The 72,089-nt window shown below is 35.0% G+C and overlaps 1 protein-coding gene across 1 annotated transcript; it reads left to right on the top strand.

The window, feature by feature from the left end:
* Window positions 1-17,077: 17,077 nt before the first annotated feature.
* On the top strand, window positions 17,078-58,250 carry LOC138329443 (buccalin-like). The gene is made up of 3 exons (XM_069276455.1): window positions 17,078-17,273; window positions 51,906-53,020; window positions 57,758-58,250. The coding sequence occupies exons 2-3, from the start codon at window positions 51,922-51,924 to the stop codon at window positions 57,787-57,789; spliced, it is 1,131 nt and encodes a 376-aa protein (XP_069132556.1). The 5' UTR covers window positions 17,078-17,273; window positions 51,906-51,921; the 3' UTR covers window positions 57,790-58,250.
* Window positions 58,251-72,089: the final 13,839 nt, after the last annotated feature.

Genomic DNA, 72,089 nt, shown 5'->3' with positions numbered 1-72,089 from the left:
CCACACATGCAGTAAATCATAAACCGTAGTTAATGGTTTTACGTGTATTAAAATAGATCATAAGTTTAGAATACTGGCAAACAAAACAATTAGTTACATGTCTTCGGCGGTATGCTTCATTGAGATCAGAACGAATTGAAAAAGAAATACTTAAGCCATAATAAAGTGCCAAATCACCCAACACAAATTAAAAACAATTTTCTCCTGTTATTAACTTTATCGGCGTTGACTGTACACGAAAACACACGCACTTTCTCCTATTATTAACTTTAGCGGCGTTGACTGTACACGAAAACACACTATTTCCTTGCCAATGGTCAGATTTAGAGACGAGCGTTTTTTTTATAGATTTTATCATGTTACTCACTTCCTGAAAAATTTCCCTGTTTAATTTGCAACAAGGACATGAACCTAACAGCTCAAGCACCTAAAAAAAAACAAAAAAAAAACCCACAATCATGCAGGGACTAATCTAGGTATGATTATCCCGCGCCCAACGAAGTTGGCGGGGATATACAAATGGGTTCCGTCCGTCCGTACGAATGGTTTCCGGAGCATAACTCTAAAACCAGTAAAGATATTTCCACGAAACTTCAAACACACATTGGTCTTATGGTCTAGTAGTGCCTTTTGCTATTTTTAGGTTTTCATTTTTTGCAATTTTTCCGTAACCATGGAAACATTGCTGAAAATATCATATTTTTGTACCAGGTTCGTTTCTGGAGCATAACTCTAAAACCAGAAGAGATATTTCCACGAAACTTCATAGACACATTGGTCTTATGGTCTAGTAGTGCCTTTTGCTATTTTAAGGTTTCATTTTTTGTGCTTTTTTCTGTAATCATGGAAACATTGCTGAAAATGGCAGATTTTCGTGTAAGAATCGTTTCTGGAGCATAACTCTAAAACCAGAAGAGATATTTCCATGAAACTTCATAGACACATTATTCTTATGATCTAGTAGTGCTTTTTGCTATTTTTAGGTTTTCATGTTTTGTGTTTTTTTCTGTAACCATAGAAACATTGCTGAAAATATCATACTTTTGTAGCAGGTTCATTTCCGGAGCATAACTCTAAAACCAGCAGAGATATTTCCACGAAACTTCATAGACACATTCTTTTTATGGTCTAGTAGTACCTTTTGCTATTTTTAGGTTTTCATTTTTGGCACTTTTTTCCGTTACCATGGAAACATTGCTGAAAATATCATGGTAAATGATAAATTTTACTTCGCAAAACTCCACCCATCTTTGTGTATATAGTCTAATATAAATGTCAAGGCTGTATACCTGATTCAATAATTGCAGCCCCGCTCTACTTGAGTAATACTCCATCTTTCTACAGCTCAACTTCCCTCTTCCTGTTTTTTTCATACACATAAGTCTCCACAATCAAACTTACTCCAGCTTTGATATCTCCATTGGCGGGGGATCTGAATGACTATGTCCTTGTTTTAATTTCGTTGGTTTTACTACTGTATAAGGCGTGGTGCTATAAGTCAGTTATAGAGAGGTTACAAAACGATGTTGGATATGGAATTTCGTAATTGCTTACATCATATATTAATAACAAATCATTTTAACTAGGAACAACTGTTTTGTGCATTTTTACTCGTCGGACACTGAACAAAATGGGATTTCTATAGGTACATACACATATTTACGACACAATTACATTACATATATTAAAAAAAATTGTAACCGAGTCCTAATTATACCGAAATCACACCCAAGGTCCTCTAACAGCAAGACATGCCACTAAAGAAAAAACAATTATGAATTTTGAGTCAGTAGTAAATGCTACAAAATGGAAAACATGAAAGATTCCACATTGTCACACATCCGTTTTAACAGCAGTTTGTCCAGCAAGCAGCGATCGGAGTACAGCAACATGACGTTAACAATTTCTGACGTGACATTGAGAAAAAAATAGTTCGAGACAAAGTTTAAAATCTCAACCAATCAAAAGACCGGAAGGTGATATGCCAGTTGTGGAATATCAATATATATTTATCTAACACCCAGCACATTTATATAATGGCGTGGAATAACACGACGTATTATGGTAGAAACATGCATCCGTGAAACGTTTTTACAGCGATTTTAGGTCACCTAAGTCACAGGTCACCTGAGACGAAGTCTCAAGTGACCTATTCTAATCGCCTTTTGTCCGTCGTCGTCCGTCGTCCATCGTATGTCTGTAAACAATTTACATTTTCGACTTCCTCTTAAAAACTGCTGAAGCAATTTCAATGAAAATTTGCACAAACCTTCTAAGGCATAAGGCCAACTAAAATTGTGAATCATATGGTCTCCACCCCCCCCCCACCCCCCGGGAGTTGTGGAAGGGGCCAAAAGGGGTAAAATTGACTAAAATTTCAAAAATCAAATACTCTTCATGGATGACAAGGTATTAAGGTCCTTTACAAAACTTGTGAATTATATGACCCTGGGGTCTCACGTTACCCGCTTGGGAGGTGGTTAAGTTTACTTTAGTTTATATAGGGAAAACACATATTTGGCAATTATTTGGTCAGTTGAATTATGTTGTTAGAATTATCAGTATGATATGGCCGGTGAATCATATTAACTAGTTTTCCATTACTGACCCTCGGGGCCTTAGGGACGGGGCCAAAAGGGTCAAATAGGCTAAAACTTAAACTGGAAATGGAAATGGTACAGTCAAATACTCTTCATAGATGGAAAGATCTTAAGGTCCTTTACAAAATTGTGAATTATATGACCCTTGGGTCTCACGTTACTATAGCTTATATAGGGAAAACACATATTTGAGCATTATTTGGTCAGTTGAAATAGGAAAGGAGTCGAGTGTTTTCAGAATTATCAGTATGAGATGGATGTTGAATCCTATTAACTTATTTTCCATTACTGACCCCCGGGGCCTTAGAGGCGGGGCCAAAAGGGTCAAATAGGCTAAAACTTCAAAAATCTTCTTCTGAAATTGGTGCAATCAAATACTCTTCATAGATGGAAAAGTCTTAAGGTCCTTTACAACAAATGTGAATTATATGACCCTGGGGTCTCCCGTTTCCCCCTGGGGAGGAGGTTAAGTTTATTATAGTTTATATAGGAAAAACACAAAAAGCTCAATTTCCATAGGAAATGAGTCAAACTTTAATAGAATTATCAGTCTGAGATAGCATTTTAACATCATATCCATATTAGTTCTGGTTCTGACCTCTAGGGACAAAGGGGCGGGGCGAAAAGGGGTCAAAATGGCTTAAATTTCAATAAAATCTTCTGAATTCACAGATTTGATAGAACCAAATCTCTTCATGGATTAAATGAGCCAATACATAGTGTTAATATGTCTTTGCTTCATTCTGTATCCGAACTCAGGTGACTCTTTAAGGCCCATGGGCCTCTTGTTATTTGTTTTGTGTTATGTCCGACACCGTAGCATTCGTATCCTCCCTGCTTGCTTGAATGTTTTCATATACTTATATTTACATTTTCACTACAGTCCCACTATGTAACCTTACCACGTGCAATTTGCATTCATATACATGAAGTCTATGTACTTTAAGTGCATATTATGACGTCATTATCTTGTGACGTCACAATTTTCGTGTTGTTCAAATGGAAGTCCCATCCTTGACGATAACAAATGATTAATTCGTTTAATATGCAAGATCACATGAGGTTTCATAGAACTGTAACCAAATATAAATAGAAGCATTGAACGTCTTTCAGTTGGTGAAAAGTGTATTCATATTGCTTTGCCTGGTGTTTGTATATGTCCTATCGACACACGTTTGTTTTATTTGATGATAAGCGTCAGTGAGGAATTATTATAAAACTGGTATCCACTACTTCAATGGAATAATACAAGAACAATTTCCAAAGCACGCTGGAAAGCTCCAACCGCAACACTTTGCACACAGAGAAGATATTGAATTGCTTCGATTCTTTAAAAGACTTAACGTATGAATTCAGTATATCTAGTGCTTCCGGAATAATGAAAACACACACAATGTCTTAACGGGCCCTAAAATACACACAGATTTTTTTAGATATTGTTCCACTCCATTTTGCTATCAGTTACATGTGAATTGTAGTAACTTTAATTGTGTCATGGACGTTTTAATTCATATCGGGTCGTCCATCTTACTAATAAATGTGTTAGTATTACTTCAACAATTGCATTTAATATCAACGGAATCAATGTAACACCACTTCAAGGATGATACATCCACGCATTGCAACCCCACGCTTAAAACCTTCTATCTCATATCTGATTGATTGCAATATCTACTATTGCTACAATGGCTACAATCGCTTTTTTATATGCACTCCTCTTTCATCGTGGCAGTTAGTTGTTTGTATTTAATCAAGACCGTAATCTATTTTCTCATTCTGACAACACCTTGTCGTTTGTCATTCAATGTATCGATGACCCCTGACCTAACGAAGCACTTCGCTTTATTTCTTGTTTTTCTACAGTTCCCCATGATGAATAGCTGTGCTATGTTGTAGTCCTCTATCACACGTTCCGAGAAACCAATACCGGAATATGCATCCTTATTATATCATAGAAAATCAAAGCAGACTGTGCCATGCCACATCTGCCAAAGATTTGTGTGTATCGCAGATATTGCAGTTTAATTTAATTTACAGAAAGTACTTTAAATGGTCAGAATAGTCATAAATTGTGAATTCTTTTCTTTTGTATGTGTTAAGCAAATGTGTTTTGAGTGACGTAAATGTGTAATCGGTGTATGCTGAAGATAAATGCCGTTTTATTCCTGCTGTTTGGTTGTGGCCTAGTGTAAGCGAGAACATTTCCCTTTACTTTGTGTTGCTACATACTAAATCACAATACCCAGACACCAAACATAGATCCAACCTGATGTTTCACATGCGTTCGTTATTTACTGCAATTACTGGCCAAGTGTAAAGAGAATCAGCGACTGTTTTTGACGCTATGTAATCTCTGACATAAACAGGATGGAACCTAGAATCGTGCATTAGGAGATAGAGGTTATTCAACCTAACAGAGGCTGTTAGGAATCCGAATCTAGTGTCTGAATATCTTGCATTAAGCATTATCAATTGCGTATGTTTATGTTATGTACTTTTGATAGAATAACATCCCATTGAGCTCGATTTCCTAGCTGATATATTAAAAAGGTCAATACTCGTTAATTTTCTCTTCTTCCCCACTTTATTTGAATTCAACCTATCCTTTTACTGCCCTGACGTATGGATTCAAAGTCGCTAGATTTTAACGGATTAAATGTGTTTCTTATCCGCTTCCTGATATTGCTTTTACGCCGTCATCAATAAATTAACCTGGACATAGCGTCAACTTCACCCGACGTTTATGTGTTCCTGCCTATTTCTGGTACAGAATTGCTTTCCAATTCACTCTTTTAAGGTGCTTAGAAATCATTTGTTTGGCACATTGTGCAGATTTGCATTATTTCGACAACATGGAATCTAACCTCTTATTGCACGGCCAGTCTACTACCTACTGAGCTTTCAGGCCGAGATCCATATCACCTTTCTAAAGGACTTTAATACAACATTCGATATTGTAAAAGCCTTAGCTTACGCTTAATACCATTCGGACAAATAGATAAAATGTCGTGTTTGAACAACACAGTGATTTTAATACACACAATGAAATACACATACCAAACATATTACTTTGGCCATTCCAAAACTAAATTAAATGTATAAGACATTTATTCCATTTAACACTGAAGGTGCAACCCATAGATAGGACCACAAAGTGCGGACTGAAATTATGTATGATGCTGTTCAATGTCTTCTGCAGTAAGCTTCAGTGACATATCACTATTAAAAGGTCAAGAGTCCCACCATTACAAAGAGACACAACACAACACTACACGTATATACTATAGCCTCCCACTACTACACACGCAATTCACTGCATGCAGGGCGTTTTAAACCCGCATAGTGCGAAGTGCCAAAACAAATCGTGACCTAAGTAAGTGTTGATAATTGATCACCGTCGTCTGTCTACCCATGTACTCCGATTATGCGTATACAGTGAATAATCCGCATACAGATGATACTTTTATATTCCTGTCCAAAGACTCGCACTTTGTTTCATTTCTATATTTGTTGTACAAATGTTAACCGATTCGGTACGAAACCCGCATAATACGAATGGATTTAAAACGTCCATAGGAATTCGTGTTTTCAGGGTTAGACTGTAATAGCATACAGTATGCCTGGAGTAAATAGTTTTATTGCCGTTTATCATAAGCAATAAAAAAATAAATAGAACTCCATCATCACTTCTGCTCCCCTCCCGTTCATTATATTATGTTCCGCAGTTTATTATATGCAAATATTAATGTAGGTATGGGTTTTGTTAGTTTTACATCATATTAACACCCACGGTCATGTAAGTATGTGCCAGGCTGGATGGTGGAGGCAAGCCGGAGAACCCGGAGAAAATCCAACGACCAGCAGTAAGTACCTGGCAACTGCCCCACAAGGGATTCAAACTCGAGACCCAGAGGCGGAGGGCTTGTGGTAAAATGTCGAGACAATATAATATGGTATACAACGATTTTCTCAAGTATATTAAGGCATAAAATAGACTTTATGTTTGCATAATTGATTTTTGTTTACAAAGTTAGGTAACTGTTTTCTCATTTTTTTGTTTTCGACATATCAACGCGTAATAGATATGAAAAATCACTCAAACATTTTCACTTGGTTATCATCAAAACTGGACAAAACTAAAAATTGACCCTCCTCTTGTTTGGTGTCTCCAGCGGTATTCTTCAGTAATATAGCACTATTAAAAGGCCAAGAGGTCCACTATTACAGGAATACACAGCACATAAAACCGATTACCCTTAAAACTTCAATCAATATACCGAGTGGAATTGATTGTTCTTGGATTGACAGATCAAATGACCAGTAGTCGCCTGAGGAATGTCCTTCACATATATGAAACTTCAATCTATATCTACATATAATTTTAAAACATTATTTCGAATTAGTTTAATACCTATAATAAGAGAATACACATATATGTATTCATTTCAAATAAATACAACATACCTTGTACACCTTCACACTTCCATCATAAAACCCCAGCCACACCTCATCCTCTGTCGTCATGGTGATGGAACCATATACCACTACTCCACACCAGCAACACACCGCATATATTGGAGAATCGACAGTTATTTAGAGATGCTACACCGCTGACGAATGGTATGTTTTTTATCAAAAACACTAGTAGACGAATAGGTATTTGTCTGCAGTTGCAAAAGTTACTTACTGTACTACATTACCATCATTGAAAAATTTGAGCTTCTCACTTTACTTCAAAATCAAAATATCAAAAATAAATATTGCGTCCCGAAAAATATCTTCTGTAGTATACCCTATTTGGAATGAAGTACTGTTTACGCATGTTCTAAAAGAAAAATGCATTAGTGCATATGCATTTTGAGTTAATTAGACACATATACGCGATTAAAAATCACTTAATGTTCAAATGATGGGTATCGTTTATGCTCTGTCGGCGATGGAACATCTTTAAAAAAAATTCACTATTGCTCAATCATAATGTAATCCATAGTCAGTCTTCTTTTATCCAACTAGAAATAAAGACATGAAAAAAATTACTCAACTTACAAAGCGATTTGCGCTAAGCTCTGACCGAGGGTCATTATCGTAGTTCGAATCTCTATTTTTAGGTCATCTGACTCGAAGGATCAGGATGACATATTGTCATCATGCATCGTCCATCGTCGTGCTCTGTCTGCCGTTTGCTGTACGCCGTGCTTAAACTTTTCATTTAAATGACTTCTTCTCAATAACCGAAATGCCAAGGATACTCAAATTAGGCCTTCAGCATGATGTGATAAAGGGCTACAAAGTTTGTTCAAATGAAGGACCTTGACCTTCGTTCAAGATCACAGCGGTCAAAAAAGGCGAAAATCATTAAACGAATTCTCCTCAAGATCCAAAAGGTCCAGGGTACTCATATTGGGCCTGCGGCATGCTGGTATGAAATGACCTTGACCTTTATTCAAGGTCACAGGGCTCAAATAGGCTAAAATTCTTAAACGACTTCTTGTTTATAACTTAAAGGACATAGATACCTAATTTTGAACCTGTGACATGATGGAATGAAGAAGGGCTATCAAGTTTGTTCAAATAAATGACCTCGACTTTCATTCAAGGTCACAGGGGTCAAAAAAAGGCTAAAATCTTTAAACGACTTTTCAAGAACAAAAATGTTCAGGGTACTCATATTAGGCCTGCGACATTCTAGGATGAAATGCTACCAAGTTTCTTCAAATAAATGACATTGACATTCATTAAATGTCACAGGGGTCAAAAAGGCAATAATCATTTAAACAATTTCTTGTGAATAACTAAGAGGACAAGAGACCTGATATTGAGTTTGTGTTATGCTGGGATAAAGGGAAACAAAGTTTATTCAAATAAATGACCTTGACATTCAAGGGTCATAAAGGCTAAAATCATTAAACGACTTCATCTCAAGAACTAAAAAGGCCAAGGGTCCTTATATTGGGCCTGCGGCATGCTGGGATGAAGGGCTACCAAGTTTGTTCAAATAAATGACCTCGATCTTCATTCAAGGCCATAGGGGTCAAATTAGCTAATATCTTTAACTTCTTGTGAATGACTAAGAGACTTATAGACCAGATACTGGGCCTCTGGCATGCTGAGATGAAGGACTACCTTTTACCGTTTGTTCAAATGAAGGACCGTGACCTTCATTTAAGGTCACAGGGGTCAAATTGGCTAAAATCTTTAAACGACATATTGTGAATAACTAAGTGCCCCAGAAACCCGATATTTTGCCTGTAATATACTAGGATTAAGGGCTACCAATTTTGTTAAAATGAAGGACCTTGACCGTCATTTAAGGCTAAAACCTTTTAACGACATCTTGTGAATAACTAAGAGGACTAGAGACAGACCCGATATTGGGACTGGGATTAAGGGCTACCAAGTTTGTTCGAATTAATGTTCTTGACAATCATTCAAGGCTACAGGGGTCAAATAGGCTAAAATCTTTAAACAACATCTTGTGAATAACTAAGAGACCTAGATACCTGATATTGGGCTTGTGACATACTGGAATGAATGGCTACCACGTTTGTTCAACTGAATGACCTTGACCTTCATTCACAGTGATCAAATAGGCTAAAATATTTAAACGACTTTTTGTAAATAACCAAGTGGCCTAGAAACTATAGGATATTGGATTGTAGCATGGTGGGGATTAAGGGACCTTCATTCATGTTCTAATTCATCAAATATATCAGAACCGAAATCTTCTAATAAAAGAGTTCTTTTGTATCGCCTTAATTGTTTGCCACTACTTTAATAGGTCATCTGACCTATATACTTCATGCTTCGTCCGTCGTCGTACGCCTTCCACAGTCCGCCGTTCGCCGTCCGTAAACTTTTCACATTTCAATCTTCTTTTTAAGTTTGACCAGTGGGATTGAGCTGACACTTACCTGAAATGATCCTGACATGGTCCCGACCAAGTGTTGTTATTTTTCGGATCGATCTGAAATCCAAGATGGCCGCCATCTTGAAAACACACTTAGAACTTCTTCTCAAGTTCTACTAGTGCGATTTAGCTGAAACTTGCATGAAATGATCCTGACATGGTCCTGACAAAGTGTTAATATTTTTCAGGTCGATCCGAAATCCCAGATGGCCGCCACAGCCGCCATCTTGAAAACATTTTTTGAACTTCTCAAGTTCTACCAGTGCGTTTTAGCTGAAACTTGTATGAAATTATCCTGACAAGATCCCGACAAGGTGTATTTATTTTTCGGGCCGATCGGAAATCCAAGATGGCCACCACAGCCGCCATCTTGAAAACACATTTTGAACTTCTTCTCAACTTCTACAAGTGCGATTTAGCTGTCACTTGCATTAAATGATCCTGACATGGTCCCGACAAAGTGTTGTTATTTTTCGAGTCAATCCAAAATCCAAAATGGCCGCAACAGCCGCCATCTTGAATACACATTTTGTACTTCTTCTCAGGTTCTACCTATGCCATTTGGCTGAAACTTACATGAAATGATCCTGACATGGTCCGGACAAAGTGTTATTATTTTTGGGTCGATCCGAAATCCAAGATGGTTGCCACAGCCACCATCTTGAAAACACATTTTGAACTTCTTCTCAAGTTCTACCGTTGCGTTTTGGCTGAAACTTGCATGAAATGATCCTGACACGGTCCCGACAAAGTATTGCTACATCTCCGGTTGATCCCAAATCAAAGATGGCTACCATTCATGACACTATATCTAATTCATTTCCTATATGTTAAGGCCCTTGGGCCTCTTGTTTGAAATAAAATTTGTTGAAAGAAATGATCCTGACATGGTCCTGACAAAGTGGCACCATATAAATAATTAATTTTACTATTGCCAAGGTAGTCTGACTAGATGACCGTTAAGGCCCTTTGAGCCTCTTGTTTTTTGATGTGCTGTATTGTGCCAATAGTCAGATGACCGTTAAGGCCCATGGGCCTCTTGTTACATTTTAAATGTATCACTTTCACAGCTGAATACTTATGCATAATATTAAGTTATATGTTGGAAAACCGTCGTTTAAATTTCTTGATCTTTACTGTAATTCGAACCGTCATGTGTGCATACTTTTTTTTCATTGATAACTTACTTTTCAAAGTTGTGTCATTTTTGTCAAGATACAATTATGGTAGTTTTCGTATCGTGTTGGCCATGTTAACGTTTTACTTCGAAGGTAAAATTTTGTAGAAGACGGGTATATAGTTGCTTTTCATACAGGTCCGATATACGATTATATAAACATATAAGGATCAATTACATTTCAGCTTGCCCAATCTGCATAGTTTTCATAACTTTTTGGCCTAATAACCGGAAACTTTGTTACCTACACGTCGAGAATTCAAGTTACCATGCTTTTGGTGTTCGACATCTTTGTGAGAAGGGATTGATGGGAAAAATCAATTTTAAAATATCATTACCATAGCAATACATGTCGCTGTTGTTTTAAAGTAGAGACTGTTTCGATATTCATTTAATTCATATTCGGTTAAACTATCCTTTAAACGTTCTGAAAGGTGTGAAGTTATCCTTATTATATCTGGATTACATACTCAAGCCACGTATTATATCAGTCCTCGCTGACCCCCTGGGGGACCAGAGGGGCGAGGCCAAATATAGTCTAAATGACTTATATTAAAAAATCACAGTTCACAGGTTTGATAGAAGCAAATCCTCTACATAAATTAAAAAGTCAAACTTATTGACCGACTTCAAGGGCCAGTATATTAGTGTTTATATGTCTTTGTTTCATTATTAACGAACTCAGATGACCGTTAAGGCCCATGGGTCTCTTGTTAATTAATCATAAACAAATCCTACGCCATTTCTTTGCTACTTAACTAGTACTTTGTCTTTTGTTGACTTTTTGTGTGGTTTGTGTAGGGGTTGTGTTTCTATTATTAATATTCAGTATCTTCCCTATGCAATATGTTTGCATATGGCACAGGCGCAATATAGCCTAAAGTTATGATTGGGCAGGATATTAGTAACATATCAAATATGGTTCTGTAAATGGGATATATCAACGCGAGTAAGAGATTTTGCATGAAAACAATAGGCTTGGCAAGTGGACACTGCTAAAATCATTCACGAAATGTAGTAATGCTACCTGTTCAGATGCCTTATCTGTGCTTGAATATTTTCCTCCATAATTTTATGAGAATAAATAATACTCGTCACAGTAAGGAATGTCGCAATGGAACAAAATGAATGACATGCGCCATTGATAACGTCATGACATTGTCTAGCGCGTGGAAAAGATTGCATACCTATCCCGGTAAATACTATGAAACTACTATATTTTGATATGAAGGATAGAGGTATTTTAACCGAAGGATCACAAAATGTTTTAAAACCCGGGGCTTTTCCTTAGGGATCACAAAATGTTATAAAACCCGAGTGTTGCCGGGGTTTTACATTTTGTGATCGCTCGGGTAAAATATCCCTTTCTCCCACCATTCACTGATTTGTCATAGTTTTAGGCGTTAGAGATTTCTTTGTCCACACCAAGCCGCCGGTTGGACGTTCATGAATCCCCCACCTCGGCGTGTGATTTCGTTGCCACACCCTCTAGGTAGGGAAATATTATCTTAATCCTGAACATCCTTATTAAAGGGTAGCATTTCTCATATGCCTCGTTTTTTATATCATTCTGCCATTTTGAATAGCTTCATACATGAAATTTAGTGATATTTTCTTACCACAAATACCGTTGTTTGTGTTCTTATAGAAAATCCAGCTCAGTTTCTTAAAATAACGCTGAAATAGTAATATTGTTGTGGCAATGACGTCACGATACTGTATTGCATGTTGAGACAAGTGATACAGCCGAAACCGACATGAGTGTATTAATGTGATAAACCAGTATTACACACGTAGGTATGAGAGGGAATTGTTTCACATTTTAAGACTCGCTACATCAACTCTCACTTGGAATGAATACTTATTCAAAATCCTATATTGATCATATCTAACATATGCTATGTACTAACAGCTACAAAGGTCAGCGGTATTTCATGTGTCTGTAGATGGCATATCTAGATAGCGTGTTTCTGTTTTTTAGCTGCTTGGCGACAACAATGCTTGTGATATTCTATAATTAGAGTTAGCTAGCCCTATCATGTCATTTCGTGACAGCTCTCCTGGAATGATTTTGGGATCTGTCTGAGGCACAGTAATGAGAAATAAAGTTCACTAAATCATTCATTTACCGCTGTTATATAAGAAGTCATTGACCACACATGACAATCTCAGCAAAAAGGTTGTTTAGAATAAGGTTGAAACTACGATTAAAAGATACTTTACTGCACTTATCTTCGTAGGGTTTCGTAAACGGAACGTATACATATTCGCAGGGAATTCATTTTGTGGTGCACCGATTCACTAGATGTATTTATTGAAGATTGATTAATTTTGTCGGTTTTAATGGATTACTGATTTCAACTTTGATGGTCCCTTTTCTCTCTCGAAATTTGTGACCAAATATTTTAAAGATGTACGTCTCTGCGATAAAAATATCATCAATATATGGCCATAAGAAATTAAAGTTAGTAAAGCAGGTAGCCCTGAGGAACTTCTAAGTCAATACAGAATACAGTACAGTTCTCGAAATATGTTAAATTTTAGGTTTTCGTCCGTCGTGTTTCCATAAACAATTTACATTTTCGACATCTCCAACATTGCTGAAGCAAATTCAAGAAAGTTTGCACAAAACTTCTGAGGAATTAGACCAATCCAAATTGTGAACAATATTGCCCCAACCCCCAATGGGCTATGGGAGGGTCCATTAGGGGTAAAATGGACTGAAATTTCAAAAATCCTCTCCACTCCCAGATGTGGTAGAATCAAATACTCTTAATATATTGAAAGCTCTTTAAGGCCCTCTAAAAAATGTTAATTTGACCTTGTTTTCGAGTTTCATGGGATTTATATACAAGAAAACACATTTACGAGCATTATTTGCTCAATGTTCATAGGGAAATGTGTCAAACTTCGGTAAAAATGTTACCCTGAGATAGCATTTTACCATCATAACCAAATTGCTTCTGACTAGGCGGAGTCAAAAGAGATCAAAATGACTAAACTTTCAACAATCTCCTGAATTCTTAATTGCAATGATATCAAATACTCTTCATAGATTAAAAAGTCAAAATAATACGATCTCTAACTGAGACCTATTAACAGCTATGGTCATGTAAGGACGGCCTCCCATGTATGCGGTGTGTTGCATGTATGTTGTGCGAGGTGAGTGTACTGGGAGACTGCGGTATGTTCCGATTGATACAGTGGGCCAAAAAATAATATCTATGTCTTTGTTTCATTTTGTATCAGAATTTATGTAACAATTTAGGCCCATGAGCCTCTTGTTTTGAGAGGCACTACCCAATCTGTTTCCTATTTTCATCTAGAGCTGATGAACAATATGATATTACTAGAGTATGGCAGTGCATATCACTCTATTCTGCACATCTCCCTGACACTTCCTCAATGTTGTTCTTTTGGATACGCGTTATCACCTATGCGGAAGTCTAAAACCTCATCTTTGGCCTTGCGATACGCGTTTACAACTGGGGAAGATTTCAGCTTCACTTTTGGCCTTACGATACGCATGAACCTCTGGGGAAGACTTTAACGAAGGCATGTTGTTCATCCAACTATAATAGTCATTGGTCAAATACGTAAATGCAATTTTAGTAATTCATAAACGAGTGTCCCATTTATGCATTCATTAAACAGCTGAACTTCAAAATAAAAAGTGAAATTAACTCCTGTAGTTTAATCACACTTTAAAAATGATAATCGATTATTCAACGTTAAAATATGTTGCAAAAAACCAGAGTATCGTGGTACGTCATCCTAGACTTCCGACGTTATTTTATAATTTTTGACTTTATTTTATGGATCTTTATTAGACGACAATAGTAATTTCTAGCAAAAACTGCAAATGAAACGACTTGTGGCTGTTGAGCTAACAGAACATTTTTCACTGATATACTTCCTAAACTGATTTAAGTTTTACCAGTTTCTCCTTCCTGCTTTACGTTCGAATTCTTAGGCTTTTAAAGATTCCAAGAAGTTCTATTTGCTGAAATGGTCGTATAACAGGAATTGCATGTACTTAAATAAAAATACTCTACGCTAGTACAAACGCTATGTAAAGACTATAGTCATACTAGGATACGACACATAGCAAGGCATTTTATCACTTTCAGTATACCTTAATCGCCATAAAGTTCATTTAGCTTGGCATTTTGTAACGTTTGGTGACAAAAAACACTTTTTGTGTTGAAACAGACAGTGATTTTCGGTATAAAAAGGTAAATATCAAATGAACAAAGCAGTCATTTCTAGACAGGTTAAAATGTCTTTCTTCTTTGCTGAAATATTTCAAAGTTGAAGTCATGAATCTAATCTGTTTCAGTTAAGGGAATTTTACATTGTCAATGGGATGCACATTAATGTTTTTAGTCTATATATTTGACATTCTTACTTCATTTGTTTTTGCCTGGAAGATGAGTAGATTTGGAATTGCCATGTAAAACTATACCATTGGTTGCCAAGGAAAAAACATAAAGTACATTACATTTTTTAAATGAGCATTAATTCAGTTAACATTTCTCGTCTTTCTAAAACATCGTCTTCAACATATATTCCATATATATGCATCCCTGAAGGATATTCGAGTCTGCTTTTTTGAAACTAGGAAAATGTTAAGTTCCCTACTGCGTAAATCGTTACCATATGCGATACTTATGTAATAGAAAAAAATTAAGACCTGTTGTAATTAAGATAGTGCTATGAAAATGGCCCACCCTGATACGATGGAACAACACGAACATACCTTAGTCTCACAAAATATACAAATTCATGTTTCCATACAAGGTAGGCTGTCCCAGCTTTAAACACAGACGCAAGGCCTTGTCAGCCAGCCAACCCGCTACTGCAAAGAGGCACAACACGCATATACCGTAGCCTCGCAAAACACATTCCATACAGGGTAAGCCGTAAAACAAACATACCGCAGCCTTCCAAAATATGCAGATATTCGCACAAACACATTGCATAAAGGGGAAGCCCTTGTATGACTCTTGCTGTTAATAAGACGTAAATAAACTAGATGTAAGCTACCAGCCAAGATATGTTCTTGTCAATGACGGCTTCGTCTGTAAGGAATGCCACAAGGCTATCCAACAAAATATCTGGGTAGAATGATTTTACTCTTTAATGAAAATTACTTATTTTCTTAGCGTTGATGTTTGGAGGCGAATTATTGATTTCGATGTTACTTTTTACAACACCGATATAAACGATTTGACGCTCTACCGTTGGTACCGATACATCGCATCGCTCATTTGTGACAAGGTATAACAAAGGAAGAAGCCTCTGTCTCAGGTTACAACGGTTTCGGGTATATGCAATCATATTTTTTATTTTTGATTTCAGCATTTGTATTGCACAAAGTAAGTGATTCGTTGTGCTTACGAAAGTGAAATAGACGAGATTGACAGTATCTTTTAAAATTATATGTGCCGTAATCTTCGTACTCACGATTCAAGAAGAGCTTTAAATATGATTCACCACCAAATGTAGCCAACATTTTGAGAATAACAATGCTAAGTACTTACATGTATAATTCATATATTTTAATTTTATCAATTACAATAAAAACTCAAAATGAATTTTGTCAGAACCATCAAAATTCTAGTTATGTCTACAGTGCAGTGAAATGAATACATACGGTCAGATCATCAAGCTAACTTAGGATTTATAATTTCATTTACGTTTCATTGTGATATCAGTAATTATTAATTATTTTTATTTGCAAAACGTACGTGTGGATGCAAATGCTTATTAAACATCACACATTATGTTTGTCCATTTGAAAAAAAAAATGAATGATTTGAATGCTAAAACGTATTTTTATATTTGACGTATTTTACTGATAGAAATAAATTGTAGAATATCGGTAGCAAACCTTCATTGTACTTGATAAAATGCACTTCTACCTAAGCTGCACATTTTGGATTTAATGACCTACAAGTGTTTTGTAATCGTCTGCGTGTACAATAAATGAACACAATTAGTGCTAGTGCACCAGTGTTTTACCATCAGATGTTCAATTTAATTTGACAATTATTTAAAGAACTGTGCCTAAATACATAGAGCTCTGCACCTACTATCTATCAAAATGTATCTACGGATAGCAATTACTCGAGTTCACGCCCTGTCACACTGCCTCTCGGGGTACTCGTTTATGCTGTCCACGGAACCGCTCAAGCTTGTCTAATTGGATTCGTCTCAACATTATGACATTAAGATGCTGTGACCCTTGCATGACGATTGGTTAGTCAATATCGCTGATAGGAGCAATCGCGAGTCGTCACATACAGTTGTTTGGATATCGATTATTAATGGTCGCCTCCCCACCATCCCACATACGCCGTTACGCTGTATCTGTATAAATAAGGAGCGCGGGTTGTCGCACAGTGGCTTGCTGAAGGATCAATGAAGTGACTATACTCATATATTTATTGAATCAAGACAATAATACCCTTCCTTGTCGTGTTCACCTCCTCGAGTACTTAGTCTCTCACGAGCGGTACGCTATCGACTAACTAGGAAACAATCCTAAGAAGGAACCAAGGAACATTTGTTAATCTTGACTTTAAAGGTATGTGACTTATTGGCACTAATTCTGTTTGTTGAAATATTTCAATTTCAAATCTGAAGTAGCATTTTAAATTGTTTTTCCTTTTGTTTGGCATATTCTTCAAATAAGATTTTATTAGTTTATAATGCAAAAAAGAAAAGAAAAATTATAGGTAAAATTGGCACAATGGAATGAATATATCAAATATTAAAATTAAATATTTGCATAAATGTTATACGATTGTCAAAGAATGTAATTGCAATTCTCCTCAAACGCTTACCTTTAAGTTGTATATTTAAATATTTGCGCTACTTTTACTTTATATTGTATGTTAATCGCCATCATATCATTTGGAAACGGCAAATGGTGTCAATGCACATGGATCGTTACACCTAGTAGTTCACCGATGGCTGGATTCTTTGCTAACTTTTAACCGATTATTTCCCAGAAAGTGTGCTGACGCGCATTGATATTTTTGCGAATGATAGTATAAAACGAGTGTATATGATTGCACGGTTGACATTAAGAATCCTTGATTACGAGTATTCGCTAATATGACGAAAATTATAGCTATGGCGCGAAATGTTGTAAATGGGGAATAAAGCTGTTAATAGTATTCGTTTCTATTGAAATATCGTATTTAGTACAGGGTAAGAGTTGTCTCATTTTGTTGGTATTGTCATGATCATATTGAAATACAAATTTATCTTTTGATCTTTTATTATTGTATATTACCATAATTATGTGCATTTTTATCATTAAAATACATATGTCAGAATTATATACCAAATTCATCTGTATTTGTGATGGTGGTAGTCTGCATCTGTATTTTTAACGGCAATCAAATCTTCGTTTGGAGATAATTTGTTGTAATCGCATGTTTAATCATTCTAAATCAACGAAAGTTAAAAGTACTTTATATTTGAAATGTGTCGACGTCCTAATGCGTATATGCATTTAGACTAAACCTTCCAATTCGACTGCGCAAAATAGACCCGATATTTTTTCTATTTATTTGAATTTAAATTTCTGCTCGGTGTATTGTAATTTAAAAAATTAAAGTCTTTTCTTCATACACTGAAAAGCGAATCTGTCATATTCAACCTTTTCTCCACTATATATAACTAGTTCAGGACACAGAAAGAGTAACAACTGTTTTGTGGTTAAGTAACATGCTTTGGAAATAAAATGTCGTACACTTGGGTCCAGTATCAACAAAGAATACATATGCGGTATAAACGAACGCAGATAGAAAAATCACTAAAAAAAGATTTGTTTATTTCCCTAAAAACACTTAAACATTGAGTGGCGTGTAGTTTGAAATCTTTATTTATCAAAAATGATTTGTATTTTCCTAAAAGTCCACAATGACAAAACATCTCAATTCAAACGGTTAAAACCCCATAATTGAACTCTAGAACGTCATATGTGATTAAAATATATAATAGCAGAAAAAAAACCTTTACATAAAAGAGTATGCAGCCGGCTTCGATGCAGAACGAATAGCTTTTCTCAGGTGTAAATTAGGGTTTTTAAAGAGATCGGCATCCCGTTATCACCGTAGTAGAACTAATGAAATATAGGACAATTATCAATTTGGACGGGCACAAAACATAATGCATGTATACATACCGTATCATAAACACTTTGAAATTAATTTTTGCGCACCGCCAACCAATAGATATGAATAAATAATTGATATGATAATTATCAAGAGTTTTATTGTCCGTGTAGTAATTAAGTGAGTCCATTGTTTGTTAGAATCATCTTTCACAAGTACCCATGGGAAAAGCAGCATTTATAACGTAGTCTTCTGATTACTTATTAAGTGTTTATAATAATTCCCTTCTGTACCGTACATACATATATATCAGTTATTACGTACGTCATAATAGATGCAGAACATAATTTTGCCCACAGCAGTATTATACTGATATACTTACGTCTCATTTTAGTTTATGACATCTTAATTATTTATAACTCCTTTACTTCATACTTCATTTGGGAAATAAAATGCACACTTAATTGGCTAATTGATACATTAACATTCTTCTGCGTAAGCTATCAATCTAAAATAAGTATTTCTCCCTTAATTTTGCATCATTGTTCTTTTCGTTTAATGTAATATTTGAACTTTATGTACGTCAAGGCATTCCCGCCTGTCCTATTAGTAGATAGGACACCCACATCTTATGTCTAAACGATGTTTAGGAGGTGTAGTGGGCGTTGGCAAATAAGCATCAGAATCGTGTTAGAACAAAGATGTATATATTCAATTTCGAAAGTCCCATTTTGCTTTTGATATGTTGTTGCGAAAAACGGATACAATCTCATAAATATTTAGGTATTTTGTAATTAACCATAAAATTAAGTCAGTTAATTAATTTCAAATTTTATCGATTTCTATATGCGTTTACGCTGTAACTGTAGAAATCCAACAATTAATTATATGTGTTATATTATTCAATTGGCTGATCATTACTTGGCGGATTGGTCAGTGAGCGTTATAAATCACACTACTAGTGCATTTCGTTAAATATTAAAGAGTATTGCAGGGAACACGATAACACATATTCACACATCGTCAGTCATAATTGCATAACGTACATGCGATACGACCACAGTTTGTTTCCGCAAGATTTAAAAGCTATGCCAATTTTAATGCTTCGTGTCGAATGTAACTTTCGACAACTAAACAATATCAGCAACTACAATCATATATCAAATAAAAGGCGCATCTGAATTATTTTAGCCAGTGAGATTTACACCAAAGAACAATTATGGTATACAATAAAATAAAGATCTTCTCTCAAAAATATAATATAGACTAATTAAAGGCTATGTTTAAAACTTTACACAGTATTGCTGCGTCGTCGAATGGGGTAGTTTTAGTAAAGGTTGCCAACATTACAATTCAAATCAATGGAGGACGGCCTCCTGAGTATGGTCTGTGTACAAGTGTAATGATGCTTTGTGTAATTGTGGTGAAGAATGTCATTCGAATGTCGTTGTACCTTATGTCCCATTCACAGCTAAGGTATTTGAATGAAAGACTATCCTAAATAAGGAAATGGAATATAGGATGTTTGTTCTGCTGGAGACAGTTACTGACATTTACTGTCAAGGATCTTGCGTTGTCTTTCGTACCTGGTCCCTATACACCAATGGAAAACAATCGCTTCTTTTTCGCTGAGCATGAAAAACACCTACTCATTAAGTCAGTAATGTGTCTGAGAATTGATTTAAGTTGAAAAAACTAAACTTATTTTAAAATAATGTAACTGTAGACGAAGACGCCGGAAGAAAATATTATATAATCATAACTGCAGAAGATTTTTACGATCATGCGAACAGGACACCAAAACGATTCTACGTTCCTCTCGGCATATGAATTTGTAACATCATGAACACTTGACCAATTCCCTGACCCCATATGTATGCCTATCCCTCAACTATCCCTTCGGTTGGCTGCCCGTGTTTTGTATGTTGAAATACCGTTAGTTATGTTTCTGACAGATTTGTACAAGTCATTGTCCATCGGCATTTGGAACAATAAGATAGATTTTAATTTGCTGTTTCAATTGATTCATGATGGTTCATTAAAAGGCAGCTTCTGCATTGGATTTAGTATTTCAAAAATATCATCAAACAGTTTTTGACATTTTCTTATAACAAAAAGCATTAAACCGACATTGGTGAGAGACAAGCTTTGAAAATAGTTTAGTTTTCGTATTTGACAGTAAATCATTAGAGAACAAAAAAAACAATCCAAATAACATCAAATTGATTTTAAATAGAATTGGAGAAATGTGAAAAGAGTAATGGGGTTTGTAGAAAGACGAATGATAAACGTTCGCACTTGACTTGTAATTGATAGATGGACAATGTAGCATTTGATGATTTTGTCCGTCCATTACGATCGTAAGTAGAACTTAGGCTCCATATGAAACATTACTTACACAGTCATTGTTAACATTTAAAAACTTGTTTCTAACTTATGGATAGATAAACCTTTGATATTAGTTCTTCATACCCCTTTATTGCATTTTCGCCAAAAGGAGTTATAATTTTATAATTTTGATATAACGCTTTAAATAATTTTTAGTGATTTTATTCACCATGTGAACATTTTATTTTTTGAACTGCCCTGCATTGGTTGTGACCGCACGGGAATAGTCAATGTAGCGATGTTAGCAGGAACAAAGTGATTCGTTAATAGGACATGTGGCTTTGAATATGAATGGATGACACAATGTTATTTTTGGAAACTCTTGTGACTTCCGCATTTGTATAATGGCACGGCTGTTGCTTCATTTTTTGTAGGCATTTTGTTCCTAACGTTTTTAAGCATCATCATAACATGAAAAACTATTTATATTCAAATACTAGTTTTCCAGAGGGATAAAATATATTTATAATCCAAACGGTATAAATGTCAATTTCACCAACACAATATCTGTGAAAGAAACCTTTATACTGTTTGAACTAATTCATATTCTATTTATCCTATTTACGAATGTAATTACGATTAACGCTGCACGCCGTCACAACATTATCACATATCTGTATCCTAATGGAATTACGAAAGACACGTCTTGGGGAATAGCAAAAGGATGCTCCGATCGCATGTACAATATAGAGTGACATTTGTATTTTATAACATATTCATGTGTTGCTTTATATGAGTGGTTTAGATTGTCCCGACGTATCACACACATACCCGACACCTATAGGTTGAATCCCATTTGAAGCAGTTTCTGGGTAGTGACCGCTGGTCAGGTGGATATCTCCTCGAACTCCGTCATTCTCCCGCCAATGAGCCTGGCATATCCTTAACTGACCCTTGTTGTTAATATTGTGTTAGAAAAAAACAATGAAAATTATAAGATAGATAACCCAGAGCCTACCTCACGCTCGCCCATGTTAGGTATGCCCTGGGTTCTGTCCCCTTACGGAGAGTCTATAAGAGTTGTAGTTTCTGTGCTTGTTAAGTGCTCAGCATTAAGCGAGTGGGGCGATTGGTTCTTTGTCAGTATGATGTGACCGGGTTGGGTGTGTTTTTTAGTGTCTTCAACTACATCCTTCAGTGATATAGCAATGTAAAATCGACAATAGTTCCAATACACAACATGAATATACAAGAACCTGTCTCCCAAAATACGCACCACACCGTAAGGAGGCCGTCCTTACGTGACGCTGATTGTTAATAGGATGCGTGATGCTGATTGTTTATAGGATGCGGTCACATCCCATGCAGGACATTTCAAAAAATAAAATGTTCACTTAGTGAATGAAATAACTGATAATTATATATAGCATATAATCAACCAAACCAACCCTGATGTCTCGTCCATTTATTGAGAGAAGCCCAACGTCGGCATGCTTCAGTGATATAGCACTATAAAAAGGGCAACAGTTCCACTATACAGACGACACAACATGAATATACCGCAGTCTCCCAAAACACGCACCTCGCACAACATACATGCAACACACCGCATAAATTGGAGGCCGTCCTTACATGACCATAACTGTAATAAGACGTAAATTAATCATACAAACAAACAGACCAACATTACATTCGTTCAGGTTCTGGTGACCTCGACATCGTCGGCACTTTAGTCTCATAATGTTTAGTCATTTCGTCACAGTCTGCAGGTACCTTTAGTATATACGGCATACGACTAATTTGGATGTACATACTTTCGAAAGGAACGAAAAATAATTCTGGTCGCATTCACAAATTCTTGACGTACAATAATTATATTCTCTAATCTCATTCTAAAAGATCAGTAGAACTTGACCCTTTATTCGATGTTGTTACTTTTTCTATGAGTTGTAATAAATCCCTATATTCTAATCAGATAATACAAAAATATTGCATACCTGATGAGATTAGTACCTGAACTTCCTTAATCTGGCGTCTTGTGGACCTATCTAATTACCAGGTATAATACCTTTCGGGAACATTTGTCTTGTTGGACTTTATGACCCGTGATCTAACCAAGTTCTCGCAGTATAAACAACTACAGGGTGAACATGTACGACATCAATACATGTACTCTATCCTACCTGGGGCGTATATATTACATGTCATACATGCATTATATTGCATTCCTGAAGGTAAACATCAAATCGAAATAGACCATTTTCAGTGTGTGTCTACGGCGCGTATCAAGTGACTGGTCACCGCACTTAAGCAATCGTTTAGACGGCAGGGCATTTATTAATGTCTTCAGCGGCATGCTGCAGCAAGATGGCAATATCAAAAGAGCAAGAAGTTCGCTGTTATAAGGAACAAAAACACGACTTTACCGCAGCCTCCCGAAATATACAGACATTCTCATACCAATTACGGGAGTGCCGAATGTCTCTGTTAACCTTAACCATCAAAGCACCCATTAAATTAATTAGTTGGGTGTAAATAAAATACATGCAATATGTACATGTTTCTTGAATGCTACACTTTTTTTCAAAGATATGCCAAACGACTTACCGAGATAACATACAGACACTTGAAAGCGTGACAGTAAGTGATACTTGACCAGGTAATGACAGGAGACAAACTTAACACTTCCAGATGTATGTCTTTCTATGAAATTCTCCTAGGAGTTTTGTGATGACGAGCTCCGTCTGCTCTTATCCCCGGAAGACACCGCAGCAGTTCCACACGCGAAAACCCCTTTCAATACTCAGTAAACCTGACATGTCGACTAACGAGGAAAGTAGACGATCATAACTTAAATAATTTAAGATGAATCTGAAGGGACGTCATTTGATAAAAATGAAACAAAGACTGGATAAAAATGCTATCGATGTGCTCAAATAATACGCATACGTAATCGCATAATACGAAATTTAAATGTTCAAGCACATTGGTGAAGTGCAATTGTGTAAATGAACTTGATCGATTCAAAATGTCATCGGCATATTGAATCATACTTTGTTTACAATTTTAGACTAATATTCAATTGTATTTTGATAATCGAAGTATTATGATATGCTTTTCGAGAATGAAACAAATTACATATGTAATAAAACTTGAAACTAGTTATCCTATTTCATTGTTAATGCCATATTACTGATTTATAAATGGATATTGTTACCACTTTTAATTTAACTTTAATTTACCAGTGTAATACATTATATGAGGTAATTGTAAATAAGGTGTATGATTTCCTTTTGTGGTTTTCAAAAATATTTCGCCCAATATTTACTTGATTTCTTATAAATCATAAATTAAACTGTGTATTGTAAGTCAACATTTGCCAATGATTATTCAACTTCACACATTTATCGATATGATGTCTAATGTTAGAATATCAACCTATTGGTTGTGGAGTGTTACTCGCCTGTTTCCTTAAATTGGTCTTTTTGCTGTGGATTGTTTATTTATATCGGCGTTGAGTTACGGCTATGGTATTATTTTAACCGTCGCATTTGCCCGTCTCATGATAAAGTCAATATGTCTAACGAGAATCAATTTACCTAATTTTTGGAGAGAATAACTATTTTCGAAGTTTGAGGTTTAAGTGAAGAATGTGGCAGTAAGTAGCGATGCCGGATGGGTTTTGATTGACACGTTATGCTTGTTAGCAAAGAATTCTAAATGTAAACTACAGTCTGCGTCTTGAATCAAATCTAACCCTTAATGGGAAATATTCTTGGTGTTTCTTTCACTGTTTTGATCGATAACAGCAAATCATAGGCTGCTTGTTTGCCAAGCACACATTGTTGGGAAGGAACCACACTGTTTTATTAACATTACACAACACTAACTCTGGGCCCTATGTACACCAAACCACAGAAAAGTGCAAACAAACATGTTATATGGACTTCGCAATTTTCTATAAAAAGCTGTTAAACAATTATTCAATCAATAATGTTTTATTCCTTACAAGGGATCATTTTAGTGAAAGAATATTTCCATTATGTGTTAAAGGAAATATGTTTTCCAAGCAATTGTAATTACACAGCAAACCCTATTTCCGGGAAATTCATATTCTAAAATGAAAAAAAAAAGAAAACATAATTAGAAAAATTAGTGCACTTAGACCCAAAAAGTTCTCCTGTCATTTGAGACAGCCTGTGGCCCAAGTTGACCGCCTCAAGCAGAACCTTGGACATATGAATGTATATAAATTATGTTTTAATTATGCGGATGGCGAGAGAGGGAGAGTAAACAAGTTCTACTGGTTTGATTTGATATACATATATGTATATATATGTAGTATCAGTTTTGTATATCGATGGTGTATGATAATAATGTGCTAATAGGAATATGTTTGATGCTAACTAATATATCCAGGACTTAAATTCATTTATCGGCATGTTTCCGCTCAGCATAAAGGGAGTGGGACGACCGGTTAGCCAGTCGTCAGTATAATGTGACCGGCTTGAGTGTGTTGCCAGGTGTTTTCGGTGGCATGCTTCAGTGCTATAGCACTATAAAAAGGGCAACAGTAATATATATAAGTCTCCCAAAAAAACGCGCCTCGCACTTCATACACGCAACAAACCGTATGCATAGGAGGCTGTCTTAACCCTGTTTTAAAATAGGACGTTAATTCAATAATAAAAAACCAGTTTCCGGTGAATGTTTGTGTGTCACAATTTCATGTCTTTAATTTTATGTTACATAGAATCGGAAGAGAACATGTTATTAGATTACTTTATGCGGCACCCATCTACCGACTATATAAACACATGGGGGTAATAAACAACAATAAACACCTGGATTTTATATCAACTTCGAAAGTATGCGTCAGTGAGATTAAAGTATAAACGAGACAAAGGTTTCACTATTATAAATAAAGAACTCGAATATACCACTGCCTCCACAATATATTTCACAACCCAGTAACTACCCGAGAACACATTTCCAGTTTAATTGCTAGTTTTTATAACGACACTTTATCATCGTTCCATGTATTGTCCGAGAGTCGAAGTATATTTATATACATCACCATTCCATTGTCAAACAGATTGAGCACCGCTATATATATGTCATTAAAACTGGACAGATATAACAAAACTGTCAACACAAATACAGTTGACATGATGAACAGGCATAAAATTAAAATGTCCATCAGCATTAAAGCATAAAGTAAAGTGCGCAATGAAATTCCGGAAACCAAGCATGACAGCCGTCCACAATGTATAATTGTTTCCCTTACTTAATGCAGCATCCATCATAATGTTTCCTTTCGGTAGAGAGCTGGATGTGTTCTCTTACTGTCACTATCAGAATGATCAAGTGTTTGACTGATTAGGCTGGCTAATGCTTTGAATGTTTGGTCAGACATGGCAGCTAACGAGGATACAAACTGCTCCACAAGGTAGATCCGCGATAGGAAAGTGTTTAACTATCATATACAATAAAACATTCAATAAGATGATCGAATATAGTGTTATTTTCATAGTTGTGTCTATAGCACTCGTATCATTGCATTTATTTTCTTCAGCGCTTCAAGTGGATAATTAGGAACACGGTAAGTCCACCATTTGTTACGAAAGCTTCGCATCTTGAGCTTTTTAATCAAGTGAAAAATTACACTTTTGGATTTTTGTTTGGTTCTAAAATAAATCAAACATGTTGCGTTAGGCTAATGAAATAAAATGGAAAACACTTTACAATTGTTTGGTCTGGATAAAGTACCAGGTCGAGCTATTGTCGTCGATGTACGTGAAAGAAGGCTGCCATGATTTATATCACAGACAATCTAATCATTACGAGGCTGAAATCACCAATACATTTGTTTGCAAGAATGTGGATGCATAAGAACGTCTGAGAAATTTTACTACTTTTCATTTCTGTGTTACTTCAGATTCCAAATATGAATTTAATAAAACTACAAAGCAATCCACATGTTTGAAGACAACATAAAAATGCGTATTTCATATTTAAAATGTTTTACATTGAAAATAAAATCACCTTTGCGTGGTGTAATCATCAGTAAACGTTGTTACTGTATACATATACCAAACAACACATTAGAGTATGGCGTTGGTAGGTTGGCTGGATTGTTGGTTTATTAAAGTGGATATGTACAAATTTAATAATATTCATTTTGAAAAATAAACAGAATTACAATATCGGAAATTAGATACGTTTTGATGCGAATAGGAAATCCTTCCTGTCATGTATAGCAATTTTAACAACTTTTAATGCAATTATCGGAGTTTTGCGTAGCGTACCGTTGAGGTTTCAGCAGTAATTCGATAACTTCAAGACGACGCTTCAATATTCAATTTGATCAGTACTGATACAACAGTGGATCTGTCCCTTTAAAATGTATCAATCCGACACCCAAACGCAACCTCAACGGAAGAACTGTCTGACTCTTTAAAATACTGTTAACCATTTAAAACATAGAAATATACCAAAAACACTTATCGTAACATAATTTTAAACAATCGATAAATTAGATAATACTTTTTTAAGTATCAGAGGTGCTACGGTGCAATATTGCGTCATTTTTGTAACATGATTTAGTTCCTTTTGTTTGTGTCATTTTATAGGTATCGCCATTCGCATTTTTCGTCTTTACACAGAATATGTCTCGTTAAGGGTAGGTAGCAAGTTTGGTTTCGTTACTTTCTGAGGATATATACGTAGTTTTCTCTGAAAAAATGTGACGTTACGTTCACAAATCTATGACGTTACAAACAATACCTACCCACAAGGTCATATAAATTTTGTATAGTTCAGCACAACATGTATGCATGATATGCAAATGCAGAATATGTGACATTGATTGAATCAAAATACTATCAACATATGGTGGTAAAGGTCGGCATAACATTTATAGCTTAATCATAATGTTTTGTTAGTTAAACGTTCTGTTAACAGCCATTTAAGGATGTGCCAGGTTTGTTGGTTGAGGAAAGCCGTTGAGGGATGTAGGTATTATGGCAATATGTCGGGACATCTTCACCAAACGGCCACCGCGGCTCCTAAAATCTTGGCCATACTATAACACTGTTTTAAATAATTACAAAACCGTTATACTTAAAATCCACACGTAATATCATAACAAGTGACTATTGCATTATTTGAGATGACTGCTTGAACTAGATAGGACGCAGAAGCACAGAATGCATTCTCTTCATGGTAACTTTGTTTCATTCCCATTGACCTTGTACGACTTGTGTTCATTTCAAAGGTTTCTCATGTTTCCTCTAGAAGAAAATTTTGTTATTTCCGTCAGGTCGTTACATTTTCGCACATGTTGACCTAGTAATGTTTACGGATTCATTTTACATGGTAACACTAAAATATTTATAGTTAGATTAGGTGATACAGTGGCGAAATGTTTGCCAGAAAAAGACCCTTGTGAAATATCATAGTGTGTCAGAAATCCCCTCGCGGTACAATGTTGTAATATTCGTAATATACAAAACTATTCTTGTAATCACGTTTTGGAAGCGATCATACAAATATACACTTGAGTCAAAATATTTCGAATATCTTATTTAATGATTCTACTTTTAAATTTCTGTTCATTGAATCCTTGAATTGCAATGCACATGCTTTAGTTTTGAGTCGCTAATATATCTAATCTAATATATGTCAGATTAGAAATGAAAGAAACCAAAAGAATAAAAGAAAGCAATTTTATTTCATGGATATCTCTTTTATTTATTTACTCCCAGTGGGACAAGTTTGACAATGCTTTAGCGCGTCAAGTGACACCGCTTTGATACAAGTTTAAATTCCAATCTTCTTGAACAAATTGAATTTTATTCCTACATGACACTTGCAAAGTTTAGGAATACATCAATATACGACGTAACTTAAAACTCCGACAACCGACCAAATAGAATTACAGAAAAGGGTATTTTATTGCTTCATCAAAATCGTATCAGAATGTATGGTGACATTGTAGTTGACTAATGACATTGTAGGACTTCGGCATTGTTAATTCGTAGAATTCATATGCTAACACGATTAATGTTCTGTTTTCTTCAATGATGAAGATCAGTAATATAAGAATAGGTAAAAATTATTATACGTTCGTTCATATACTGAAAACATTTGTTGCGTGAATGTAACAATACTTACCGCCTAAATACCCTTGGCCCGGTTGTTCAATTGATTAGTGGAATTTTCATTTCTCATTTATTGCAAATTTTGTAATTGTATGATTATATCTTCACGAAACGCAGCAAGTAAAAAAAAAAGAATTCTTATAATATCTTGTAAAATTTGTATAACCAGAAATTGTTTTATCTTGATTTGAAAATTGTCGTTAAACTGTTATAAGCCTAATCAACTTTTGAACTACTGGGCCCAGGATACCATGTAACAAGTTTAACACTTAAGTGTTTGATTAATTGATTAAAGTTTCGTCCTTTGACCTGCCAGGGTAAATTAGGACGTCTTTCCGTTTATGCGATGTGCTGTGTGTATGAAGTGCAGTTATGTTTTAGGAGACTGCATTATGCATGTTTTTGATACTTTGTGAATAGTGTCTTTTTGAAGTGTTATTTGACTGAAGCATGCCACCAAAGTAAGTATCCATCTAGAACAATAAACGTTCTACAGAACTTGAAAATTTCTACAGATAGAGGCACAGTTTGGTGGTAATGTTATTGTATGAATTCACATGTTAAAATTCCCAAGAAAGCGTCCGATTCTGTGTCTATGGACTCTTAAATATGATATTTATAAGACATTTCCTTTGTAAATACTCCTACTCTCTCCATGACGGAATCCGGAAGTACACGCAATTTGTTTATTTAATAACACATTCCTTTTCATATGTTGGTCATCTAACGGTCTTAATAGATCATAGTTATAAACCGACCTTTGAACTCTATCTTTTCTTGGATCCTTAACGAGATGGGATCGGTTCCATTGCTCTCATTGCAGCGTTTGTGTCCATTCCGATGAAATAATTCAAGCACACAACATAATAACAGAAATTAAACATAAGTATTACGTTTCAAACGCACATGAAATATCATACCTCTGTTCCCCGTCACATGGTAAACGTCACCATATTGTTACTGATACACGCGTGTGATCAATTATAGAATCCATTAGTGACGGTAAGGTAAATTGGGGTTACTTTGTGTAAAATTAACATTAAAAGGTCCACCATCCCATCGTAAGAGGGTATTTGGTTTACTCGTAGTACAGCATTATTGATATTTTACCGTTTACTTTTATCATTGTATGATGGCCTTTTGGCTTTAAATATTTAAAGTCATAGAACACCGAGACCTCCCCTATGTTATGTAAATCAAACGATACTTTTATTGAATTTATCAATGATAAATACACGAGGTTCCTTGTTTAGGTTTATTTTTGTCATGCAAATGATATTTAATTGACCAATCATGACAAGAATTACTCGAAACACCGTGTGAGTCGTAGTAATTCATATATAATTTACTCATTGAAAATCGTAGTTTGAAAGCTATTGCAGGAACTTTCGGAATCACATCAAAATACACGTTGACTTGTCAGGTGATGATTTATTTGGGTCACAGTTATTCGGTTTGGTTTATTAAGTTTAATCTCCAGGCTTACGTAAGGACGACCTTTCCTGTGTGCAATAATTATATAAATTGCAATTGCAATCAATTCCTTGTAACAGTGGAGCTCTTGGTCACTAATAAAGTATCAGTTTGTCTGCATGAAACACGTTCTACCCACATCATAACTTCAAGATAATAAAATAAAGAAGATATTGGCTTGTAAAATGATGGTGAATTTATATCATATTTTTGTCATTATACAAATAACATGTGAATGATCTTTTCTTCGGTACAAGTATTAAATTCACTTGTATTTGTCTTCTTGACATTTAAAGAGTAATTTGTAAGTTATCATTGACTGTAACGTGTGCAGTCGTAGTATCACAACTCGTAGTGTTTTATTATAACGAAGACATGGAAACTTGTCTTACGAATGTATTCTTAACAGTAAAACTGTCATGATTTTATTTTAGCTGTGGTAATAGTTGTAAGAGTGCATATCATCTTTCTTCAAATGTTATACGAATTATTATTTTATTTGATAACTTAAGAAAGTTGAATGTCCATTTAAATTTGAAAATTGTATTGTGTGGTAGCGAGATAATCATTAAATCCAGTAAAAGGTTTTGATTAAAAAAAATGTATTCAATTTCTGTCAATATCGTATAGGTTTCCTGTCTCCTGTTTATGTTATTGTATGTTAGGAAAGAATTTGTTTGCATGTTCCAATAACATGCTTCCTGATTCGTTGGTTTTTTTTTTCATTTTGAAACTATTTTTTTAATGATTAAATGACGAAATGATATTTCAGCAGCATCGTGCTTCAGTGAAAAACTACTATTAGAAATCAAGAAATAATCAAATCCTCAATCGCTAAGCGTTATATTTCCACAGTCTTAGAATAAAAAAATTAGCAACCACATGCTTTTCGGATACAATAAAGCTGCCCTGCAATTATATCATATCTATTGTAATGACAAAACAAAAAATATACCATGTTTATGTCCTTCCAACTAAAACATACCTCAATATATACTTGACACTGGAATGAGCTTTATTGGTGGCGTTTATTCATGGTAATGACGAAATGAAATAATAACACTTCAACTTCAAAAGGTTTTTCACAAAAAAGATATCTAGAAACAACGTTACAATCAGCCCTGGTGTCCGCCATACTGTATGTCAATTGGTTATGACAAATAAAACAGAGACATGAGGCTGGCTAGTGTGTGGATTTCTAAAATTGTCAATGATGAAAAAATTGTCTTTCTTTTCAAAAAATAAACCGTGAAATCTGTGCATGCATATTCATATTGACCAATCAAATCACTTCGAATTATTTATTTCCACACTAACATACTTTTTAAATTAAAGATGGTATCCACATTACTTAAACAGTATTTTCTTTAAGATTTCTGTGCTTAAATTTGTTGCACTAAACAAATTTCAGATTTCATATAACTGGCTCGCTTCAACACGAATATACTGCATCCTCCCAAAAAATTCACACACACAACATTGTATGCAGTGGAGGCTCCAAGAGGTTTGATGTGCACTTAATTCTAAATTTAGTGTAATTAACCAAAGTAGTATAATAATGTTTTTAGATAAGGACACCTATTTACCGCCTCATCCTTCAGTGTTTGAAGTTTGCTCGGAATTGACATTTAAAGGTGTGGCATCTCATTGTTGTTATCTGTGGAATAATCATGGTTGTCTAATACTCTTTATTGGCAATATGCATTAAAATACGGGGAAATACGTATTATTATAACGCACCGGACAAATTCATGTGTCATGAAGCAAAACGAGGTGTGATTCTTTCCTCGACGTCAACATGAAATGTCTATGAAGCGGTGATAAACTACAATATAATACCACATACACTATTTATGTAGCATATATCATGTTTCTGTTGTTTACGAATTATGGTATATAATTTTCCTCAATAAAATATATATATGTCTACAAAGATTATAGAATAAATGAACATTTACCCGCCATTGCTGTGGAAATAATAAGGCAAACGATGCCGACAGGCTCGTTAATGAGACTATAATGATACTGATGAATTGTATGAGCTCGTCAACAGGATAATAAGCTCACAGGTAATGCATAATAAGACAATTTCATACTTATTACCATGGCCATTACCTGGTTTTATTATGGGACCTTATATGAATGATCACTATGTTCCGTATGAACTTTCATTTCAAATGCGCTATCAAGGCGCATTAATTCTAAGTAAACAGGCCATTTATATATTTCATTTGATATCTAGTTAGGAGATGTCCCTATAATCTTTTTCAATGATAATCAATTCCTGCATTTCCTCGAGTTATATCTTTTATTTGATATGAAGCCAGGAATTGTCCCCGCACTCTTTTTTTCAGTGATAATCAATTCTTGAATTTCCTCGAGCGATTTCAAGTCATTGACAAATTAATGAGAGACAACACCATACTCTCCACGTGAGAACCAAGTCACGTAACAGATAGATTGTATTTATATAGTGAGTCGTTTATGCAATCTCACGAACACATCCATGTTAACTCGCCAACATAACGTTTCTGCGTCATTTAGTTGTACGGTTTTTTCAAATGTGAAATCGCCAAATGAGTGAAATCTGTATTTTGAGTTCCACATTATTAAATGCGACTTAGAACTTCCCGTGATCATTCAAAAGGAAAACTTGCCACCGCATGCATGGACTTCATTTTGCTATTTGCCTATATAATATACTGCCACAATATTACAGTCACATGTGGATCAAACCAATTTACTGAAATCAAGAATAATAAGAGAACTAAAAAAAAAACATACAGTTTCTTATCATCACATTTTTAACCTATGTTTTTCGGTTTTAAATAGTAAAAAAACTTCTGTATACAAAGCGTTCAGTATTTAGATTCCTTATCGAACCAGATTTCTCTTTCCCTTTTCATGACATAGAGATTTGAAGGGAAACAGGCAATATAGAGACTCGTTCGTTTAATAGAATCTGAGCGAAGTAATGGATAGCATGTTCCTATCGAGAAGCATCGTTGGGTTTTTTTCGATCTGATGTCAACCTTGTGCATGCCTCCTCTTTACGCGTTGTCGTTTCACAGTCGCCACATTTTATCAACGGAGATTTAGGCCTGATCAAAATCTAATCGACTTTGTGTTAGGGTCTCGTATTTTGTCCGTATTTGGTAATTTGACTAAAACAACGTAAGTTACAAACTCACTTTATGTTTTAAAATTAATTACGCAAGGGAACTCTAAAGCTTGTCAATTTCCGGAATTCCTTGGTTCGGGGACCCGTGTACGAGACATATGGTCGCATAGCTACGTAAAATATTAACTTAAGCAATCAGGGTAGGGGCTGACTATACATGTATATGGAATTGATGTCCCCTCCGACAAGATTTCTTATCATGGATATAGGCTCTCCTATCTTTCAGTACTTGCCTTGCACATATTTGTTGTTTCAAGGACACAAGTGTCATGCTGGTATACAATACATACCTTTTTCGCGATCATTATCAATATCTACGTTCAAATATTATTATTTCTGTATTGACATGTTTATACATTATCTAAGTATTGTATTGAAACTGGTACTCAACCCCGGTTCTCCCTTTCTCTGAAAAAGATATGAACTTGTGTGATTGAAAATATGTTTATCGTTAACACATTTTGAAGTAGAAATTGGGTCTCAGTTCATTTTCATCGAATCTCGTAAAAATGGTCGTCTGGGCATGATTGGTAAGATTTGTGCACTTTTTTCTGTTTTTTCATCAAATTCTTCTGTCGATTGACTGTAATTCTGCGTAGACAAGTAGGTGGATTAAATTTTGTCGAGTCGTGTTGTCTGATTGTCGACGCTGATGTTGATTCAATTACTTTCTACCCAAAGGAACATGAATGATCGAGGCTTCATTTCTCTGTCAAGTCTGTTGTTTCGTGTTCGTACAGGTGTTCTGGGGAATCCTAACCTGAACACAAACACAGTATAGATGATACCTCGCAATATACGTGTAGGATATCGCTTGTGTACCATGTCTCTTACTTTGATGTGCGACGATGTAATCGATACGCTTCGGTTATTATATTACCATTTGAGTTATATACATGTGAAGACGATACACTATATAAATCATAACCCTGCCATGTGTCCATCACGTGGTTTGCTTCTTAACACAATTACGTAACTAGAGTTTTACAAAATTAAACTAAAATTTAATTACATTAATTATATAAATGCAGACGTTGTCCGTTCGTCATTGTAAGCAGTAACATAGTATTGTGTTTTTATGTTTATGCGAAAGTAATGTTTAGATTTCTTAATTATTTTATCTTTGTATATTCTTCTTGAAACCGTATCAGATAGAACCCTTTATTAAAGTCCATGATAGAATTTCATTTTATATGGAGCGCTTTCCCGTTGGTATTTAAATATGGTACATCAACTGTTTAGATAAATAGTTAAATACAAAATACAAAAGTTTAAAAAATATTTAAAAAAAATCACTAATGCAAAAAAAGTTTGTTTCAAATTGTTGATGATCAGTGATATAGAGAATAAACAGCCGAGAGGTCCAACGCAGTAAAACATTCCTTACACGTGAGATTTACTTTTGCGAATTCTGCGACTCCAAGTAAATTCGCAAATGTCTATCATCGCTTATTAGTACAAATTATATAAAAAATCTTTTATATATAAATAAGATATGTAGATGCAATCTGCGTTATACTTCATCGATTCAATATGATATGTTTGGTCATATTTTTTTAATGCAAGAACCCATTCAGATATAACATGGCCAGGGCGTTTTAAGTAGCAAATGGCTGAACTTAAGCAAAGCCAATAAATTAGCAATACTGACAGCTCATTCCCAAGCTCATCATATCAACAATAACGGGAACGATTTCCTTACAAACAAGAGCAACACTGACCTTATTACCGATACAGACATCATGGCTATCGATAAACATCTTTAGATTTCTCAGTGCAACCTTTTATATAGCATAACACTAATTATCTCGCTCGCAAACATATTAAGTACCAACCGCCAATAGCCATTGTTTAAAATAGTAATATTTCAATAAACTTTCCACGATTGGCGTTGTCGTGGTCTTCGCATGACAGATATAATGCGTGTGAATCGATTGTTCTGTCCGTGCCAGCCACGACTGTTTTATCAACTGAACGGCAAAGACACGACACCTATACATGTCTATAGACATGGTAAATCGCTCTATTAGAGATATCACGCAATACCTAGTATTTCCACTGAGAAATCAATTTAAATGAATCGAAAAACAGCAATCTTTGTGTTCTGCATTGTGCATCATGTTTTTTAGCAATATAATCAGCGATTGAACAGTTGAAACTGGTCCTGTTTGATAGCACCGTTTTTAACATTGGATGATTGTGATGGCGATGTTTTCAATAGAATCAATCTTATACTAAAACAATCATTTCACTGTTAGATTAGGATGAATAGATAATTTTACTGTCATTTGCTATTCGCGATATCCGTTCTCGTTTCCGGTTGATATTTTATTAGAGTTTTGATTGCCAGGGCAATAATTCCAAAATCGTTCAATTGTGTCCCACGAAACTTTTGTATTAGGCCCTTGGTGTGTATTTTGTTATTGGTTACCGGATATGTTTCCATATTGATTTGTGTTTACGTGGACACCTGTGTAAAAGCAAAATTGTAGTTTACCTTCCAATCATAGTTTAGAAAAAACCTACAAACCTGTGAATTGTAATTTATTTTCTAATCATAGTTTACTATAATTTACAAAACTATGAAGTTTAGTTTAATTTTTAAGTATAATCACTTAACTACATTTTGCAGAGTGAAATATAAGGTTTTCACCCAAGTGACAATTTCATATTTGATATCTTCACACGATATTAACCTACAGTGTATCAGAACACAGCATTTACAGTGAAAATATCGTTTATGCGGGAACAGTGTTTTTGAAATATCAAACCAAGAATATAATTTTACGTGCATTTTTCATATTGGATTTTCTTTTTGAAAAATTTTAGTATACATGTGTGACATTAGATTATCTTATTTTACTTTTTCTCGAAATTGATAAGAAAGAACAATGCAGATGATTGAAATTCATGTACTGGTATCACATGGCATAGTTCATACCTAAATTAGAGACGTAAAAATCCTTTCTTGCTGTTCTACTTCATCCCGTGTGCTTCGCACTGGTGACCAATATCAAGTTTCCATCCAAATATAGATGAATTATAAATTCCATTCATCAAGAAATAAGGATCATCCTCTCTTTATCTTCAAAACCATGTGTTTTATCGCAATGAACTCATGGTACAGTTAGGATATAGCTTAAACCTACGTTGTATTCAATGCTATGAGCAGTTTTTTGCGCAGGATCAAACCATCGTCAAAGCCAGTTACACTAATCCAAACTGTTCATTTTCACCCCATTAAACATGTTTGTAGATTATATGTTATTGATATCTTTATCTATCAGTGGACAATCATTGGTATTTGTTACATTTAAATGGACAATCATTGGTATTTTTTATATTAAACAGGACAATCAGTGGTATTTTTATATTAAGATGTACAATCATTGGTATTAGTTGCATTAAAATGGACAATCATTGGTATTTGTTACATTAAAATGGACAATCATTGGTATTTTTTATATTAAAATGTACAATCATTGGTATTAGTTCCGCTAAAATGGACAATCATTGGAATTTTTTACATTAAAATGGACAATCATTGGTATTTGTTACATTAAAATGGACAATCACTGGTATTTGTTACATTAAAATGGACAATCATTGGTGTTTGTTACATTAAAATGGACAATCATAGGTATTTGTTACATCAAAATGGACAATCATTGGTATTTGTTACATTAAAATGTTACGAAAACATAATGGGGCTTTACAAATGTTTATATCACATGGTAATCAAATCGGTTGTTTTTCGCTTTGGTAACAGCGCTAAAGTCAATACCCTATTCCTTTGCATATTACAGAGTAAACTCTCTTTCAGGTAGGTATCCATTGTGACGTCATTATTTAGTGGGGGGAATTTACGTTGTTTTCCCCGAAAAATATGACGTTACGCTCGCAAACACACGACGTCACAATTAATACCTACCCACAAGGACATATAACTCTGTAATATGCAAAGACGGAAATCTTCATTTCCCATATAATAGCATCTTTTTTAAATCTAACATACGATGTTGATATTGCAAAGCTTTTGAGTCATTTCTTTATGGCTGGTTCTGAAATCATATCATATACAAACAATATCTAAGAAGTGATTTAGAAGAATTTTGAATATTGTGGTCTACTGTCAAAATTGTTATGTCATCGAAAATTGAAGAAAAAAAATCTTTTCTGTTTTTTAGATTAGAAATTAGATAACGTGGATGATGTGATTGTTATGGCGTATCAGGCCCTTTAATTTCAACATGGATTGCATTTGAAACATATGCTTTGTTTTACATTTCCTCAATAATTGTTTGTTTGATTAATTAACGTCCTATAAACAAATATGGTCATGTAAGGACGGCCTCCCATGTATACTGTGTGTTGCGTGTATGTTGTGCGAGGTGTGTGTTTTGGGAGACTGCAATTTATCCATGTTGTGTCTTCTTGTATAGTGGAACTGTTGTCCTTTTTATAGTGCTATACCACTGAAATTCATTAAAAAAACGGTTAACGACCAAAAATATCCAATGTAGAATATCAACACATTGCAAAAACATATTCGTTAACCCAGTGTTCTCGTTAAAAGCCGGTTGCCGGCAAAACATCCGTGTATTTCTTTGTATTTTGTCAAAAATAAGTATTGTCCCCCACGGGGGCTTGTGGCCCTCAACCACCTATTGTTAATTTTCAAACATATATCAAAAAAATTAGTGAGAACCCTGTAACCACTGATTTTTTTTTCACTATGATAAAGCAGTACCGCATAAATAAAGTAATTACACTATGATAAAGGCATAAAGCATAATTAAAGCTTATTTTCATCAATATATTTGTCGTTTAAAAGGTTTTTGTGAATTTTGTATCTTGATGTACGGCTTTGTTCTAATTCGGTATAGTTTATTAAAAGTAGGAAAAGTGCATACTGAATTCGTAATAAATCAGTAATTAGCCCACGATTGTGTAGAGATCAGTATCCCTCGAGTATCGCTTAAAGTCCAGTCTTCCAACAGTTCAGAAGGTTTCCTCGTAAAACATGCCAACATTAACTAAAATAAATGTTCAAATGAAATGATGATTGGGAATCTAATTGACGTACATACCTCAAACATCTGCTTCATAATAGTTGATAAAATTGCAAAACGAAGAACAGTTTAAGGCCCATATGAGACTGGTTACGAAATGGCCTGACATTTCACACGTGCACTTTTACGATTTTATGACGAAATTACCATTCTCAAGAGTGTCATTTTCTCATAAAAAAGACTTGTTACACGTTTAAATGGCAATATGTTTTACTGTATTTCCAACTCCTTCGTGCAAATTATAAAAAATGCTCCTGTAAAATTAAATCTGTACCTGTCAGAACTGCAACCTTAGCGTCAATGCTGAATTAACGTGTCTTGATTTATTGGCCTCGCTGCTTTCTCTTCAGTGCGATATACATCAAACGTAGGCATATGGATATTTAAGCACGACTGAATAACTTAGTGTATGATCATCGAAACCAGTTGGTTAATTCGTCCAAATACTAAATACTGAAATTATGTTTATACAATATAAGGCAATGGTTTGCTTTACACAATACAGGGAAATCATTTTAAGATCGTAACCGCTACTTGGAGTCTTATTTCATGGATATTAGATAAGACTTTACTTATATTTCAATCAGATAAAATTCTTTTAAAACGAAAACACAGAGCTGAAAATCAATGGTGGGCTTCCAACCTATCTTTAAATGTTTATTTCTATTGCTTATTCAATACCATTTCAATTTGCAATTTTGTGTTTCCACCTTTTTTCTATCGTATTTGCTGATAGACACTTTCTTAACCTAAAAATTACCAAATACTTTGATCAAATGGAAAATATTTCATCAATCAAGCCGAAAATCCGTTTGAAAGTTAATTTGTGTGTACGCAAAACAGTTTACCAGTAACATTGCATGTTTCACATGCTTAAATGTAAATCCTGACAATGGTAGTACGCGCGATTACGGCTACAATTGTAGTAGGTTGAGTCTGTTCCTTGGCGTAATTCCTCGCACGTAAGTAGGATAAGGTGTTCCGTATATGGGTTTACAATTTCCTATTAATTCCATGGTTGCTACGGGACGACATATCATACGAACCATGGGTGTCCAAGTGTTTGTTGATTTCCTCTTACCACGGCTAGGTGGAAAGCATTTAAAACACGACTATCAACTCATTCGGTCTTCATCTAGAAATTTGTTTACAATTACGTTTCGCAAAATAAGAAAATTTGTGTTACCTAGAAAGCCAGCCGAAGAAAATCTGAAGCAATTTCCACGTTGAGCATATTAGTGAAATATGCCAGTGACTTTTTTAAAATATATATCAGAATGATTTTTGCTTATATTGCACCATTCATTTCAAATTAATTTCGATTCCCTGGGTGATTGCGTTCTTCACACTTATAACTCCTGATTTTCGTTAAGCGCTGGCTAGCTGAGAGCTATATTATAATGATGATGAGAGTCTGGTTGTACTAGCTAATTATTCACTGATATATAAATGTACATTTCCTTCAAGCGAAATGTTCGCATGCTTTGTGGACTTATATATAGAATATCCCTAGTGAAAAAAATCAGCAGATTTTAGCTCCAAAACATTATTGAAAGGAAATTATTTGTATGATGAATCACAATTTCGCAAACTAATTACACTGTAAACAGGAAATGGACAGCTGCGCATAATGGCGTAGTGTCCGAGGGCGCTGGGATCAGATAATGAATGGCCATCACCGTAAACTATTTTGTTATAAAGGTTCGGGTTTTGGTAGAAAATTGTCAAAATGTCTACCATTCTTAAAATAAGCTGACCAACTATTGATTTGAAGCAAAAACTGGGCGCCCCAGTATCATATGAACGTTGTGATAGTTAACGAGATGTCAGCTTTAACATGACATTCACATTCAACCTAGCATGACTTTGACATTACCTGAAATATTTAGTTTATGAGGACGTTTGCTATGTAACCACTGAATATATTTCTTGTGTGGTGGTTCAATGACTAGAAGGGTGTGAACATTAACGGGATGGGGTGCGCTTTTTGGTGTCTTTGACGAAATGCATCATTGTGATAGCACTATACAAAGGGCAAGACAACCATAAAGAGAAACAACACAGATATACGACAGCCTCCTGAAACATACAGGTATTTACACACAACATATTACACATCAATAGACCGTCCTTAAATGGCACCACCAGGTACAGCTGATAATACTGTAGCACGTTACGTCCAATAAACCACAAAACCGTGCACTGTTACCTTAATCAGACAAAAGACCAGGTAGTATCTTCACGAGGGGGCAAAGGGACCAGGTATTTAGACAATGAGCTCGAGTAGTGATGATTGAGGTATGTCGGCCCAGCTCAACTCGATTTGCGCTCTTCTAAGAAGGGAAGCCTCCTAGAAGATTTTCCAGCCTGTAAATTGAAGAGCTCCCATATATATAGAAGTGCTACAATCGAGTGAACTGAAGCTATATTCTGGAAGTAGAACAGGGCAAATCGAGTTAGACTACTGCTACTGCTAAAACATTATTTTCATTTGAAGTGGAGAATATTGAAATTTAAAGATGAAAAACTGAGGTCCCTACCTCACCAAAGCTCAATAAAGTTCACCGTTAAGCCAATCGTTACGATATCTGCTATTCAAACTGTTTCCGATTCATTATCCCCGTCAAACAATCATTTCCGTAATATGACAATAGTGATAAGATAATATGATCAGTGAAAAACACTCTAATCCTTTGCTTTCTGGAAACATGTTGATTTTCAATTTCATGATCTTTTACTTAACGACGATCAATAAAAAGATAGAAGTCATGAATTTAAACCTGACTATCTCTTATCTCTGCCAGAAACCCTGTGAAGTTTTTCCTATCCTTTGTTGTCACTAATTCCTTTATAACGTCTAGCGGTAAGTGTTACGATCCCCCCCGCCCCCCCCCCCCCGCCCCCGCCCCCCGCCCCCCCCCCCCGGCCCCCCCCGCCCCCCCCTCCCCCCCCCCCCCCCCCCCCCCCCCCCAAGTGTTACGATGTGACAGGCTAGGCCAAGCTTCTTCTTTCCATGAATACTTGAGATTTCATCAGCGAGTGTTCCTCAGAGATTGACTTCTCTATTACAAGTTTATGGTACGTTTGCTGCCTGCTCTCTCCAATAATCACACAACTATAAATAGTTAGTCAGCGTTGGCAGTATCTCATGGACGCACTCGCGATTCTCGCACATCACCACGCAAGTTAAAGGTCATATATCTCTGAACTGAGCATGAACATCCATATCGTAGCAGGCATAACTTAACAAATATGTAAAAAGGCAGAAAACAACACACAAAAACAACAGAAAACAATTGAAAATGTATCGAACAAATCAATACATGTATGATATATATGTCTAATGTATTACAATGACGATTTGTTTTTACTTTATATGACGCGGGCAATAGCCTAAAACGTCTATGTCATATTTAAAGAAAAGAAAACAATATTTCAAAAAGGGGAAAATAAATCATGCGCTCCCAAAACATGATCTTATCACGACTGGAGAAATTAAAATATCACGTTTGTGAAAAAAACATGTCTTTAATATCGATGAAAAGAGACGATTAAACCGAAAATTCAAAAAAACAATTAAAAAACTCACACTATGATTAAAACCTGCCTTTGAGAGTACTAGGTTGGTTTTTCGATACCATAAGGGTATCTATCTATCTAGACAGACAAAGACTTAGTATCCGATCACGTGGCTCATCCGTTTGACGTTGTAGCCAACAGAATTCCGCTTACGATCAAAGTCATTTTGTTATATATGATCTTTCTCGGCATGAATTATAAAATATGTACATTGCGGAAAATCTGTCTTTCATTTAAAACCAACAAACATTTTTTTAATACATTGTACAACATGTATGTAGAAAAGAAATATACAGAGGTATTCGCGTTTACCAAAGAATCAAATCACGTCTAAGTCAAAACTACTGTTCAAGGACATGTTATATATTAGAGCTGGGGATGAGATAATTAATCTATCATCGTTTATCCTTCCTGGTGGTTAGTGATCAACATTTTATTGTGTTTCTTTCCCACTTAGTCGTGCAGTAAATTGGCTGGATTTTTTATACGGTTGATTATATTCATTGAACAGAATTCGCGATTGTATCAGTATAAACTATATATCAGGCAAGTTCCAATCGTTAACTTTTAACATTGTTTTGGTCTCATTTAAAACCTTGCGAACCAACCTTAGATTTCTTTTCGCCATAAGAAGGCCACAAAGATTTTTTTCTTGTCATAAATCTTACAACTATTTACATATCTACAATGATATTTACACAAGAATGTCTTATCTATCATTAACATCTCTGAAATCTCTAATTGTATACATATATATTCAAGATACGGTTAGAAATGTCGCAAATAATACGGTTAATCGATGTTCCAACAACACTTATGGTAATATTTCTGTACTATTCAACTAAAGAAATGTAAATGGTCGCGACCTTTAAGTCGGCTACACTCAGCATTAAGCGATGAAATAATACTTAGAAATTCTATACCATAACATAACATCCCGGACCACGCAAATGTTCCAGTATCATACGATATCGTGCTGCTCTCTTGATGTGTTTGTTATACCGCAGAGGAGATTGACGATCCTCTGTGGGAATCGCTGACGTTACATGTTTGTGATAGGACAATACTATTGCATTGTCGTGAAGTCGTGTGTTAAGTTTGGTCTGTTGTGCCATGTTTAACATCTTATTGACGGCCAGGGTCGTTTAATGACAGTGTCCCATATGTACAGTGTACTGCTGTGTTTGGATGCCTGTCTGTTTTGGGAGGCTGCGGTATATTTTCTCTAAATATTTCGTTATATATTGTCTCTTTGGATTAATGGAACTTCTGATCATTTCTAGTGCTATCTCACTGAAGCAGAGACACCGAACGACACATCTTACATTATACTGACGAAGGTAAACCAGTCGTTCCAGTCCCTTTAAGCGTAGCGCTGAGAATAATATACCACTTTCTACACTATGTTTTGTCTAGGGTAAAACATATTCATTATACTTTTATTTGTGCCTTTTTTACCAAACGCGTAGAGTGAATTGACTTATAAATTTGATTTTACAATCGATTAATTTCGACGATAAAAGGTCGAATTCGTATGATGTAGCAACAAGTGAAATTCAGTGACATCGACTTCCCTCTAGATGGTTATACTACTAAACAAAAATACTAGGTAACCTGATATCCTGATCTTTTACTCGAGTCCTTGTTTATATCCTAATACTAATACTTGCCTTGTAGTTTGGCCCTAAAAGACCTTAGTTGCCGATGGGCCGTAAAACTCAAACAAACAAACTAGGTAACCATCTGCAGTTACTTAGCTGACATTAAGTCGTAGACACAGTTAACGGCTAGGGTAAAATGACATGTTAAATACAACAAAGTGTTGTCAATAGCTCAAGTCTGAAATACGTATCTCTAAATTATTGACTCAGAACAGTGGTTGATAGATTAGGATTGAATTCTCATTATTAGCCTAGGTAGTTATAGGACGGCCTCCATTCTATAGAATATGTTGCATGTGTTATACTTATCGAGGCTGCGGAATATTTTTGTAGTGTCTCCATATAACATTGAAGATCTGACGTTTTTATAGGGCTATCTCACAGAAATATGCCGCCAAAGACTCCGAACTGAAGGAATGGATTCTATAATTTCATACCTAATATATATAAGTACATAGATAATGATATATTCTATATTCAAAACATACCTGATCTCACGTTCTGAGTGTTGTAAAATATGACCATTATTCATTCATCACAGTCAAGAGAATTGTCAAAATAATTTTATGGGTCTTTGACATTTCCATCTTTTGGCCATTGTCTATGAGGGATAAGGTTATATTTATTTTTTGCAACGTACCATAGAAAAGATTGAATGTGAACTACCTACACTGTGAGATGTCTTTGTGTGTGAAGAATTCGTGTGCTACATGAACCTTGTGTTTGCTTGTGATTTACAGAATTGGTTTGCGCGTCGTCATACATGTAATAGTATTTAAGAGTAGGATGTGTTTTTCTGTGTCATCTGCGGTATGCTTTCGTGTGATAGCACTATATATCGGCCAATATGACATAACACAAATAACCTACTGCCCCCAAAAACACACATGAGCAGCGATGACCGAGTGATTGAGATGTCTTGGCATATGACCATTAGCCCTCCACCTCTGGCTCGGAAGTTCAAAACCCATGTGGGACAGTTGCAAGGTACTGATCGCTGGTTGGTGGTTTTTCTCCGAATAATCCGGCTTTCCTCCACCAACAAACCCTTTTGTTAATGGAACGCTAAGATAATAAAATTCACTAACAAACAAAAAGACTACCATATACACATTGCATTGTACCATGTGGGAAGTCCTGTGACAATAATACACACAAACATCAGTAATGTCACCATTAGCTTATTATGAAAGCGGACGAAACAGCTAAGTTGTTTTTCTACCTAAACTCTGATTCTGACCACATGCTCAGAAACAACTTCATTATTAACTTGTTCAATGATTTGGTGTGTAACATTAAGAAGGTGGTATATAAAATCATTTTCATATGAGGAGCGAGTGTAATATTTCATTTCATTTATCACATAGCCAGTATTAATTATGTAACAAGGTGCAGGATTTACAATAAATTTAATACCTGCCTTGCCATGGATCGAACCTCTGGATTTACTAGTCTGACGCTTAACCCATCGATTAAAAGAGAAGTAATCTCTAGCCGATAGATATATAGCCGCTAATATTGACCAGGGTTACTTAAAAATACAGCCAAAACTATGTATTTTGTTCCTAAATAAGTGAGGCGAAATTCGGCACGGACGCATTATTTTGAATATGACTTTTGACGTCACAAAAGTGGACGTATGGCATGAATGAACGGACCGGTTATACATTTGTTTTCACTTTGTGTGCTTAGCGCTAGGCGTAATGTGTGTGAAAAACAACTTACTTATAAAATGGAATTCCTTATGTTTACAAATGTCTGTAACACCTGATAAAGACAATAAAAAACATATGTCGCCCATTTAGAATGTGTCAAATAACCGATCGGTCTATTAATTTATTGAACGTTTAAAAGGCCGACATTGTCCTGTATCGTCAGTTTACATGAAATCAATGCGTTTTATAACAGGAATACAAGGCTATGGAAATGTTACTGCGACTGTAGTATGATCTGTCCGTCTGCCAGATCCTACTGCATGGTAGAAAGTGTTCGCGTGACATTGGAAATGCCACCAGCTACACAATCAAATTGGTGACGATAGATTTGCGGATATTTTATTGTCAGTATTTCCTTTCTTAAATAATCTCTTTTGGCAATCACAAACAAAATCAAAGGAATGACGTCACACATTATGAAAGTAAGTATATTTTCTCATGAGACAATGGCAATGAATAAATAATCTGATATAGTTCAGTAAGCCCTCCTGTCGAGAGGATCGGCCATTTAACTTAATGGATGTCCGGTTAGTGTTGTCCCCATAAATCTCGGTTTTCAATTTAACATTTAAATTAATTAGAAGGTTTATCATTGAACTTTCTATGGGATCAAATGAACGTAATCACCTTTAAACTGAATCGCCTTAATGTTATTTGAAAACAAGACCGAGAACATCAAAGACATTCCCTTCTATCGCGTGAGTGTCTTCTTTGTATTATAAATTGTATTATAAATAACAACCATTTAGAATTGTTTTAGTTTGTTGTTTTTACATGCGGAAGCCTTTTACAGAAATTTCTAATTGCTTTGACTTTGTCTAGAATTTACAACAATGAAATCAAGCAATGATATAATTTTCAACGATTACACGTATGACATGTAGAGCTTTATGATATCCATTCTTGATGTCGTTTAACGAATGGTATTCATTATTGCTCGATCTCATTCTATAGAAGTAAATATCTAAATATACAACGATTTTTAGCCATAACATGTCGGGAATAACCCGAAAACAATTACGTTTGCAGGTTTATTTTTTGTCCTTATGGTTTAATAATGTTAACAAATGATGTTGATTAAAAAATTCGATTTATCATTGACATGGGCAAAATATAAAACTGGATGGTCAATAGTGCTTAACCACAACAACAAACAGTAAAGAAAGGAATATTGCATCATTTTGAATTACTTACAATGCTCTTCCTTTAATTCTATATACATTTATTGAACATTCCGTCCACTGGTTCGTCGTTGACGTTTTCAAAAGTTTGTTCAAAATTATAGTGTAATTTACATATTTTGCACGTTGCCAGTACATGTATAATGTGCCGGGGATGGGATGTATCATGTTTGAGTGAAATAGTACTATACCAATGGAAAAGGTTCCACAATTACTAAAAGTAACAACACGAAAATACTGCAGTCTCCCAAAATAGACACTAACACGCTATCCAACATACATCAATTAGCGGTAAAAATTGAAATCTTTTCTGTATGGAACTAATCAACACGCACTCATGTAACACAAGGTTAACCGTCCCGAAAGGACTCAAACTGTAACTGGATGTGTATTACGCGTAATCAGCTGTCCTAATATGGTCAGTCATTAATATGACATTATACAGGATTATAACTGATTGTGCGTTAGGATAGTATCATATAATAATCATAGTATTAAGCTGTATGTAGGTTGTGAAGACTAAGGCTACCATCGTAAAAATATATTCGATAAAATATTTTCTACAAGTTAACATGTTCAGTGATTAGTAATGAAGCAATTAATCATGATTAATCCGTGATAATCATAATCACTATAAACATATTCACCGTCCAGAAACTATATGTCTCTAGGTACCTCGTGTTCCGTGTGTTTGATCTATGAGGATCTGCCAGCAGGAGCCATAAGTGATAGGTAATGAACATGTTCAGGAAGAATATCTCTTAAAACATATCCTCGGATAATGCGGAAATATCGAGCTCTATCCTGCATACTTAATAACATGGAAGATCCTAATTCAGATATATAATGACAAGAAGCGTATGAGATAAATGGCCAAAATATCAAATTTAAGGGATTTTGTTTCGCCTGTAATGATAAGAATTGTAAATGGTTCCTGGCACGACAATATAATATCAACTTGTAAATTAGATAGGCTAATGTGCATTAACAGAGAACATAGTCTCCATATCATGGTATAAACATATCAAACTATGTTACTGTGTGACATACCATACCACAGTGTCACCTGTCAACTATTATCGTCATTATAAGTCATCTGATATATTTAATACTCGGGATGTACCAGACTTAATTTTGAATGATTTAAGGTATTTATCTTGTCCTATAGCTCTTTATACGCGTTTCAGAGTTTAAGTAAACCGATTTTATTTGCTCATGAAACAACAGATTTTAAGCAGAAGCAAGTAAGCTTAAGCTTCTACTTCTAACACCTATGTGTCAAGTGTGCATGACAACAACGCTCCTTTTAATACGCCAAGGGGATATACTTTTTAATGATTGTACTGGTACCCCTCTAGTGGTATTTCAGAGAGCATTTCGGATTATCGATTCAGAAGGAAACCTGCAATGTGACAGCTATCCTCGTTCTATGTGTCATATAAAAGTACTGTTAGCGAACGGAACACTTCGTGAGTGTCCTCTTAGTTACAGGCTTGTGAAGTTAATGTTATACCGCTGGTGGCACAAAGGTTATTTAGAAACAACAGATAAAGGAAGATATCGGGGACACAAACTCTCATTGGCCAAATTGAGGTTCCATAGGTCATAAATCTTCTAGTCCTTGGGATTACCGTCTCATTTAAAGACATGTCCGAAGAATGGGTCACTGATGGTTTCGAGCAAATCGTGAACGAGAGGTCATTTTTTATCTCGCTCCAGCTCGTGTTATGAGGCAGTCACGGCATATAGAGACGTCGATGGGTCAAGTCTGTCCATTGAAAAAACACCGGAATATCGGCTTTATGTCTCCAAATTCGATGCTTTGCATATTTTAACCCATGTTTATGGGATATTATATGGCACATAAACTGAAATACACGGAAGCACATTTTACGTATATTTCATGTCGGTATTTGTTTTTTTGACAGGTAGCAATTTGCATATAATTTACTTGAATGGGTTGATAATTCGGGTTTTCTACAAGGGTTTTGGATAGAGTAGCCTACATCGAAAATGACACATCATGCTTAGACAGTTATAATCAACATGAGTTTTGTCGCGAAACAATTTCTGCCAAACATTTCCCCTGCGAAGTAATATTTTGTCGATAAAGGTTACGGTGATGACCATACATATTGCAGCTTAAATCTGAAGAACTGTTCAGTCGTACGCAAAATCAACGTTTATGTGTGTTAAAAACTCAGCAGACTAGAATAATTAACTTTGATCATATTGCCGTTTTTATGTCCCGTATATATTTTTATATTTTTTCTGTGTTATAACTGGTTTAGGGCCCGACGTGTTGTATTAGACCTTAAATCCGCGTCAGAAAAAAACAACTTTGGTTTAAATTTGGGCTTGGAGCACGTCCGATGATTCCTTATATCATTTTATATTTATTTGCAATTTTCTTTTTACCTGAAGCAACACCAGAATATCCGTTTATCCACATTATTAGTTATTTTCCTAACAACCTTAGCAGGCGGTGTTGCATGGCGCCGTACTGATGAACTAAGTGTGGACCAGACTGCCATATTCATTGCTATATATACTATATAATCGTGTTATAAGACTTTGAGCGAGCGAGGATAATATGTAAAATTGATTTAGTCTGACACAAATTGTGGCAAGCATTGTTGAGAAATAAACAATTCATTCTTTAGTTTCACTTCATTTACTTTTTTTGGTCACATCGCTAAATCAAAAATTATCTTACAAACAAAAAAGCAAATAACGTCACTTAGTAGTTTTTTAATGAATTGTGAAAATTGAAAACAGGGTTAATAACAATTTTCCAGGTAACACAATTGCCATAATTTCAATAAGATCGTATATTTTATTTTTGTTATCATTATCTCCTATCTGTGCAACAAAGAACGTAATATTAAGTGAACATTATACTTCTTACTAAATCTTTTTCCGATTTGTATTTTCGGTGTGGGTTTCCCAGATTTGACACAACTACGACAGCATACTGACTTATGTACAGTCAAACCCAGGCACATATCGGTTGATCTTCTACAAACAGGATCGAATGAAAGACTAGATGAGGCTTGATTAATATACTGCAATTTCCCAATTAACATTCTAGATTAAATAACAATGATAGGATCACAGTATACTCCCCACAGATACAGCGTGTTTAATCTCTGACGGGGGCTAACACCTCTTCGAATTAATTAAGCGCGCCTCTGTGTACTTGTTGGTGAGATGTAGCACATCAATCGATTTCGGTTATGTGGATGAAACGTTTAAACGCACGGCGATTACCCCAATGGGATAATTCGCACTTACGCTTGTTGAGTATTATGTAAGAAAACTTATGACTTGCCAGACCAATTAGCTAATGGTTTGTTATTTTAGGTCACGTGTGACGTTTCATTAGTTTACTCTACGGACCGGCATATCGCTGATATCTAATTGTAAAATCAACATACAAGTTCCGGCATAGTATTTACTTTGTACTGATAATTAATCGCGGCTTCGATTCATTTATAAGGATATAAATAATTTATGATCGATACACTGTAAAATCAATCAATGGAGATTGCGCTTTAAGCTAACGAACGTAAAAATGACATGTTTATAAAACACTTGTTCTCAATATGTATATTGCTATTCCTTATATATCGGTCTTTTGGAAATCGCTTGTTTCACCTAACATAAGTGTAGAAGGTTTTAATTATACTTCGCTCTAGGGGAGGGGATCCCTTTAGCGGCGGACGGCGACTAGTAAGTCCAGGGTCATGGGTTCGAGCATACTAATCTCACCCTGTTACAATACCATTCACAATGATCGGTGGTTGTTCGTTCTTCCTTGTGGTATATGTCATTAGATCCAATAACTTCTTTAATAAACAAACGGTCTCTAACCTGTAGTAAGCTTAACTGTGTGGTTAAGATGAATGTATAGTAACGGTAAAATAAGAAAGGGAAGGACTGTTTTAGTTGGTACCTATGACCAAATATTGCCGGACATTTGACAGCGAGTATGATATGTATATGGTGAATGGGTGTAATTTCATTTGCTTGGCTAGTGTACAAAGTTCATATATATGATACGTGTCTCGTATAGAGTTCGGGTCCATTGCATTGTCCACTCGGCCATAATTCGTATAATACTGAAGCTTTAAATCAAGTTTTTCAACGGTTGTAATACCATGTAGAAATATGATGTCGGTTGTTGTGTATTAGATTTAACGCCCTATTACTAGCTAGGGTAGTGACGGCCTTCCATTTGTACATCGGGAGGCTTCGGTATATCCGTGTTGTGCATATTTACAATAATGGAATTCTTGCTATTTTGACGGTGCATACATGTACATATTGCTGATTATTATTCAATCACTTATTGTCGAGTTTTATATAAACTCGGCGATATCATGTTGCTAATTTATGTCTTTTGATAATACGCAATGATTTTGATGTATAGATAGACAGAAAAAATGCTATTCAGTTCAGAATTCACAAATTAAATATAATCAATTTTTTAAAGTTAAGTAAGCATTTGTGCAATCAGAGATGGAATTAGGTTATCATTGAGGTTTTTATTCATGTACATTATTGTATTCTGTTTCGAGGACTATTTACTAGCCCTTATTTCTAAAGCAATAGTGTGACAATGGATGCATCCACTGCAGTAAAGAGGCTTCCGGTGTCGATAAAGATAATACATTAAAACTTGAGATTCAATGTAAATTAAATAAAATTTAAAGAATTCCGTTATTATATCTTTAACAGGCGTCAACAAGTTGAAATGACGAATGGACAACACAGATACCAGCCCTTGAAAATATTATTCGCCGTCTTGTGTCTTGTTATTGTGGTACACAGCTCAAAGGAGTCTCTTCAGTCAAGCAACCCCAAAGCAGTGAACACCATTCAGAAGCGGAACGCGGATACCGGTGATAGACATGATGAATTAGACTATAGCTCATTTAATGTAGACCCTGTAAAACGTAGTACAGATGATATGCACATTGACGATTTACTGTTACCCGACTCCCCGGAAAAGAGGGGGCGAGGTAATAGATATGGATTCTACGGAACTCTAGGAAAACGCTCAGAATTAGAGGACATTGAAAAACGTCGCATGCGTAAAATGTTTTACGGGTCGCTAGGGAAACGGAGACCAGCTTTTTTTGCTGCATTGGGCAAACGGAATGGGGACTCTGAAGAAGAAATCTATGACGATGATATGGAAAAGCGAGGAAGGTCAAATCGATACTTCTTCGGCACTCTTGGGAAGAGGAATTACTTTGAAGGAGATGAGGATGACGATGATGGCCTGGAATCAATGGACAAAAGGGGTCGCAGCAGAAACTTTGGTTTCTATGGAACACTTGGTAAACGAGATGGAACCTCTGTAAATGAAAACGCTGATATGGAAAACGGTGACGAAATGGAAAAAAGGAGGTATAGGCAACATTTCTTTGGTACACTCGGAAAACGTGATGGGGAATTAGACTTAGAAAAACGCCGCAGATATGGCTTCGCAACTCTGGGAAAGCGATTCGATGATGACCTTGGGGATGACGAGGATATAGAAAAGCGCCGAATGAAGATGCGCCCTGCTTTTTACGGCGCTCTTGGGAAACGTCGTCAAATGTTCTTTGGAACTCTTGGGAAACGATCGGCATCCTCTCCTGAAGATGAAATGTTTGAGGATCAGACAGATGACGTTCATAGCCGAAGAAAAAGGTCACTTTCCACACTGAATCTGTCAAGGGCACTGAGAGGCAGCCCATCGTATGGTCGCGCCAGACGATACAATAGGCGGATAACATTGGGGAGACGCCTTATCAGAAGGACACAGGACTTTCGGTTCTTTCCACAACTGGGTAAACGATCAACATGTAAGTAAACTGTAAACATTACATAATATTAAGTAATTTATTTTTCTTTGTTTTCATACTAAATCTGTCTTTCTGATTAGCCCATTCTTTTTCTAAGAACAAATTGAAGAATGGCACGAAAATCCTATATAATCATTACGTCATAATAGCGACATCGGTGTTGCATATTGATTTTGAAAAAAAAAATCATTGGAAAATCAATGGAATGTAATCATACATTATTACTTATTTTGTTTGATCAAGTAGTCAGAAGAATTAATTATAAACATTGGTGTCAACTTCTTCAGGTTATGAAATAAATTTTATTTGCAAACGTTTGTGAGAATCCGCTATGCGGATTCACTCAGTTTACAAACAAAAAATGGGACTAATTCACGTACAACGTGATACCCGATAACGTTTGTGCCGGACTAGTATCTCCAGTTGTGATAGAATGTAAATAATTGTAATCTTCTCGCTGAAATGACGTTAGCGCGGGATATAATTAATTACAATTAGAAATAATAGTCCCGCACATACGTTATCGGGTATCACGTGGTACGTGAATTATTCCCATTCTTTCCCAATCTCTGCCAGAGTTCATTGCAGTCCACACATTCACCTCTGTCAACTGCTCACGAACTGGCCGTCTGTTGACCTCGGGTGACAAAATATTACGATATGACGTCAAAGTACATGTATTTGCTTTTGAAGCGGCGAACGTCGTATGCAAATCGTGACTATTTACTGACAAGTAAGTCTAGTTCATCCGCAAAATAATACATAATTGTTTGGTTCAATATTGAATGATCAAATTATAATGTCAGAACTGACAGTCGTTTTACCGGAAAATGATACCAAAGGAAACTTACAATATGTATAAATATATTTAGTATGCGTCCGCGATACGCTTTTCAAGAATCTTTAAATTCAGTGGGCCATTTACAGAGGTGAAATGTGGGGACCGCAATGCACCCTGGGAGGGATCGATTCTTTCCCACCCAGATAAAGTTTAAAAAATAAATAGTGACATAACATCAACGCTTAATCAAAGATGAAATCATTTAATGGTCACTGCGTGCGCTTATCAATTATCTATATGATATTATAGTCTAAGACCAGAAATGATATATTGTCTTATCATTATAGTTAGTCTAAGACCAAAAATGATATATTTCGGATCATTGATATACTAGCTTTATACCGTTTTTACCTCATTATGATACACATGTATTGTCTTATCCCTATATTTAGTCTAAGACCAGAAATGATATATTGTCTTAGCCCTATAAGTAGTCTAAGACTAAAAATGATATATTGTCGTAACCCTATAGTTAGTCTAACACCAGAAATGATATAGTGTCTTAACCCTATAGTTAGTCTAACACCAGAAATGATATATTGTCTTAACTCTATAATTAGTCTAACACCAGAAATGATATAGTGTCTTAACCCTATAGTTAGTCTAACACCAGAAATGATATAGTGTCTTAACCCTATAGTTAGTCTAACACCAGAAATGATATAGTGTCTTAACCCTATAGTTAGTCTAACACCAGAAATGATATATTGTCGTAACCCTATAGTTAGTCTAACACCAGAAATGATATAGTGTCTTAACCCTATAGTTAGTCTAACACCAGAAATGATATAGTGTCTTAACCCTATAGTTAGTCTAAAACACCAGAAATGATATATTGTCTTAACCCTATAGTTAGTCTAACACCAGAAATGATATAGTGTCTTAACCCTATAGTTAGTCTAACACCAGAAATGATATAGTGTCTTAACCCTATAGTTAGTCTAACACCAGAAATGATATAGTGTCTTAACCCTATAGTTAGTCTAACACCAGAAATGATATAGTGTCTTAACCCTATAGTTAGTCTAACACCAGATATGATATAGTGTCTTAACCCTATAGTTAGTCTAACACCAGAAATGATATAGTGTCTTAACCCTATAGTTAGTCTAACACCAGAAATAATATAGTGTCTTAACCCTATAGTTAGTCTAACACCAGAAATAATATATGGTCTCACCCCCATAGTTTGCTTTTCAATGTATGCTACAACATGATGTACTACTTTAGACAAAACGTTGACCATCATTTGTTTTCGCTTAAATGACAAAACAAAGAAATGATGAAAGAAAAACCAAGAAAAAAAATGTTCAAGTCCGTGTCATTTGGAGAAGTTCTATTCCTCTTCCGATACTGCAAACAGCAATAGGTGACAGGTGTTCCTAACCTGAAAAATAATAAAATAGCATGAAAAGTGGAAAGTCGGCCTTATATTTTCATAGACTAATTAAATACAACATATACAATTGATGCAAAAATACAGCTTATGCTAGAACTGATATTGTTTTATCATTCTTTAAGAAGCATGGGAATTTATATCGAGAAGTTTGAAGATGATTTATTAAATGTAAACATTCCGCATATCTGATTTCATATCTTGATAACCTTTACTACCTAAGAGTTCACCTAAATCTGGAAATTCCAAACGAAAATCTTTAATAAGATAGATGTACCGTTGAAACATAAATCATATGTTTTGAAAAAAAATTATTTTCCTTAAAGGTAATTCATGTAGGTTTCCAATAATCGAATGGCATACAGATTTCATCACCTTTGGATGTGGGCAGCGATAGTGATAGAAAGACATTAGGTGGTGTTCCGAAATATCTCATCATTAGTACTTAAACATACGAACATATTCCCAGCAATTATAATTAAAGATACAATTTAAACAACACCGGTGACATTTGATTTGATTGTTAAGCCTACAGCTTGTTACCATAACACATCATATTCATACTGACACTAGAATATACACAATAAATAACTTATATTGTAATTAATTATCACGCGTTGTTCGTGCACTCTTCACGGTATTGCAATCATTGCGCTTTGTCTACATTCCGTTTAAGGTATTACACATGTTATTACGGAATGTTTTATATAACAAGCCGATAGAATGCCCAGAATTTCCTATAAAGCATTACTGATATACGATACAATAAATAAAATGGCAAACATGTCTGTAGAAACAGCTTGAGTGCCCACTTCCGGCCTTTTTAGCCTCAGACAGTCGATTGTGTATCTCAATTACCACAATATGGCCGCTACCCTCTCGTAACTCACTCGTTTGACAGCAGGTCTTTACAAACCTACAAATCTCGTACAAATAAGACTGAGGCTGACTGATACTACACACCCAGACCCGTATTCTAAAACAGTTACAAATATATATAGAACCAAAAGACACTCCGAATTACTATTTAGGAACGCTGCGTTGATAATCTCGTACATAACTCTTTATCGCTTTTTCAATTGTCTCTTTTTTCTCTTTCATGAACTTTTTCATATTGTTATTGTGTTTTAACTGGGAAAACATTTTATAATTCAATTTTTTTTTCAAAAGCTTTTCAAAACATAGAGAGTGTTTTAGAACACACTTTTTAACGGTAAAGAATGTTTTAAAAGCGGTACCAATGCTGATATTTGTTTGGTCCTAAATGACGTTAAAAACAAATAAGCAAACATTTATAAATTTTATAACATTACACAGGCTCCGAAATGACTTATATATTGTGTATGATGAAGTTGAACATTCCCTCATTATAAATCATATTTAAAACATGTGCTGTAGCTGGCATCGGATTTTCTCGGCACGTGGCGACAGAAAATTGTCCGGATTATTGCTGGATTTATTTATGAAAATTATATTCCGTTCCCAAAATGGAGTTCCGGATTCGGCATCCGAATTTCCGGACTAGTGAGTATAAATAACAATTCTCGGAAATCTGTTCCCTAATGTTTCCGTCCGGATTGTGGGTTTTCCGGATTATCGTGGGTCGACTGTACCTATTCCTTTGCAAGATTACCGATACCTGTTCCTTGGAGACGTGCATTCTTGCTAATTAAACACCATTGCTTGGTAGTTTACATGTATTAGATGAACTGTGGAATTATAAAGAACACATCTGTGGCCATTTCGTAATCTTGTTAAAGAATCTCACTTCCATGAGAATAAAGTTAAATGTCAAGTATATCATTTCCATTTTAATATTGATTATTGCAATCAAACTGCGATGATTGGTTTTGAAGGGTATATCTGTCTAGACATTGAAATACATAGAATCTATTAAATCGTATTATGAATATTTCAATTATGACTGCTTGCATAAGTTGCACATTCTTACCAAGATAAATATTAGTAATTTTAGCATGCACAAACATAAAGATATTATGTTATCATATAAAAAAAATAAGAAATCATTCTAAGGTGTCTAAATCGAATGTTTTGTTGAATCTGTAATGCGAGATATATTTGATCAGTCTAGACGTGAAAGCTATGAAATTCTCTATATGATGTGAAATACGCATGGCCGGGAACATATAATTGGCGAACCAATAGGAAATGGCTTAATGACATTTCCTTTTACAGTAGTTATGATTAATTTGAAGAGATTTTGTATGTTATGTAGATGAAACAGACCGCTATGACGAGAGTAGACTCAGATTTTAGTGCTTTATCTCAATAATATAAATATATATATATATATTCAAATTGATCCTCATAATTTAATTTTCTAAATTAATTTCTTGAAAATTCCAGATTCATTTCAGGAGATTTTTTCCATAAAATCTTTACGTTGTTATATCAGTGTTTACAGAAAAATGCGAACAAAAACAATTGGAATACTCCTGACTAACTCTTGCATACCTATGTTTCTTTTTTCTATTTACAGTCGAAGTTCCCCAGTATAGCGGAGAGTACTGAGTGAGGCTTTTAAGTCACGTGACCTTACATGTGATTGGCAGACTTTTTCCACATTGATTTCCTATCAGCCATATGGACCCACTCGACAACTTCATTCGATATATCTTGTATTGTTTTCAAAGAAAACGGAACTCAAACACGTTGTAAAAAGTCGAAAACTTAGAATCATCGTATTTTATTTTCAATCAAATTATGATATAACTATTCAACATTATTGTGTTTGTTTTCATATTAAAGTATTCTCCGGCGTTTAGAAGATCTTCATATTTTAAAAGAAATCTTAATCATTATCACTCGAATATTTTTTTGGATTTCATTAATGCTAGCTCTTATTTAACGCCACTCTGTTGACGGTTTATCGATCTTGTGTTTTCTTTCGTTGAATAAAGTATTTTTCTACACAATGGATAATCTGATATTTTTGTCGGTCTTGAGGTTAATAAATAAGCACACTTTATCAATATTGTGGACTTATGTCGTTAACTAAAGTTGTAAAATGATATGAATGCAGTATTTCACAACGAAATAATATTCATATCAAGTGAACCCATACTTTTCTTTGGAGAGTGTCGACCAAATGTTTACCATGGACGAAGACTTTACGATATTATTGTTTGTTCGATATTCTCTGACAAAATGTATGTATTTTTTAACTCTCTCAACGTCTGTAAATAGTATTAAGTGATTACGAAGCCAGAAAGATGCATTTCACCTGACACGACATGTTTTGTACTACGTGTATCTAAAATCTGTAGTTTATTACTTTATCTTCTCAGAGCCTTCTTTCCAAATGCAAATCTGATTCTTAATTCGTTAAGATGGTCTGTATACCATGTCACTTCGATTGATTACTCTGACGTAGTTTTTTGGATTATTTAAGGCAATTGAAAGGTTTCCCTGTTTGTGGCGACATAATAATCACATCGAACCCGCCGAAAAAGTATGGAAACATGGCTAAGTTGTCCATCATTTGCACTTATTGTCATCCTATTAGTAATTATATACCTCGCTAGATGAGACGACAAATTGGACACGGACGCTCTAATGGTCATGATCAGCCAGACGGTTGATGTAAGCCGATTTCTGTCATAAGAGTTGGAGCGGAAAAAATCACAGGACAGAGCGGAGGTCAATACTAGTACTAATAATATACGGAAGTAACCATCATTGTGGCTAAATCAAAAGCCGACTTTAGGAAGAATATGCTAAGTGCTTAAATCTGAAGATTAAAGAATATCTTGATATAATCAGTTAGGACTATTACAGGAACTGCGTTCGATTTAAATTAGTCAGATTATTATTAGTAGTGTTATAAGACCAATGCGGGGATTATTCCAGGATTTCATTATATATTGAAATGTAATTATGAATGATGTTTAGATATATATATATATATATATGTAACAATTTCTCCTCTACTGTTATAAATGGGCATAGATAGATAGGTAGATTTTCCTTATTTCCTTTTCGTCGAGATTTACATCATCAATCATATTTTGCATGCGTTAAAGTTAGCTGATAATATAGATAATATCGACAGAAACAAGTGTAATTAATTATGTTGCTATTAAATGTATATTCTAGAATTTATATATAGCACTCAAATAAACACTTTTCAAAATATTCTTTATGTAAATTTCAGAGTGACCCCTTCAACGCGTAGAAATTTTACGCCAAGTTTGCGCACACAGCAAATTTTGTTTTTCTGTATTCCATAAACAATTGTTTGAAAATGCAATATTCCGTCTTTGCATATTACTGAGTTAGCTCCCTTGCGGATAGGTATCGATTGTTACGTCATTATTTTCTGAGCGCAATTCACGTCGTTTTCTCCGAAACGAATGACGTTATGCTCCAAAACACATGATGTCCCAATCGATACCTTCCAGCAAGTGCAGATAACTCTGTAATCTGCAAATTCGAAATATTCACCCAAACGAATGTTGAGCACCATAACAAGGATAATATATGGATGTGGTTCTTAACTTTTGTCTGGATGCTATTTCTATGCATGCCACAATTCATTAAAATAAAGATTTTGAGAGATCAGGGTTAAATTATGGTATTTATGATCAATATTATTCAACAAATATAAATATGCATTTCATTCTGGACGTATATACAAAACAATATAAATATGTAACAGTAGCATTTATACTTGCATGTTGTTTACATTATCACAGCTATATATCTTATGAAAAAGTAACGCTAGGATTAGTTATGTGTAGTCTATTAGCCATATTGAGTTGCTTGCATCGGAAATTAAAATCAAAAGAATGCGTTTACGCGTCTTATTGGTGTTGAAAGAGCTTGGTCTCTAACGTCAATATAACTGTATCGTTTGTGAAATGGAAGCCATGGTTCTGGGTCTGGCGGTATTCCTCATTTGCAAGGAAAAGATGAACCTTAAAACAAGTAATTGCTGTTTTCGTTTTGTCCAATTTACTTTAATACAATTTGTTACATAAAGTCTAAATTCAGAATAAAGTAGCTACAGAAATTTTGTCTGTGGGGCACGTTTTGCTCTACCGGCTCTGTCGACGTTTCGTGCTTCTATTAATTTAAACAAAATCTGAAAATCAATTGGAAAGGGCCATATCAATTCTATTCCAATTATTGAATATTATGGATTCAAAACGAATACAAGCAAAACTTCATCTGGTACAAGAGCAGAATTAAAGCCAAACAGTTTTAAATTTCTAAATTGAAGTACATTTTCTAGGTTTTCTTATACAGAATATGCTTTAACGAATATGACAAATTTCTAATAAGAGGGAAAACACTTGGATGTACTATTTGAAATTACTCGTTTGTCTGAACATTACTAATAGCATACGAATAAAACTTGAACGAACACTGAAATAGACCAATTTATCCTTGTGAAATGTTATGTGAGGTACTATCCAAACCATTGTCCATTGTGGCCATGTAATTGGACAACAAGTAGGATTGCAAACATATAATAAATAGGATCTGTCATGAGTCTCCCTTTAGATTTATGATATGAGGTTATTTTTTGCGATCATTTTGCGAGCATAAAAATGAAAAATTTTGAAACGAGTTATCTTTACCTTTGTTTTTCCCGTCTAGAGTTTTCTGCCAGATGATCATTCAATCGATCAGTTGAGATTCATACCGTATCACTAAAACCAAAAGTCAATAGTCAATTCCAATCAATGAATGCACAGTAATAAATAATGCTAAAATAACAAGTTTACATGACTTTATTAATCTAGTTTAATCCTGTACTTCAATATCAAACCTTTCATTTAAACGATTTATAAATGAAGCGACGAATTCAATGCAAGCAAATTTCCATCAATTTTGTGGAGCATAATCGACTACACAAGCGACACTTTAAAGTGATATTTTCGTGACGTCACAGATTGACGTTTGGCGGGAAAACACATTCCCCAACAGTGATTCACGTTTGTCGTCAAGCAGGACTGTTGGACTGTTTTGTCAACGCCTTGAGAACTTTTACTGTTTTATTTAGGAGATTTGAAAAATGTTTTTATCGATTATACAGATCAAATCAATATGAGGTGATGTTACGCCCATCATGAATCTACAGGTTAGTGTGGTGTCGTCGTTCAATTCATCGTTCGTAGTAAAGAGAATCTGGTTTCTTACGCGTAGAAGTACGTACCATTCATCAGTAGCAACCAATCCCAACGCACATGGATTGTAGTACAGGAGTGTAATACATTAAGTATATCAAATGATTTATTAAATTAGAAAACACTGAAGTCATATGATAGAATAATATATTTTGGAAAAAAAACATTATAAAATAAGGATTTGATCTTTAAAGTTAGTTTTAAACTATTGCCGCGACCACACAAATCATATCGAATCGTCGACAATCAGCTTTACCGTCTTCAACAGTTTCCATATCTCTTGCTACAATTGCATTACAATTTTTTAAAAAGGTATCGCACCAGAATTGATAAGATGTAATAGCTGGCGAGTCATTTTTAAAATCATTGCATTAAGAATTTATGTCTGAAATCTGTATTTGCATATTGGAATCGGTATTCAATGATATTTGTATGCTTTGGTTGTGAGTTCTCGTAATAATTTTGAGATAGAAAATGCTATGCTCAAATAATATCATATAAATAATATAATACAGATAATATAGCTACAAAGTTTTACCTATAACATCATAACTCTGCAATATGAATTATTTATGAACGGATATGTCTTAACGGTGATTCGCCGGTTTGTTTGGAAATAGTACCAGCTTGTGGTCGTAAAAGTAATCAAACTTGATCATACTCAACAGGGTTATTTGTAAATGTCACATCAGAATCCTGTCCAGGTTCATCAAGCTAATTCTTTCACGGAGGTATATAAGAAATGCCAAACTCGTTAGATAAAATCTGTTTTATAGTACACGGAAGTGATCAAGAGAGAATTAATGACCACTTTTGTCAACAATTTATAAGTATGTCCAATGCATTAGGCTCGGGTCAATGTAACAGGTTTCCTTACCAATCACAGATGTACTTTTAATAGCACAACATAAGTATCAAAGCGAAGTTCTCCCATAACGGTCCTAATTTAAAAAATGAATATATCCTCGTACCCAAAGGGGACATAGAACTCTTATGGTCATCCGCAAGTCTATGAACCTAGGGATTAACAGCGGGATTAAGATTATAGACTGAAGTGCTTATTTTTGGAACTCATTAACAACCCTATGCAAGAAAAGTTGATTATTTTACTATCCTATATCTTCGAATAGCAAATGACTTTAGTCACACCAGTTTTACATGCTGTGATTAAAGATATGAAGTAATAATTGCTTAACAGATGTACGCAATTTTATGGACCTATAGGTACCATGCTTCGTCTGTCGTTGTCCGCCGTCTTCCGGATTTTTGAAGTTTATTGTGGCGTTGCAATTCTTCAAAATGCATGTTGTTACAATTAAGTATTAAAAAAGTATCTTAAAGTGCTCATTTTAAATGAGAATTCGCAAAGGCTTGCAAAAACCAAATAAAAACTGGACTTGTTTTGTAAAATCGCGTATGAAATGAGCACTCATATCTCATAATTTGTAGAACTAAGCTAATTACAAAATGACCAAGTTGTAAAGCCATTCCAAAAAGTCAAGAAAATCAAACGTCTATACATGTATACACCATCAGATCGTTTGCATGTTCCGCACGTTTGTACCGCCGTGATACTTGTTTCATTTAAGATGGCTTAAACTAGTCTCAATACATAACCCCGAAGATATTATATACGAAATTTTATTGTCAAATCACCTCATGCTGTATATTTCTTGTTAAGGCCATTCCAATTTGATTTCTCGTTCGTCGGATTTCCCGCTCCTATTTTCCGCAAATGAAAAAAATAAAGTTTTTATAAATAGTTGTTGTCCGCAACTCTTTAGACTTTGTATTCGATCTCGCCAAAACAACTGCGACCATGACAGGTGATATGACTGGCCGACATACGAACGAAACCGAAATGTCAATTATATGATGGCAATCACTAATTAATTAACACATCAGACAAGTCAGTTATCTTATATCTTAAGGCCCCGTCGATTTGTATTTTGGTACGTATCCTCTTAGCATGATACGTCTGCTATTCAATCTCTCGAACATCAGTAGGTATAGTAAGTTATATAATTTCTAGGATCGATCTAACCTTAGTGTTTTTTATGTTTCATTTCACGACTTCTACGTCAATTAATAAAATACAATTGCCTTCATTTTTGTATTGATATGTTACGTTTCTATCGTTGCCCAGAGCGTATTATCTTTTTCTGATATGAATGCAAATACATTGTAAAATGAAACTTTTGAGTCATACAGTCCATATATTTTTATAGAAAGGCAATTAAGAAATATAATTAAAAAGAATAATCTTTGTGTTTTTACTATTTATAGCTATAAAATAAGCAATTGGCTAAACAAAAAAGTAAGTTTCAAACAATATTTTGTTTCAACTGAGAAAAGATTTACATTTCGGATGAAATTATATCAGTTTAAATTATTTTCCATTAATGTCAATAGTTGGTTAAAACCAATTGGTTCTATTGGTTCGTTTGTTCTGTCAACAGCATTTTGTGGACATTACATGTTAGTAAAGTTTACTAAGTTATAGCTTTCTTGACTAATTCTTTGAAGTATTAAACATTGCCATCAAAATATGAAACTATACCATGCACTTGCCATCAAAATATGAAACTATACCATGCATTGAAAGCATTCATAGCATACTTTTTATTTTTACATCTTTGATACAATTATGAATGTTGAAAACAATATAAAAACAACAAAACTTGTATTTCAGCTTAAAAGTTGCCTATTATGCGTTATTTCATGAAGTGAATATAAAAGTCTTATAAAAAATACTGTGAAAATATTATATCTTTTGCATTTTCAAATTAAATTTAAAATAAAAAAAAAATCGCTCACTCCTATTTCAAAATCAAAATCGAAAGAATAAGGAATCAAACTGAAATGGCCTTACGGATTTTTCGTTTCTAATAGTTCATCTAATTAACTAACATAACGTGAAATAATAAACGTAATATTCGAAACATGCGCCTTTAACTTTTTTCGAATCAAGATCTGATATCCAATGTCATATATCTTTTTTTGACGTTTTTGCTACCAATCAAACCGCATTTTACCTTTGTCTGTCCGAACCTCAACTTAACTGTAACAGACGGCACTGGCTTGTATTTTGTACAACATGTTGTTTCCGAAAATTACAAGTTTAAACATTATTACTCCTTTTTTGCGTTTCTGAAATGTGCAATCTGCAACAATTAATTTTAGCAAAGGATAAATAACGGTTGAAATTGCCATTATTTTCACGATGTCCATAATTTATATTTTTACCTGTACTGAAGATTAACGTGAAATTATCAATTTTGCAGAATGATTCTGTTTTGGGCATTTCCTTCCATTTTATTTTAAAATACTTCATAAAGATGTTACCTATTTATCTCAAGTAACTTCTTTATCATCTCTCCTTCATTATCAGTTTTAGGTCTTGTTGACAGTGAGGTATTACAGTTAAGACTGGTCAGTAATATCATCACCACAGCCACAAGTTAACAAGGCAGACACTGTCTTCCTTTGAATGTTTAACCTTTTTTAGAACATGCAGACTTTGAAAACCTGTAAGCCGATCCCGTATCATAAAATACATCTGTCTTATTGTTTCAACACTCTACGGATTTTGCTTTTAAAATTTGCTCCAGAAAAAATAGACATGTTATCAAAAACATGAAGCTTGTCCCGTATCAAAAGATAGTCAGTTTCCTATACTCAGGATCACCGGGAGTGCTAATCATACATGCATTGTTATTAGCACGTTTGAAAATGTAAAACCATAGGGACCTACTGTACTTCCAACAAACTGTATTATAGATCGCTTACGAAATCCTGATGAGTCGGTAGGCCCTTATCTGTCAAAGTGACTATGTCGAGTTACCCCTGATACAGATTCGCAAATGGCGACTTGAATCTCCTGTGTATTATGACACAATAATCCTAAAACTAGGGTTTTGGAAAGCGACGTACGGATGATGTACTACATGGACTATAAAGCGGCAAATAACAGTATTTGTCAATAACTGCACATTCAAATTTCTGGACTTTCAAAAAGGCTTGGTGTTCATATTTATTAAAAAACACCTCTTTGTTTTTACAGTGGTTACTTTAAGTAGTTTTGTCCAATTTGAACCACAGTGGGTATGAAAGACATTCATTTGTGAAATAGATGCCCACGTTTTCATGTTAAAGTGATTTGAAAAGAATATGAAAGATTGTTTTTTGATACGAGAAAAAAGATAAATGAGACATCTTATAACGCGCTTGATATGTTTACAGCTGCTCTTAGAATCAGCGTGTTCTGTAACTACAACCGCATGTTATACAACGATAAGTGTACAATAGTATCACATTATGATCATGCTTGAATTCTGCGTTTGTGTGAATATATATACATGCCATGAAAATTATACACAAGAGTAGGGATGTGGAACATATCTGTATGTACATGGTGGCTGTGCTTGTTTCCTTCAAACAAAAGAATACAACCAAACCAAAAATAATAATACGGTCATTTTTCACGACAGTCCTAAAGAAAACGTACATAATAATACTTCTGCATTGAACAAAAAATGGGATTGCATGTAACTAACTTGAGGACAGAAAAAAAACCAATATTTACTTGAAGACAGAAAATATCAATATTTGTAGTACATAAATTAAAGTCTAGTTTCACAATCATAAATGTTAGAAATGAGCATGGTATTCAATTTTTCAATTTCCTTGAGCGAACGTGAAATAGGGAAGCAATAACGAACGGAAGAAGACAAGGAAATAAAATTTGCTGTCAGAACATTGCAATAAATCACGACATTGTTAATTCAGCTACATTGTGATGCGAATAGAGTGGAGACAAGTCTCTTGATACGATTTAGTGGAGTACCACCGACATATGATGTATTATAGAGAGCACAAACACTTCGAAGTAATTTTTATCAGCCTGTCGCAGTATGATTTACCAAATCGACTTGATTTTCGATGGCAGGATAACATTGTGGTAAATGTTTATAACATATTGTAAAATCGATAGGGGTGTTTATCCTGATAATAGAGAGAGCCTCATAACAGCACACGAAATGCCATCTACTCAATCTGTATCCAAGACGTTTGTTGATGTGTTTAGGCGAGAAGTCCATTCTGTAGGATCGGGGTAATGAAGAGTAATGAGGGTCGCCTGGACGTCTCAGCTAGGTGTTCAAATGGAGGGAAACAGAATCAGGACGCATTAAGGCCTAAATACCAGCAACAAAAGTTCCAATTTACATTCCACTTACCAATGACGTGTTGTTTATTTATAGGTTAATTATGATGCAACAGATATTGTTTGTTATGTTTATATTAATTTGAATTTGGTACCGTTTTGCATGCTATGTTTATATTACATTTAGGTTAACACTCTGTAAAATGTTCATGTAGGCGATATAATTGATTACGTTACAGAATATAAAAAACCTATTGGCGGTAGTGGTACATAATGGCTGAGTTCTAATCGCTATCGACTCTCGCAAACGGCTTCCAATTGTTATTGGAAACAAATTGACCTTTTACAATCTTTATGTGTATCTAAAAATGTTAACATTTTTTAGCCTTGCGATTAAGCAGTTTAAAACGTTCCCACAACAATTAGCACTCAATTTTGTTTTCGTCGGGACCCGTTTAAGTTTATTGGTGTTTTGAGATAAAATAATCCTTTCTTTTCCTGTCATTTCTGATTTCATTTGAATGTAGGTTAATATCATAAGTGAGATTTTCGATGAAATTAGTTATCCATTTCAGCTTTTATTGTGAGTATAATGTAATTTGTGAAGAAAATCCTTTTTCGGTAATTGAAAATAAAACCTAGTTATTTAGTCTTTAACGATCTCGTATTTTTTTATTTCAATAATGCCCGAGATTGAGTAAGCTATTTCTAATTTAACATGCCTGTTACTATGTATGGTTAGACAGAATTGGTTTCCAATGCTTCTCTATGTAAATCCATAACTTGAATTATAACCGCTCATTATTTTTTGTTGTTGTTTTTTAAGGGCGGGGTGGGGGGAGGAAGGACTAAATTACTAGTAACTGGCAAAAACGAATATATATATGCATGTTCCTTTTATCATAATACAACCTTTGAATTAAAGACATCTTCATACTCGTCTTAGCATGCACCTTGTCAGAAGGCTTTTCTAGCAAAATTAGTTCAATACAATTAAAAAGACAATTTATGTACATGTATGTATGTTAAAGTATCATATTCTAGTCGATTTTTATTAACATAAACTATACTTATATTCATGTTCCTGATAAAATCACCAAATAGAACAACATTATATGGACACACAGATGCTATTACACAAATGATGTCCCCGTGATGGGGCGCCGTGACGACTCCAGGGTGGGCAAATCGTCATGTCGCCTTATATTGAAGCATCATTGCATGAGCACATTGCAGTTTCTATCCAAATTGGACTATTTGAAACTGCTGAAATATGTTTCTTTTGCCCATCAATGACATCGGTCTTCACACACAAAACTGTCAGGTAACCTGCTTTTTCAAATATGAGAAATATCCATACTGGGTCGCGACCAGTTACCGTGATGTACCAATTACCGTGATTTCTGCGCACGTTCTATCTCCCGCACATTTTTTTGGATTCTTTTAAACAGCTAAATCACGGTGGCCATGCAAGTGTTCATTCAACAAAAAATTGTTCATTTGCAGTCGATATTGCTCACAAATCTACGTTTTTCTTTTGAAATCAAAGTTTGCAACACTCAATCATAGCGGGGAATAGCTTGAAATCATGACTTACTTGCATATTTATCCTGAAATTTCATGAAATCATCGTTATTTTGTTTGCCGGTCATTTTCAAAAATCGTCTGCATCAAAGTAGGTCAAAGTATGCAAAATAATGGGTAACGTTATATATGGCAAGTTACCGATCGGGCATGGTTGGACAGGATCGTAAAACAGAAGGTAGTTTTTACCTGGTGCATACGTCTTTTCATGTCGATTTTCAACGCCTTCTGTGCGTTAGTTTTGACAAAATCCTTAAAAAACCTCGAAAAAATCACGGTAACTGGTCGCGACCCAGTAGACATTAGAATATCAAACCATACATATATATGGTATCATTTTGTTATTCAATTTGATCAATATTTTATTTACTTTTACCATTATTTTAATTTCATTTGACATGGTATGATGTCCTTTTATTATTATACCAATGGATTTACAGCTATCATTGTTTATTTGGTATTATCATTATATCATTTGCATTTATCGTTATATTATTTGATTTCATCTTTATTTGATTCGATCGTTATTTCATTCTCTTTTACCATTGTACTGTTTCATGGTATGTATGAGTGATGAAAGAGTCTTTTCGACTCCGATTCGAAGCTCTTTTCCAAAGGTTATTTTCTGTCTTGTTTCTACCGCAAAAGGACACTGACCTATGTCTTGAAGTGATCTCTACAGGTACAAGTTTACGAAAGAAAATTTACGAACCTGCAATTTGAGCCGTAGGTACAATTCTGATATCTCCCTGTAGGGCAGCCATCCACAGGTCTGACTAAAAAAAGTCAAAACTACCAAAGAAATGCGACACAAACATCATATTTTCGTCATATGTCAAACATTCTATTAAATACCCGAATGAATATGGGATAATTGATACACACATATATAAAAATCAGTAAGGTACAATAAGGAGGTTAGATACGTCCAAACTTGTGTTGTCAGTAAAGTAATAACATCATAATCGTAAAAACCTAGACAGGCCTGTAGTACAATACTATGTAGTCCATAGAGTGCACACTTCCAGCGAATCATATATTATTTCTACATGTGATTAACAATAACAAGCAGTGTTAGTTATTGCATCCTAATTATAGGGCGGATAAAACGAAGACTGCCAATTGTCAATGACTAATAAAAGATTCTGTATAGACACACGTGAAAACTGTTTTAAGAATATCCAGTAGGATAGTTAGCCTCGAGATAATATCATCTGTATCGCACAGTGCTACAATGTCGCCTTATAATGAGCGGCATCGCAACATCTGTACCATTCTGGCTTATTCTATCCTGTGTATTAGAAATGTATTTAAACTAAAAGGAGTTTTCAAAAGCTTGGCGATTGCTTGGAGGCAAGCTGATAGCATTAACGGCAATGGAAGTCGTCCAAATGCTGAAGATGTGTTAAAAAGTGAGCGGAGTTAGAGCAGTAGGAACCAAATATAATCCATGAATCAGGCAACTAGCCGATATTGTTAGGTATACTCAATCTTTGTCGTCATACGCCAATGTTCCAGTTCCCTGTAGTTATGTCTCAAACATTGACTTCTTATACCATCGCTACTAAAGAGAAATATTAATAATAAAGATAGCATTAACGTAAAACTTTTTTAAACTAAATACGTTTATAAAACAAGCACAACACTTCTTATCAAAGGGACATAACTCTTCAAGTACAATATTTCTCAATCAGGAGAATCAGCATCCAAGATCATTCTAACAGTATTTAAATCACGGAAAACTCAATCAAATGGACGGAGATATCTACTCGTGTCCCAGGAACGCGATAAAGACGGAAATCGACGAGATTCGCCGATGCAAGCACGAAGACAACGAATCTGACGACGATCACGAAGAACATACTGTCGTACACCAAATCAGAGACATTCTGAAGTAAGTCAGGGCCGATTTGTACCTTCAGGTAATGTTGCTGGTGTCAGTGAATCCAATGAGTTTTCGATTGAGTGGGTGTCTGTGTAGGAGTTTCATGTTGGTCCGGTACCAGTAGTAAGCGTTTTGACGGGATCGGTGAAGTTTTTGTTGCGTCAGTATAGACCGTCTCCTTTGGCGGAATCCTGGACATGCAGACTCGAATAAGTGAAAACTATGACAGCAATATAAGCGTAGGGGTAGCTCTCACCTATGTTACCATGGGGAGAAGGAGTAAATGTTGAATAATACCTTAACAGATAATGACCCGATAGCAACACTTACCTCAAAGATGTTATCATTAGTGTTATTTTGTTCACAATGGAAAGCAATTATCTTGCAACCAGCATTTGCATTGTCGGAATACACCTACCACACTTTTGCTGTATTCGGTACTAAAGTAAAATAGCTGTATCTTAGCACGTGTGCTGATTCAATCAAACTCCTATTGGTTGATCAATTGTTTGAAAGTCGGACACGTAATGTGAACATGTCCGATGGTCAGTGTCCTTAAATACCAACTGTATTTTTGCTCGGACAGAAAGACAAAAGTGGCTCGCTACTTAACTCGTGCTACGTGAATGGCACTCGTATGTGATATTGTATTTGCAAACAGACAATCAGTGTCCGGGGTCCTTATCTATTTCATTTATTATTGAAATGTAAGATAACTGGGTGCATTCTAGCAAAACCATAACTTTAACGTTGAAATGGCCCTAGTCGCAGATACATCTTGTATGGATATTCTCATTAATAAACACGATTATATTGTCTTTCATTTTTGTCTTGTTTTAATTGTATATGTATCTATCTATGTTAAGCCTTCTACCAAACGTATGGTCGTGTCCTAAACCACACACTATACTTCATTTCAATGTGTATTATTCCCATACCAAGGTTGTAGAATATTTCCTTATGTCGTGTTTTACTGCATGTTAAGTATCAACAAATAATTATAGAAATTTAATCAACTATTTTAGTACATCAGTTATTTTGATGCGTCGGATATTCATTTAGAAATTCGTCCGCTTTTAGTATAATGTGACCGGGTTAGACGATAACTAATATATCCAGGACTTTAATTTATCTATTAGCATGTTTTCGCTCAGCATAAAAGGAGTGGGACGACTGGTCGGCCCGTTGTCAGTATAATGTGACCGGGTGGGGCGTTTTACTTGGTATCTTCTACGGCATTCTTAAGTGATTTAAGACTTTAAAAAGGACGGGTGTTCCACTATACAAGAAGACCTACCACGAAGATACGTGTACCACAATCTCCGATAACACATCCGCACTTCATACACGCAACACAGCATATTCATGGGAGTCTTTACATGACCATGTCGGTCAAACAAACAAATCATTAAGATATTGTTATTTTTCCTCAAAATATATAATTTTCAATTTTGAAATAGTTTTAAATTCATTCAAATTCACATAAATGCACGGTCACTGTGAACTTAATTCGCGTGCGATTTGAAATAATGTTTGTTTGTTTGTCTTCTCGTATAGTGGAATTCTTGTCCTTTTCAAGTACGATATTACTAAAGCATGCCGTCGAAGCAACACAATAAACCCGGTCACATTATACTTACAACTGGTGAACCATTCGTTCTACTCCCTGTATTCTGAACGCTAACTAGTAGTAGAAACTACCACGTATAAAGACTTTTGTGTGTCTTGACAGGGGGACAGAACCCAGAGCCTACCTTATAGGGGCAAGCGCTCAACCAAAGGCCAATGTGAGATGGTGTCAAGGGAGTCGTTAGGAGCAGGTTCCATTCTTACGCCCTTCCTGCTGGGACTTGAAATCACAAAAATTGATCACCACGAAAATGTCTTCAGCACACAGTAGAATCATATAGACTTAAATCTCAAATAAGATCACCGCGATAACACGTTTACGGCCCTACACTAATACTACCACATATCACTTATTTATATGTTACACGATTATCCCATTTAACGAGTATTTATTTTTAAGGCACGTGTCTTGAAATTG

Source organism: Argopecten irradians, chromosome 8, assembly GCF_041381155.1.
Source record: "Argopecten irradians isolate NY chromosome 8, Ai_NY, whole genome shotgun sequence".
NCBI lineage: Eukaryota > Metazoa > Mollusca > Bivalvia > Pectinida > Pectinidae > Argopecten > Argopecten irradians.
This window is presented reverse-complemented; position numbering and strand designations above follow the sequence as displayed.

Excerpts from the sequence above, each read along its gene's own strand:
- LOC138329443 (XM_069276455.1), top strand. The coding sequence starts at position 51,922 with ATGACGAATGGACAACACAGATACCAGCCCTTGAAAATATTATTCGCC. Across the intron at positions 53,021-57,757 it reads ACTGGGTAAACGATCAACAT|TCGAAGTTCCCCAGTATAGC; the intron begins GTAAGTAAACTG and ends TTCTATTTACAG.